The following is a 66,762-nucleotide window of genomic DNA, read 5'->3' as shown; positions in this document are numbered from 1 at the left end:
CAATATATTGTTATGACGCCTCTTAAGATAAATTGCCTGAAAAATTTTTGGGAATTAACAAAACATCTTGCAGACTTTTCGTGCTTCAAAACACCCTGGTGTTACATTTACAACTAAAACTTAATTTATTTGTTAGAAGTTTTTTTGTATTGATATAGTTTTTATTAGTAATTAGTTTTTATTTAAACGGTAATCTATAAATAGTTCATTTTTAATTTTAGCTCAAAAATAAATAAGTTATAAAACCTTTTTGTTTTTGAAATTTAATAAATAGTTAATAAAAATTGTCAAATTTGTGGAAATAATTGTATTTTCTAGTAACCACTTTTTTAAACCTTATACGAACGATTATATTTTTGTATTTAAAAATTAAATACTTACAGTTTTGAACTTTTTAAAGTTCTTGGCAATAATAAGGCTAATATTTTCTTCTTCAAACAAGTATAGTTTTACATATAATTTAAAATATTATAAAATATTTTATTGACCATGAATGTTTTGCAGTAGTAAGATTTTCACAAAATGAGCTATTCTTTATGGAGTGTATTTTTTCAATGATCAAAAACATGTTATATAAACTTTTAGTTTGTGAAAAAACGCATTTACTCTAAATCCTATTGATACAAATGTATAATAATAACTGTTTCTGAAATCATTTACCCTAGATACGTAAAAATTAAAATATACAATATAGTTTTTATGTCGGTTTTAATAAGGCTTATTTTCACAGCTTAGTTTCTAAAAAAATAAGTTAACTAATAAATATCAGCCTTAGAAAGTTAGTATTTGAAATATTATACTTTGATAATTTTTGTATTAATAAATTCATATTATTATTAACTTACTGCGTTTAATATATTATCAATGTGATATTTCCTAATAAAGTTTTAAGCCTATCTTACTAAAGTATTACAGTATAAAGTTATTTAAACTATTTAATAATTTTATCGTTCAAACTATTCCTCTATTCTCTTTTGATATTAAAAAAAATGATAAAAAGATTACTAATTAGGTAACTGAAATCTTTAAATTTTTCAATGTAATTAAAATGTGTAGAACTTGATATATATATTGAATACTTTGAAATTTGAACTTAAAATAATATAACAAAGTATCCAACTGTAAAGATTTTTTTTTTTGAAAATCACTTTATTACTGTCAAGTTGGCAACTTTTACACAACTTTCAACATAAAAGATTAAGCCAAAAGAAGTCTTACTTTTTTACAAATTACGACAATAAAAAGATAGATTTGTGATTTTAGACCATCACAAACAATAAATAGTTCAATAGTTTTTTTAAGTAAATTCAAGCACGTAGGACTCTTAGAGTATAAAATTAAAGTAAATATTTAAAAACAAACAAACTTTAAGTTTATACGAATAACAAACACTTTGATTACTTATTTTTCTAATTCGAGTTTCTTTAAAGTTTAATTATTACCAAAACAATGTTTTACTCGCTTGAACCTAGTCAAACGAGATCATCAGTTGAATATAAATTTATTCAAACAGAACTCCATTTGATAGATTCTGTTTGAATAAGATTTTGTTTAACTGATGATCTCGTTTGACTAGGTTCGAGCGAGTAAAACATTGTTTTGGTAATAAAATTTAAAAATTTGAAATTATCATTCTCCTTTTAACTAAGTTGAGAACTTTGATTGTTATCTTTAAAGTAAAAAGTACACAAAGTTGAATTATTATAAAAATGTATAACAAATAATAAGTATATAGAAATAGTATCAGAAGCATAAACCAACTACTATGGAATTCATTAGCTTCCTAATCATTATAATTTTTTTAGTTACTCTATATTTAAATTTAAACTTGTGTTTTAAAATAAAAATTCAAAAATTATATAAATTACCCAAATACTATTTACCCTAAAAATTTTTAGTTTTGTTGAAATAACATTGCTATTCGTTAGCTTTAAAAAGTGTTGAAGTTTTTTCTACCTCCTACAGCAAGCATAAATAATCAAGCAAACATTAATAGCAAGTAACTGCTTAAATATTCTAACCAAGCGAGCTTTTGTATGTTAGCACTAAAAAATTCGTTTGTGGGTGTAGTCAAGATAGTAAGGACGAAATCGGTCGTAGATTGTCCCGGAAACTGTTGTTGATAGTCGTTTAGCGCATTCTATTGTTTATTTAATGGTAGCCAATAATTTCAGCTTTGCTGAGGATAGCAGAAATGTTGCTACTTGTATAACTAACTTTTTTGCGACACTGAAGACTTTTTATGTGTGTTAACTTTAAATTTTAAGCAAGTTGAATTATTTTGAGCGAAAAATATATATTTTTAATACTTAACTTTCTCGAAATAATAGTTATTATAACTACTGTAACTAGCGAGTGCTGTGTATAGTTAATTTTAATACTGATTAAAACTAGGTATTAAAAGAATTTTTTTATCCCATACTTTCAACCACAACCAAATTTGTATTTTTAAATAAAAAATCACAAGTAGCAAAATACAATTTACTACAGTTGATATTTTTTTTTTTTTTACTTTGTTAATATATACTAAAAATAAAAACAAAACTCATTTGTAGATTTTTAAACAAAAAAACAACAACTACAACAACAAATTACCTTTTGTAGAGTATTTAAAGATCTAAGATTTTTTTATAATAAATCTAAACTGGAATGACAACATTAATTACAGTATTAAATATACTTAAAGCATCATTTAATATTGAAAAAAGTTTAAAAACTAGTGAAATCACCACAGTTGAAAGGTTCTATGTGGTATATATTTGTAGAATACAGTGCTCTAATCTACTCTCCATGTCTAAAAAAAGTGTATACTAACTAGAATTAAGTAATAAAAGACATACTCGTTTTAGAAATATGACCGCTGTATGCTGACACGTCTTACATTGAATGACTAACGAAACTTGTTATTAACTTTAATAAAATAAAAGCTAGGCAGCTTTTTTAGCCGGAAGCCCAGATATAGCAGAGAAAATTTTTTATGGTCTGGAATTGTATAACAAAGTTTCTTAAATTGTACTAAAATGACAGGAAACTATTTAAAAGCAAGACTGTGATAAGACAATCATATATTAAGTACGTCGTACTGAAAATATAAATTAAAAAGTTTTTCAAAGTATTTATTATTAAAAATCAGCTATTTTTGTTTTGTTGTTAAGTTGAAAGTTACGTGCAAGCCAGAAGTATGTGCTTGGCGGGTCAGATCGCGGGTCGTACTTGTCTATACCTCCTATATTAAAACATAGTAGATTTGAATTAATGGCTTTCTATGTACTGTTTTTTATCAATTTGTTCCTTTTTCAGATTTGAGTAATTTGTTAATATCGCTTTCACTTAAAATAAGAATCACTTTATATTATTTATTGAACGACAAAAAAAATGCTCAAAATATTTGGTCATAGGACCTAGTGCACGAAAAAAACTTTCGAATATCAAGTCGCAAACCACTTAGATACCTTTTAACGTCTTTCCAGAAATATAAATTTTAACAAGCTGTGGAATTGTTCTTTGACTGGTTACTGCAAAAAACTTTTAAATCTTTTTTTTAGTTATATTTTAATGATTTTACTTACTACAATTTATACGATATTTAACCTCTGAAAAATTTGTTGTATAAAATCAACTCAAAGTTTTTTTTAATTGAGTTTATAATGCGTTTTTATTGTATAAGAGACAACGTTGCTTATTACAATTTTATACGTATGGTGCTTTTTGCTTTATAAACATGTTGTACTTTTATGCTTAGTTATGATATATCCCGTATATTTAGTATAATGTTTTTTTATAATTTGTACTTTTTATTTTTTTAAACACTTTGTATACACCTTTTTACGAGTATCTTTCTGTTTAAATTAACAAGGTTTTAATGCCTGAGTCTAGTATTAACAATTAAAGTTGTATTAACAATTAAAGAAAATAAGAATTCAAAGTATAGCGTTTTTGAAATTTGGCTTAATAATAGTCATGTTTTTATTTGTCAAAAAAAAAAGGATATTCGAAAAATATAAAAATAGTATTTTAAACATAAGCTTATTATCTTTGATATTAAAAAAAGTTAAAAAAAGGATAAATACTTTATTAAACTTACCTATTCATTGTGTCGACTATAAAAAAAAAACTTAATGTTTTCTTAATTTTCATTTAAAAAAATTATAGTGAAGTTTACTACGTGAACAAAAATTTTAGTTCATTTTAAGTAGTTAGCTTGGATATGATTATAAACAGTCTTAGAATTTTAACAAAAAGTTATTACTTTTTTTTTAAGCGGTACGGTCAAATTTATAATACTATTATATTTAGTAAGTAACAAATTGATAGTCCGTGTTGAGATAAACTGATAGTCTGAGATTTGAAATTAAACCATTTATAAAATTTTAATGCAGTATTTTTTTTTGTGAAAAAACTTATAACTAACCAATAGAGTTAGAGTTTTTTTTTCTTATAAGCATATTGAATATTTTTTGTATCTTGTGATTTAAATATAAAAATAAACAAAACAATTTTGAGTCAAATATTGTTTTAACATAAATGTTTAACATTTTTTGAGCATTGTTATGTGTAAAGTTTAACAAATAACATCATTGTAGTTTATCTCTACAAGCCAATGTTCATTACATTTGTGTATCTAAATTGTTTTGAAAAACTTATTATAAATCATTATACATGTATATTAAAATAAAAAAAACTATTTAGTAGCTTAAATATGATTAGTTGGTTAATAATATAAAAAGATAAAAAAAGAGTTTTTATAAAGTTGGATCATATGTTTGAAAAATCTAAAAGTTAGTAAAAAAGTAACTAATTTAAAGTATACAACTATCATTAGACTAGCATTTACTTTTACTAACTAATTACACATAAGTTTAACTAACTATAAAATATAGTTAAATACGGTTTTACATTAAGTTTTAAAGTTGTAGAAGTTACATTAACAGTTTTACTATCGAACCGAACAACTTATTAGAAAAGTAAATTAGTTCTATAACTAGCAGTCTAATAGTTAATAAAAAATGTTAGTAAAATTATTTTTTAATTACATCAGTTAGACAAGAGTGTTTTAAAATAAATACATCATAAATAGCAGAAATTTCATAAAAAACACATCAAAGTATAAGTAGTATCATTGCATTGCATGACTATTTTACTTCAAGTTAGTTCTACTGTAACTAAAAAGATTCTTTATGTGTTCTTAGGTTTAATATCCTTAGAATCTTATTAATAAGCATTTTTAAAATGTAATTGAGAATGTCTTTAATCTTTGACTGTTTATTGAAAAACAAAACAAAAAGCTCAAAAATTTTGGTCTTAGGTTCTGGTGTATGAAAAAACCTTTCGGTTATTAAGTCATAAACCCTAGGGCACATATACAATTTAGTGTCTTGTCCAGGTCATTAAACTATTTTTTTTTAAATATTGTTATTTGTTGTTAATTAAACTTTTTTTAAATTTCATTTTTGTTTAGAAATTTTTATACTTAAAAACTACTCAACCAGTAAATAAACAGTATTTATAGTGTGTGAAAACTTTTTTTGTGATCTTCCATGAGTCAAAAACTTAAGTCTTGTAGTTTAGTGTTTCTATAGTTATTATCTAATTGCAAATGGCTGAAGACCACAATCATGAGATTTAGTTTACTATACCTAATGCTTATTGCAGCTTGTGTTTTTAACCTACATAGACTGCAAATGGTCACTTTTAAAGTTGTACTTCAAAAAAGTATTATATGATATTATTAAATTTAAAACTTAAACTCATTTATAATGATTTAAAGTTTAGCTAGTTAAAATTTTTATTATATTGTAAAAAGAAAACTTTAATAAATGATCAAATAAAAAGTATTTAATATAAGGTTCCTAATTTAAAAGTAAACGTTTAAATTTTCCTAAAAAACATTTTATACTCCAGGTTAATTATAAACCATTATACAAAAAGATTTTTTTTTATCAATGCAAAATAATTTTAAATAGATAGTCATGATGTATATTTGTTACTAAGTGAAGTATGATTTAAATTATATTTTATTTTCATATTTCAGTTTTTTCACTATTAATAATATTTTTTTTATTATGTTGTTTTAGTTATATTTACAAAAACTGTCTCTTATCAGGGTTGCCACCCAAGACTTTTTTTTTCTTAAATTTTAGGTTTTCTTTAAAAGTCCTACAGTCATTGTCAATTATTTTGAAGATTAACGTTTGTTAGTTTTGTTTTTTTTATTTTTAAGTTTTCTCATAAACTCAAGCTTGATTTTTTCCTAAAAGAGTGGCAACCCTTTATAATTATGTTCTAAAAATGGTTTCTTTATTGAAAAATATAGTTTCAAAGCATGAGTATATATTAAAGCAAAAAGATTAGTACATTTTTTCTTAGCCTTGTTTTAAAAACCCTTGTTTCAAGTCCATAGTTCCTAAAAACAAAATCTATGATTAAAAGTCAGTTATAGAATTTTTGTGTAGTCAACAAGTATAAAATTATTAAAAATAACACTGATGTAATCAATTATATATTTTGTAAAAAGAAGTAAAGACTTTTGTTTTAGAAAAAAGGCTACATACAAGCTTTTGAGAATTAAACTTCACATTGTTTAGTTTTCACCACCCATAAAAATCTTTGTTTAATCAAGTTTGATCAACATCTTTAAAAATTTTAGTTCTTTCTTAACTTAATTTTAAGTCAACTTTTCAGCATTTAAGATTTTATAACTATGTAAATTATTACCCACTGCTTTAAATATTTTTACAATACTATGTGATTGTGATAGCAACTTGAATTAAATAATATTATCATTGTTGCAAAATTTAAACTTAAACAAAAAAAATATTTAAAAAAGATAAAATATAAATAAAAATTAAATAAGACTAACATTAAAGTTCAAAGACTAACATTAAACAGTTTTCTCTAAATAAAATTATTTTTGTTCAGTGTTTAATAAGTTTAAACTGATAGCTTGTCTTGAACTGAAATATTATATTCTTTTACAGGGTCTATGCATTAATAAATAGTTATCTTACTTTCCTGTCTACAATTGTGTTTAAAAATGGCAACTCCATCCAAGAATATACCCATCAAAAGGGTTCAGGTATGTTTTGTGATTTATTAAGTTCTAAAAACTAATTGTGAATGGAAGCTACTGACATAAACCACTTTTTTGCTTTAGTAAAATTGATTTTTTTGTGGCTAAAAATTGAATAATTTAGTGCATTTATATAATCTGTTTTTGTTATTTGTATTCTTCTACTTGTTGAATCAGAATTGGGTTTGCTCTGTAACTAAGGGTTTATGATTTTTTGGCCTAGTTATAAATCTCAACAATGATGCACACAAAAAAATAACAAATTGTATTTTAAAATTCTAAATCTAGCAACTTGATCAATTTTTTTTGAATATTCTTACTTCAAGTGATTTTTTTAACTGTAGTACGAACTTGTTTATTTTTTTTTAGTTAGCATCTTAGCTTAAATAGAAAAAGTCTTTTGTTAGCCACATAATTCTGAAAAGCTATACTATCAAAATACACTTACAATTTGTTTCATGGAAAGTGTTTCATGGGAGTGCAAGGAACATTTTCCAAAAGTTTAAGGTCAATAGCTTCAAAAATAAATGATAAGATAATTTTTTATCAATTTTTTCAAAGCTCTTAGTTAGTTGAAAATGAAAAAAATTGCTGTCCATACATCAAACAATTTTTCAAATTTTATAAAATTAAATTTTCTATAATGTGCTTCCTGTAAGTTGTTTTTAATATTTAAAAGAACATTTCTTGAAAATTTGAAATAAGATGCTTTAAAAATTAAGAAGGAGATGGTTTTATAGTGATTTTTTTTAATTCCTAGAAAATTGCCTTTGAAAATTTTTGATTCCATATGGTTGCATGAGTTTTTTTTTATACAAAACTGGTTAAATCTAGAAATTAAAACAATTTTTTTATTCTATAAAAATTATCTTATAGCTTATACTCTTGACTTATTTAAAAAATATAACAGAATACATTTCATTTTCTTTAAATTTATTTTAGTACTTTCGTAGTAAGGCCATCAGAAATAGTTTCTTATGAATTGGAATGAATACAAATTGAAATAAAATCATACTGAAGTTAAAAGTTTTAAGATATAAAATGACATAATAATCAATTGTTAAAAATTAAATAAGTGCTTATACTAAGTAAATTTGGTATACTAAAAAAACTCTTTAGAATTAAAACAATCTAAATAAACAAGCGATTAAACATAAAATTAAAACTATACTTAAAAATAAAATTTAAAGTATACGTATACCAAACTAGATTTTTTAAATTCTTATATAAGTAATTTTAAAGTAATTAGTTTCTTGTTAAATTTTATTTTTAAGTATAGTTTTAATTTTAATTTTTATCGCTTGTTTATTTAGATTGTTTTAATTCTAACAAGTTTTATTAGTATACCAAATTTACTTAGCATAAGCACTTATTTAATTTTTAACATTTGATTATTACGTCATTTTAAATCTTAAAACTTTAAACTTCAGTATGTATGATTTTATTTCAATTTGTATTCATTCCAATTCAGTAAGAAACTATTTCTGATGAGCCTTACTACGAAAGTACAAAAATAAATTTAAAGAAAATGAAATGTATTCTGTTATATTTTTTAAATAAGTTATGCACCGGAAAAAAGCTACTCTTAACCTAATAATTAGGGTCAACTTTTATTTATGTAAAAAAAATATTAGACCCCTTTTGCCCTTAATACCAATCTGTAAAAGAGTATCTGCATTCTTACATAAGCAAGTGCATATTTCGAGTTCAGCACCTCTAAAAATTGCCTAACAAGATATAAATAACAAGTAGTCAAAGTAGATGATAAATGTATATAATACTAACTAATTCAAAAAAGTGATTCACATTAGTTAGGCTTAAAATTTAAAACATTAGATTAAAACATAACATATTATTTTAAATAAACTTTTACAATGTTTTACTGTATTAAATGAAAAAAAAACTGCAGATTAATCATCTATCAGACCTTCCTGATGACTATGGTACTACACCTGGTGGAACTATGTTTTCTACTACCCCTGGAGGTTTGAATGTTTAAGTTTATATACAAATGTTGTGTTACATGTAACAGTGTTACTACAATAGTATTTATAAGTCTGTCGTACGTTAAAAAGTTTATTTAAGATAATCTTGAATAGTTTTCTAGTTAATAGTAAAACAGACTAAAATTAAGCGTAGTATAATAAGTTAGCTTAAAAATTGAAATTGAAAAATAATGTTTGAAATGTAGTTTCTGTTAAAATTTAAATAATGCTTATTTTAATGAAAACTAAAAGCTAATGATGCACAATTCAATGATTTAAAACAAGGGGTAGGCACCCTTTGGTAAGTTTCTTGCCAATTATCATATAAAAAATCTTTGTTGGCTACTTATGTAAATCTATATAATTTTTTAAAGTAATTATACAAATCTATATAAAAAATTTTTTCTTAAGCAAAAATGTGATAAAATATGCAATGATTAAGCACTAGTAAAAATTAATAATTAAATTAAGAGCCTTAATGTAAGTTTTGTTTCCACATTTGGCCCACTGGGCGCAGTTTTCCGGCCCCTGATTGAAAAGCTGTTAGCAAATTGATTGATTAAAGTTTTTTTTAATTTTTAACTGTACTTAAATTACTATATTTCTACCTAATGTAAAAAAAATAACAACTAATATTCTACAGGATCCAAACGCCAGAACTTATGTTTAAAAAACCTATGTTAAAAATGTAAAGAAAAACTATATTTAAAACATTCAGAAAGTTATTTAAAATAAATACAGTTAGGTTATAAGCTTTATTTTCTAAATACTGAAATATTATTTATAAGTCTGTCGTACATTACAAAGTTTGTTTAATATAGTCATGGATAGTTTTCTAATTAGTAGTAAAACAGAGTTACTTTTTGTTTTCAAATGTACTGAAAAATTTATTGTTGTTGCGTAAGGGCATAGGGGGGGTAAACCTCCTTTTTTGGTTTTTGATCTTATTTTATTAAGTTTTTACTAAGCTACAAGATGCTTTTTACAGATTTAAAAAATTCAAAATATTTTTTGAGATACAGCCGGTCAAAGTTGGAGGCAACAATAGGATCCTTATGGGAGGCGCAAACTAAAACGGCAAATAACTAGAAATCACTAAAAATCTATCTCCTCCTACGTTTTTTGAGATAACTACTTCAAATTTTCAGGAAATGTTTCTTGCAGTATTCAGAAAATTCTGTCGGAACAGAATTTTAAAAAATTAAAAAATAAAAATTCTATAACAAAAAAACTAAAAAAAAACTGTTTTTTTTGTTTAATTTTTATATAAAATTTTTATTATTTATTTTTTTCAAAATTCCTTCCGACAGAATTTTCTAAATATATCAAGAAACATTTCCTGAAAGTTTAAGGTAGTTATCTCAAAAAACGTAGGAGAAGATAGATTTTTAGTAAAATAGTCTATTTTTGCTGTTTTAGTTTGCGCCTCCCATAAGGAACCTATTGTTGGCTACGACTTTTACCGGCTATATCTCAAAAATTATTTTGACTTTTTTAAATCTGTAAAAAGCATCTTTTAGCGTAGTAAAAACTATAAAATAAAATCAAAAACCAAAAAAGGGTGTTTACCCCCCCTATGCCCTTAAGTTTTTATTGTTTGTACTATAAAGTTAATGATATAATCTTCAAAAATTCTGAATTTTTGACATTTAAGTAAAAGTTTTTGACAAAGTTTTTTTAATAATCTAATAATATACTTAAGAATTCAGCATAATAATTTTCTTAAAAGAAGAAAAGTTTTTTAAAAATAAAAGCATTAAATATTTAATTTGTCCTGCATGTTTTATTAGTTAAAAATTCTTAAATTAACCGAAACCTTAAAATATTATAAAAAGAAATTGGATGCCTCTAAGAAAAGTTTATATTAATAATTCAATGATGTTTTTTGAGCTACAAGTTGTTTTGGTTGAATTTTCAGTGAACTTAACTCATATGTTATGAAAAATAAACATGACTTAAATTTAATTACCATAAATACATTATAAAATACTTAACTACATAAGAGTGCACTGTATTAGTTTTCAGGCAATTAATTGTTATAACTGAGAGTTTAATATACTGTTTTCTTAACTATTTTTATTTAAGTAAATAAGTATTTGTAATCAATGTTTGATTTTAGGTATTATGTTTAAAAAAAAAAGTCCTAACCAACAATCTTGTTGTAATACAATCATATTATTTTTTAAAGTACTTCATGAGTTTTAACAAGTTTTTGTAACTGAATTTCAACTGCTATAATCTTAAATAATAGTTGTTTTCAATTGTTTTAAAGTAACAATGGTTCTTATAATTTTTTGTAGTTTTTACTTTGATCTGAAATCTGATCTGAAATTTAAAGTTTTCTTAAATCTAAATAAACTTAATTTTTCTAGTAATTAAAAAAATAAAAATCTTTATAATATCTAATACTCTTAAAAGTAAAACTACAGAAAACTTAAAATGCTCTGGATAATTTTTTTTTTGTTTTTTTAAGGTTTTCTAAAAAAAATATCCATCTAAATAAATTCGTTAAGACAAATTAAAAAAAAAAAACTAAAGATGTATTAATGAAAATACAGTTTTTAGCTCAAATAGTAACTAACAATTTTGTTTACAGGCACACGTATAGTTTATGATAGAACTTTTCTACTAAAGTATAGAAGCTCAGAGCTCGGCAAAACGCCTCCCACAAATTTGCCTGAAATTCCAGGAGTGACTGTGCCCGAGAAAAAACATTCTGAGGTCAAAGAAGAAACCACCCCAAGGCCTTCTGGTTAGCTTCAAATTTTATAAAAAAAGTTATATTGTTTTTTTTTGAACTTTTTACCATTAGCTAACTAACTTAGTTTGGTTTCAAGCCAAAAACGTTAATGATTTGTTCAATTAATGTTTTAAAAAGGTTACCTAACTAATTTGTACTCTGAGCCAAGTAAATAAATTAGTATTGATTACATCTGGAATTTAATAAGCTGTAAAAACGTTGAGATATATAATGAAAACAATTGATTATATTTAAAAGTTTTGTATGCAAAATTACAATAATTAGATAATAATTTTTTTTCATTCACTATATTCTTTTAACTTAGTTTGCATTATTAAATTCAAGATAAGTCCTAGGTAAACGTATGTATTGATAATCTATGCTGATTTTATTATTTGAATTAAAATATTTGTAGCTCAAGTATACTTCTTTATTTTTAAATAAACCTACAGATACTGTAAGTCTAGTTCGTTTCTTAATCAAAATGATATTCTTAATTAAAATATTTCTCACTGAGTATTTAAAAACTGTGCTTAATGATTTAAAGTTAAGAGAATAAAAGATCCTTAATTTTTGTAAACTATTATAAGCAAACTGTAACTGAAATGATAATCAATAATGATTCTTTATTTGTATAGTCATTAAATAGAACCAATATTTTATTATTATTATTATCATGATAGCAAATATTATACTGCAGTTTAATTTTAGTCAACTATCATCCAAACTCTAAGGAACTTAAAATGTACATAGCTAATTATAAATAATTCTTAAAAGTTAGTCAATAATAAAAAGTTTTAGGACTTGAAGTCAACTTTGTAAAAAACAAAAGTAAAAAGTTTATGTTTTTTGTACAATAGTTGTATAGACACTAAAACATGTGAAGTTTTTATATTTATTTGCACCAATTCAACTAATTAATACACTAACTTTTTTTGGGTAATTCAGTTCAGATGAAAATTAAGTTTTAAACAAAATTATGTTTCTTTTTTTTGTAGAAAAAAATAACACAAAGGTAATAATTGATAAACATGTTTGCTCGTTAAACATGGTGTAAAGACTTATTTATAGTTGTGATAAAAAGTGTTATTCACAAAAGGAAACAAATTCTGCATTTCAACAATTTTTGTAAACTTTGTTGCCTTGAGGCGAGTATAAAGTCTAAAAAGTGACTTGATTTATAAATTTTGTAGTTAAAAGTGTTTTAGCTAAATTTATTAAGAAAAAGATTTAAAGCTAGAAAGTTAGCTCAGCAAGCAGTTAAAGTTTTTTTGTGGGCAACAAAGTATGCAAACTTTTTTGAAATTTTGATTTATTTACAATCAGAAATGAAATTATATACAGTTCACATAAAATATTTTTTTTGAGTTTTACTTTTATAAAAGTTTTTTATACGATAATCGTATATAAAAAATAGAATACAGAAAATAAAGCTAGTTTTGTTGATTGTTTTTACTTTTATTTTGAGTAGATTGGCGTCAAGCATTGCCATTCATGAATAGAAATCCTTTACACCAAAATCAACAACAAGGTTTTTGGTTTTTTGTTAATTAATGTTATTTTTGTTAGTATAAATTATTTTTGTTTATAAATAGCTAGCTTAAAATTCTTAATATTTGAATAAAAAGTCGAATTTATCAGCAGCTACTTTGTGAGAAAGCAATACAGATTTTAATAAATATATTAATTTGATCAGTTCAAAAATTGCTAAGATTTTTTTAAATTTATTTTATTTAACAAATTAAATTTTGAACAGCACAAAATGCCTTATGTTAAAATATTTTCAATCTCGTTGAATATTTTTAACTTTCAAATGTAAAAAGAAGTGATTTTTTTTTAATTTAAAGCTCAGCTAATGCATTTTTCTTTTTTGCACCCAACAGTCAGGCAGCAGGCCTCCCAGCTTCCCTTCATTCCGGGGATGCCCCCGATGCACTTCCAGCAGGACCACCAGATGGCGCACCACGCGGCAGGTCCGCTGCAGCAGTACCGACAGCGCTCGTTCATCCAGCAATCGTCGCAATTGTACAAGAACATGTGCGAGCAGGTGGCAAGCATGCACGAGGCTTTCAAGCAGGTGCTGCAGAAAGACCCCAACTCCAGCTCGGTGTTCGTGGATGAAGCCAACAGGCCGCAGCAGAGCTCGCAGTACCAGCAGCCGTTCGATTTCGCGCCGCCCAGGAGCCAGGGCGACGGCCCGTGGCAGGACGGCGGTCAGGAGGGAAGGCCGTCGGCGGGTCAGCCGAAGAAGAGCCAGCTGTCGGCGTGGCGCGAGGCGAAGATGCACGCGGCGCTGGAGCAGTACTTCAACGCGGCAGCGACGACACAGGCGGCGGCTGCCATGGCGCAGGCGGTCACCGTCAACGGGCAGCACCTGGCGTCGGGTCAGGGCAACAGGAACTTCGTTCACCACCAGCAGGTCACCCCGCAGAAGCAGCATCCCCAGCAGATGTTCAGCAATAACGGCGAGGCCGCCACACCCAACTCAGTTTTCAATGAAAGTTGAATATTTCAACTGTAAGCGTTTTGTTGCACTCAGATTATTTTGTTATAGTATCGAAAGAAGTGTGAGAAAGTTATAGTTTTTCCGTAACATTAATTTTTTTTCGGTTTCGAACAAAGCACAAAACAATGTAGTAGTGAATAGTTTTTATTCTAGAGAGGTTTAAGATGTTTAGTTATGTAGAAAGTTAAAAAAAATTTTTGTTAGTCTACCATCTTAGTATGTTGTTTTGATTTAAATTATTTTAAAATACTGCCCATTTAATTAGGTAAAAAATTAACATGTTAAGTATATATTTTGTAATGTAAAAATACAATTTTTGATTAATTTGTCACTTATTAACGTAAAAACTAAAATTTATTATAATTAAAATTTTGTCTTCAAGATCACAACAAATAATTCTCATAATTTCATGCTAAACCTTGAAATAAATTAAATTGGAAAATGCATAACTGAAAGTTGTCCTCTAAATGTATAAAGTATACTGTAATAAAAACAATAATTTGCTTATTAATCTACTTATGTACCGTTTCAAATAATTTTTAAAATTAAATAAAAATTCTTAAACTTTATGTACTTAGTTTTTCAAAAAAAGTTGTTTCTTTCATCACTAATTAGTAGATTAAGATTTTGAATTTGAGTTGTTAACTTCAACAAATAAAGTTATGATAGATTATAAATGGTTAACATGATATAAACAAAATTTTTTTTATTGTATGATTACTTTTTTTAACCGAAAATTTTTAAAAATTAAAAATTCATAAACAATTCTGCTTTGTCTGTTTTTCCTAGACCATAAATTTCAAATTTAAGAAAAATAAAGTTTTTAAATAATAAAACAACAATGAGTTCTGTGTTATATTAAACCATCAGAAACATAATTTATTTTAACAGAAAACCACACTGCAGAAGAAGAGGGCAGCCAGTTCGAAATGGAAATGTAACATTTTCATTAAATCGCTCTCATCAATTTCATTTCTACTCAAAAACCCTCCTTCTGTAAAATCGCTCTGCTGTAAACTCTCTAGTTTTTACAAACAACAATTTTTTTTCCAGGATCGTTTGTTAAATTTTTATACTTTTTTCGGGCTTACTCTTCGCCTCCCAAGAGCTTCGCTAAAGTTATTTCTCTATACAACAAGCTTCTGTTTGCAGTGACACAATATACGTTCAAGAGATTTTACCGAGCAGTTCTAAGTAATAAACATGTGAAACTGTCTTAAGTTAGTTTTTAATTTTTGTGTTTGTTTATTTTCAGTGAAGCCTTGAAATACAAACCTTGTTTAAATTGGTTTATAAAGTTTTTGTTTTAATTTTCTAATAAAAGACACTTACTTTTTATCGTTGTTTTTTCACGTTTTTGTAAAGTAAATTAAATTTTAATATTAGCCTTATATATAATATTTTTTAAACAAACTTTGCTGCTATCATAACCTATAAGAAAAATAAACTATTAAGTGTAAATACTAAAAACTTATGGCTAGAACTCGAATATAAAACAAAAAGATAAATATTACATATGAGTAAAGAAGCCAGGTAAATTAAGATCCTTAAATTTTTAAAATACTAAAAAGTTAATTACTGATAAATTGATCCTAGTATAGTTCATAGTTTTATAAACTCTGACTATCTATAAAAACTCAGACCAGTTTTATTTAATTCTGAAAGCTTGCGGCAAGTTTAATTTAAAATAAATGGTGACTTAAAAAAGTGTAATGCTTATAGTTAACACAGCAATAAGTCATAAATAAAATAATAACCTTGCTACTATGACTGCTCTTAGATATTTGTATTTACTTTTTAAATTAAAAATCAGCTGCAATATTCTACATCTAATAATGATTTTTTACTTAAAAATTTTAATTCTACTCCTTGAATGATTTTAAGTAAACTAATTTAAGGTAACAAATTAGTTATAGACATTGCAATCAAATGATTTTGTATGTTGAATTTTTCTTTATCATAAGACATTTAAAATAGTTTTACAGTAACTTTTCAGAATATTAAACTGTTAAAGACAGTTTTTTACCTTAAGTTTCACTTTGTACTAGAAGTATTTCCAAAAACTTGAACTTTTGAAAATCTGGAAGAACTTAACAAAAAACCATTGGCAACCCTGAAACTATAAGGTTGCACTACTCTGTTAAAATAGATTGAAGCTTAAAAATTATATTCCGGCTACATGACTTAATTGATTTATATGAGCTTGACCCATTGACTAAAATAAATTTCTGGCGACCAAGGCTGCTGTTTTTTAACTAAGTAGCAACCCTTGAAAAAATACAACGTAGTATCGAAGTTTTGTAAGTTTCCACTTGCTAAATATATTTCCAGTTACGAGAAATAATCAATTTATTAATAAGTTTTCTAAACCAAAATAGTTTAATTATAAAGTTTACACGAAAAGAAAGTACTAGAAAAACAAACTTTTTTAAGTAAAACAAAATTTCTCTAATATAGTGTCTGTAAAAATGTTGTATGCATTTTAGATGTTTATTTACTGTTTTTATAAAATATTTTTATAGTTTTAGCCACATTTAAAAATCAGTGATTTTTTTTGATAGCCTGAAAAAGCGTAACTTAAAAGTTCGATTTATGTTTAACTTGTATTTCCAAAAGCTAAGACTGCATACTTGAAAATACTTAATCATTAAAGCTTTAACAATTTCAGTTATTTAAACTTGAGAACATTATAAATTTTTCATAAGAACAGTTTATACTGATGTTACCGATTCTACCTTATAACAACTCTCCATAAGATTGTAACATAAATTAATTTTAAAAGTAAACGATGAAAGTCTATATCAAGACAGTTAGAAGAAGAATTATAAAACTTATCAGAAAGAAAAAACCGACGGTGAATGACTACTAAATCTCACCAAACCGATAAAAAATACAAGATTCTTTGAAAATAACCGAACTAAAAGTGCTACCAAAAAAGCGAGTTAGATGTAGCAAAAAAGTGTTTAATGACAAACCAATACTTATTTTGTTATTTGTTCTGTACTTTATTTCAGATTTTCATTTTAGATTTAAATTCATTGTCATTTAATGAATTTATTCTTTCAAGAACTTATTTTTCAAACTAAGTTTCGGTCAAAACCTCGTCAGTGCTTAGATAAATCTTATTCAAATATGAAATGTTAGTTTTTAAAACAAAAACATATAAAATTAAACAATTTAATGTAAAGTTACTAAAACTATTGTAAAAAATATACAATGGTTGATTGCAGTTAGGCTTAAAGATTTTCACTTTTTTAAAGCTAAATAAATAATTTTTTAAAAAGTTAATACAATTCGATTTTTTTTTGTATAATTTGTAGCTAAAAAATCAAACTTTTAGATGTCACTTGCGTAAAATAATCAATTTGTTTGTTCTTATATTTAAAACCATTAAGTAAAGAACTCATTCTTTATAGTTGAAAACTAAAATGGTTCTATTTAAACTTTAACTATAAGAATTGAAGAATATTTTGAATTCAAAATGAAATGATTACTAGATATTTTTGAAGATTTTATAAATATGTTTATGTCTGCTCAATAACATTAGTTTATTTGCTTCGCAAATCCAAAAAGGCTTGGAAGCTTACTTTGTACTTAGAAGGTACCCTTCTGTTTATTTCTAGTGATCTATTTGCTGGAACTTTATTCAAATCAAGATCTGGCTGAAACTTGATCCAGATTGTTAAAATTTTCTAAACTGTTAGTGTTGAACTAAATTTAGCATAAATTATTTTAACTTGTTTTTTATCTGTAAAAAAAGTGAGCTACTTTTCAAGTCTGAGGGGTAAACTTATCAGAAAAACCTTTTGCAAATATTAATTTCTTTTTAGTTTTAAATCATTTTAAAATCGACAAGGCTGCTTAAAATCTAAAATTTTGTAAAAAAAAATTTGATCTTTTACAACTAGCTCCTATTTAGTAACAAACAATCTGTTAGTCAAAACCTACCCTTAAGAAAATACTATGTTAAATAAGTGCTTAAAAAATGCTTTACTTATTTTAACTAAAGCAATAACATATATGATCTATTGTAAGATGATATTAAATATTGATTTAAAGTTTTATTAATACGAGACGTACGTAAAATAGATATGAAAATAAAATTACCATGGCTTAAAAAAGTCTTAACATAAAAAGAAAGAAATACGACCATAGTGATACTTTGAAACGAATTTAGATAAATCTATAAAAAAAAATCAATAAAAAAAGTATTTCTGATTTTCTTTTTTTTACAAACTACTTAAATTATTCATAGATAACATGTTTCTATGTTTGACTGATAAAAAATAAGATATACAGTTAATATAAATTTAGTGTTGTACTGAGTACGGATTTTTTTAGAATTAGGATCTGTTCGGATCTGGATCCAAGCAAAAAACGGCCAGATCCGGTAGATCCCTAAATATTATCTAGATAAGGGTTAAAAAGCTTTCAATCAAATTCATTTATTCCACTGGTAATTTATTACAATTTTAATCGCTTTTTTCATATTTAAGTCTTTCATAAATTAAAACGATTAAAGATACGCATAATTTTTTGTTTTAGACGACATTTCGACTTTACATTAGTTATTATCAACAATAAAACTGTGAAAAATAGCTAAAATTAGCGCCAAAAACTGAATATTTAAGAAATCTTAGCTACAAGTTGTATAAAACTATACATTGTAAAGTACAGTAAGATTACAAGACTAATAATGAAACTAATGTAAATGAACATTTATAAACACTAAGAATATTTTAACAAAAAATTAACTAAATTGATTATTACCCACATATTTTGAACATTTGAATAAATGTTTTTTAAGTGTTTTTAAATGTTTGTTTACCTAAATTTCATTTGAAATTTATGATTAGAGTAAAGTTTACAAAATTATTATATAACTAGTATTTATTTTAGCAGTATCTATGCAAAACAATAGAAGCTATTATTTAAGATGTAAAAATTATCAAGTTATTAACACTATACATAAACAAACATTATAAGTTAAAAGCTAAAACTTTTTTAATTTATAATGATTTTATTTAAAAAACAATCAAAATTAAGCAATGGTAAGAAGTTTTCCGAGCACTGTTTTATACTTTGATAATCAGCTAACTTTTAAATTGTTTATGCATTAAAATTGTACAAACGAACAAAATTTATAATTTTTGTTGAACAAAATATGATTTTTAAATTTAAAAAATTTATGTGTTTTAATAATAGAACTGAGCTATTTATAATATTTTGTTTTAAAGTTTTTAAAAAAGATACATTTAAGTCCTTTAAACTTCTTTATCAAGCTTAAACACAATTTAAGAAAATATCTGCACTTAATTTAACACTAAATTATAAGTAGCACAAACAAAAACTTAAAATTTTTTCAACTAAATGTATTAGTTAAAACGTCATAGAATAAAATCTTCAAAAAAGATAGTTATATGAGCTAAAGTCGTATTTATATTTTTCAATGGATATTTTATTAATAAACAATATTTTTAAAAGGATATAAATATTAAAACATTGATAAAGAACTTTTATTCTCGTAACTAGTAAATAGAAACAGGTAAAATTTACCTTTAACATAAATCAATAAATACAACAGAATTTATTGTTTGCCTTGTAGAGTGACCAGCCTACACATGAAATTTTGCTATTAATTTTAGCTTACATTAGTGAGTGTGGTGATGTACAATGGAAACTAATTGAATTACTTATTGTACATTGATTTGTAAATTTTTCTTAATAAAATTTTTTTTTAATTTATTATACACACCAGTGGCGTAGCGCGGTATTTTGGTCAGGGGGTGCGCAATTTTTTTCTCAAAAAATCCCCTAAATTAAAACTTTTGGGCTGCAAATTTTTCTAGGTCAGTTTTCTCGTAAATTTAAAAAATTACTAAAAAACTATCTCCTACTTCATTTTTCAAGCAATCTTCTTCAAATTTTGGAAAATGTTTCTTAAATTACAAAAAATAACATTACTTATGAGTTTAGATAATTATAATAAATAAAAATTTTGTAAAAAGACTAAAAATAAAGTCTTTTTTTTCAAAAAAAAAATTTTACTACAAATTTTAAAATTCACAAGTAATGTTTTTTTTTATTCTATAAAAAATAAATATAATTGTTTTATTATTGATTTTTTATAGACTGTATTTTGTATGATGATTTAATTCATCTCAGCCATTACGTTTACTTTGTATAAAATAGTTCTTGAAAGTTAAAAATATGTAATACTGAAAGTTTTCTACAAAATTAATGTAAGTTTTTTTAAAAATCAAAGTTAAAGTTTTTTTTAAACTTTTTCAAACTGTTTTTAAGGAAAGTAGTTTTTCTTTCTATATTAATTATACTATAAACGAATCACTTATTTTATGACATTTTAAACTAAATTAAATTAAAACATATAAAATATATACGTTAAGATAATTAATTTATTAAAACGTTACAATGTCTGGAGTAGACCAATGTAATAGTTTCAGTATACATATTAGTGGGTAAGTTGTAAACAACGTTTATTATCTTTTACAAAATTTGTTTAAATGGTGTTTGAAGAGTTAGATAAATGAAAAATAGCTACAGGTTGAAAAAAACCATCTGATGTTCTTACTATATTGCTAGCAATTACTAAAATACTTGAAACAATTTATGTTTGAAAAGATCAGAACATCTTTCAAAGTCTATATGTAGATATTAAAGTTTAGAGTAAGTTTACCTGTTGTTAAGTTAGTTATATATGTCAACAAATATTTTAATTTGAACACCAAAACAAATAAGTTTTGCAAGCAATCGAAGAATAATCAATGTTAACCTATAGGTGATGACTATTTAAACGAATACTAAGCCCGATGCCAGAACCCGAATCGTCAAAGACCCACCGCCTAACAGTGACCCAAACCACAAGATCTTTAAAGTTAAAGGTAAGATTCATAAATAAACCGCCATCAATTTTGTTCGAATTAGTACAAACAAAAATTAAATTACAAAAAAACATTTCAGGAACATTAATTTTAAATCTACCGCCAGCTGATTCAGGAAAATATTGATAGCAAGTTAAACGGAAGTTTACCACGACAGGCCTCCTTAATCTCCTTATTGGTATAAGTTTTACAAAAAATTCACAACAAAGTAAAGTCTTTGTCAATACATTTAATATATATATATATTAGTAAAAAACTTGTGCAACATTAAGTTAACAGGCAGTTGCAGCATGCAAGATATGTTCGGATAAAAAACAGTAGTGTACCGTACAAACATTAATACTAATACTTAACAACTAATAAGCCAAGTTTATGAAACAAAAACTTGTTTATAGTTCTATTTTGTTTAAATTGTTGTAATTTTGTTACTAAGTTTTATTTTTGTTGTTTAATTTTATTTAAAGAAAGTTTAAACAAGTTTGTTTCCTTTTATTCAAATTGATATCAATACTTTCAATTTCGAGTACTCTAGCTTTATACTTTAAAACTTATTAAATAAGTTTTCTTTTTTATATGTGTTTACGCCGTATAAAACATTTATAAAGACGGCATGTAAAATTTTGATAGATTTTTTAGAAAATGTCTTAATTTTATAATTTGTTTATTATCTGATAGTTTAGTCTTTTGTTTCAAAGTTTTCCATTAATAGTTTCAAAATTACTTTACAATAGCATTGCATTGTACATATAATTTTATTTACCTATCATAACGCATAATCTTAAAATTTTATTAAGTTTATTGTTTTACAAAAACATATTTAGTTATCTACATGAACTTTTGATATACGTAGATCAAAAAATTTTAAGTTAACAAAAAACAAATTGCAAAATATTCCTATTTTCTATATAGATGTTAAATTTATAAAAGCTGTTTGAAATTTCATTTGAAATTAAGATTTTTTTTATACATAAATGTATGTATCATCATTACTGTACTAGTTTTTATACGGATTAAAGTACCAATTTTATATTTCAAATAGCCGTTATGGAGATGATTAATTATAATACAGTGCGAACTTTTTACTGTTATTGCCTTCACCGTCAAATATTAAAATAACTTCTGTTTATTATTATTATGATACAACTACCTCTAATCTTATTTATAGTTTAAGAACAGTTTGGTTGTTATTTTATCTTTACAATACAAACTATGGTTGCTCGCACATAGTTTTTATTTTCTTATGGAGAACAAGCTAAGCTAGTATCTGTGTTTAAAGAGCAATGTAAATAGTCCAAAAGTTTTTTTTTGTTGCAGTAAAATTAAATTTTTTTAGAAATAGTTTTACATGTTTCTTGTTGTACTCTGTCTGTTTTTTAATTACATGTTAACGTTTTTAATCTTTTGAATTTAGTGGTACATAAATAAGACACAGTTTACTGTATTTTTAAGGACTAATATTTAATAAACATTTATAGAAATTGTTGTAAGTTTTTCAAATGAATATTTATAAAAAAACCCGGTTTATTTTTATTTATTTAGTTGTAAGTCTTCTGCTTATAATTCTTTAGTTATTATTAAAGTTTTTAGCTGACTCTCTTTGTTTTTTTCATTGTTATTAAATATCTGACATTTCTCATAACTGGGACTTTTATTTTTCAAAACTTTACATAAATACAGCTAAAGTCTCATTATTTATGATTTTCAGATTATATTGCTGAATGTAAATCTCATTAAGTTAAGTATTTCATTGATAACCAAAAAACAATCTATGCTCAAAACTAAAGTTGTTTGACCTGGTGCGTAAAATGTCTTTTGGTTATTGAGCTATATAGCACTCATTTACTTTAACTCTTTTAAATCCTGGACAAGACATCAAAAAGTATTCATGGTGTACAACTCAATAACCAAAAGGTTTTTAGTGCACCAGGTCCTAGGACCAAACATTTAAGCGTATTTTTTAGTCTTTCAATAAACTATAAGCTAATAAGATAGTAAAATAGCTTGAACTTAAATCAAAACAAGCATAAAATTTGTATTAAGTAAAACTAAAAATACTAATCTCAATAACATCATTTTGCATGAGAAGAAAATTAATCAAGTTAGAAAGTATGCTGAAAAATATATATTTAGGCATATAAACTAGTACAACTCTGTTGATAAACATTAAACTAGAACCTATTAAGTCTACTTACAATATTAGTTCCTATTAAGTTACTATTAAGTCCTGGACAAGAAGCTAAAAGATATCCGTGGTGTGCAACTAAATAACCAACAGGTTTTTTGTGCACCAGGTCCTAGAACCAAATATTTTGAGCATCTTTTTTGTTGTTGTTCAATTCATATAATAAAGTTTTAACTATCAAATACAGTTTTTTTAAACTAGAACCTATTAAGTCTACTTACAATATTAGTTCCTATTAAGTTACTATTAAGTCCTGGACAAGAAGCTAAAAGATATCCGTGGTGTGCAACTAAATAACCAACAGGTTTTTTGTGCACCAGGTCCTAGAACCAAATATTTTGAGCATCTTTTTTGTTGTTGTTCAATTCATATAATAAAGTTTTAACTATCAAATACAGTTTTTTTAATTTTAATCTAAAATATAAAAAAATTAGATTTGCTACAATCTAGACTGGATCAATGTCATTAGAATCCAACCAACATACTCAATAATGATACCTGTTGTATAATGTAACATAATGATATAAATTCCTCTTTCAATTTCTTATATCATATTTGTTCAATAATTTTTTTCTTGTAAAACACCTATAAGTTCAATCTGGAACCTTCCATAACAGCTCTTGTATTTTAGATTAATATGTATTTCAGTCCTTGGCTAACTACCATATTAAGCTAGGGATAGTCATGTACCAGCAAATTATGTATGGTATTTGTTAATAGGTTTGTGAAGCAAAAGTTTGACTAGTTTAAGTTTGCTTAGTTTGTTATAAGCTTAAGAAAGTTAATACTAACAGAACATTAATTCTTCTTATTCTCTGTATTTATACAATTACAAAGGCAAGCAAAAAAGGTTGCTTGGATGCAGAGTTAATATATATAGAGTTTTTGATTATACTCAGGGTGGCCACAAAACCTTGAATCCTTGCAAATCCTGCAATTTGAGAAATTTTGAAAAAAAAAACATAGAAAAAATTGGAACTTTGAACAAAAATCACTGAAAAATCTGGAAAAACTTGGAATTTTAAACAATTTTTACATGATAAGTAGTAAAGTTTTGATTTGAAACAAAAAATCAATCATATAGATAAAAAAAAAAATTGTCATCATCAAAGATTTTTTTTAATCATAATACCACTTTTAAAGTAGCGTAGTAGTATCTTTTCAGTTTTGAAATACTATGTTACACCGTTCTTTACCCTAAACTTAACTTTAAAATAAAAATAGACCCAAAAAAGATTACTTTCAAAAACCTTCGCTGAAGAATTTCAAAAGACTTGAAATACATTCTCAAAAACCAGTGGCCACCTTGTATATATGTGATTGTTTGAATTAAATGTTTATACATTAGATATAAAAACTTATAATATTAAACTTTTAGTTGTTTTTGCCAAACAGTAAGAAGTTGAATTTCAATAAATTCAAGGAGATTTGTTCAGTTAAAAAAAATATTTATTTTGTGAAAGCAAACTTAAAATTTACAACAAAAAATACTGTAGTCCCAACTAATAAAGTTAACCGATAAAAAGTAGGTGGAACAGTAGCTTTAGGTTGTGGTTGTTTAATTTACAAAAACGCTTACACTATATATTATCAAGTAAACACATTTCCTATAAAAATTTACTTTATCCTTTTGTTACTACACAAGATTTGAAAAAAACTATCATGATGAAATTTATGAAAATGTATTAAGTTCAAAATGTTGTAATAAAAGTTTTACAACTTATAAACTGTCTTTGTTCAGTACTAGTTTCTGTACACACTTTTGGTACACTTTTAGTGGCTACTTTACTGGTTTTGATTAATTACAAAAGATCTATTAAATTTTGAGTTTAAAAACAGTTTTACAAACTAAAAATACTTTTAAGGAATTTTTACAATTAGCTTCACTAATATAAACTGTATAATAACTTTTATTTAAATGTTCCATTAAAAAAAAACTAAAACTTCTACTATTTACTAAAAGTAAAAAGTTTAACTTATGATATTATTATCTTTATACCACAATATTTAATCTGCTTCACTCAAAAAGTTTGTGTGTATTATTAAATAAGTTTTATTGTAATAAAAAAGTATGTACACTCATTATTTTTTAAGCCTTTCTCTTACCTAGGGGTAGGTACTATAATATAGCCTGCGGGCTAGCTTGCAAGTAGAAATTTTTAAGCATTTTTAAATGTGCAGTTGGAGTTTAGTAAACAGTAGTGTTTTTTAAAGTATTATCTTTTGTGGTTTTAGTTTTATAGAGTTCTTTTAGTACAATTTTTCAAAATAAATTTGCCCCAAAAAACTAATTTTATTAACAAGTCTTGCTTGCACAATATTTTTTTCAAGTGAGTCTAGTCTACTGATTAAATTTTTCTTCCACCCCTACTATACCAGGATTGCTACACAGTCAGGATAACTAAAGGTTTAAAAAAAAAAAATTTTAAATCAGGCTGAATCAGGGTTTTTAAAATAAAAAACTCAGGATAACTTTAAGATTTTAAAAATTCACAGGACAGTTTTGTTAATAGATTTTTAATGAGATTTAGTTTACCTCTTTGCAATATTTAACTATTTTATAACCAATTTAGTTGAAGAACTTAGTTTTTGTTAGTTTTTAAAAGTTAAAAAAGCTTTTATTTAAAGATTAAAAAAAAAGACCACTTCATATTTTTTTTTGACTCTAAGTGGGAAACCCTGCTGTAGTTATTTTTTTTACAAAAATATTCAAAAATGATTTCAAATAATTGGTCATGTTTTAAATTCAGTGGAAATTTTCCAGCAAAATTTTGAAGAAATTTCAAATTAACTGTGTAAAATATAAGTTTTTAAAGTCCACCCTTATTAATTTGGATTATTTGCTTATATAAAAGAAACCATCATAATATTTATATATATATATATATATAATTTAATCAATAGTTATATATAAAACCATCATAATTTGTGCTCTGGTACATTTTTTATCAACTTAAAATTATTTTCAATTACTAAACTAAGTTTTTAAAAATATATAAAATATGATTACTTGTAGCTATAATGAAATTTATGTTTTATTAATTTCTATCTAAATGTATTTTGTTATCATATACTTTTAGTTTGTCCTTATAGTGCATTTTTAATCTTTTCTTTATTGATTTAGATTTTTTTTATGAATGCCCCCTTGAAATCTCATTAAAACTTGTATTGCTTGAATTTAAGTTTTTGTATTTGTCTTACAATCATAAACAAATGTTTTAAAATTATCTATTGAAATTAGATAGAAAGGCCACCAATTTATCAACTAACTTCTACAAAATATACCTTATAATTTTTAAACGTGTGTATTAAATCTATTTATCAATACACTTTTTTTGTCAGAATAAACAAGAGCTTTTTAGTAAAAAAATACTCTAAGTTGTAAACAGTTCTTCTTAACCTCTAAAGCATGAGTAATTTTAATGTATATTTAAACTTTATTTATTGTTTGCTTTCTAAGTAAAACATTTAAATAAGTCAATTCATATAATTTGATTAAATTGAAATTTATACAAACTTTAAAACTTAAATGATTTAGTTTCTATTTACTTTGCAAGTAAGCATAAATAACAAAACAAACTGTTTAATGAGTCCTGTTTAATATCTGTAGTTAATTATCTTTTATTGAAGACTAGTGAACCTCCACCTGGTCTTTTGTAAGTTAACCTTATATTCTTTTTACAGATAATTTTTAAGAGTCTAAAAGGTCCTTTGTGGAAATTGGGATCTAAAAAGTTTGTTTCCTAAAAAATTTTCTTCTACAGTTTTTAGGCAACACTCTTCAATTTTTTGTATGGAATTAATAAACTGGTCTGTGAGTGAAAAATTCTACTTAAAAATAATTACACATTTTTAATAACATTTGTTTCATTTTTTTTTCTAATTTTTAAAAGGTTTTAAATTATCAAAGGTTTTGTCTTAAAAATTTTTTAGGCTTTAGCTTCTAAAAAGACATATTTTTATTTTTCTATTAAAAAGATTAAAATTTTTTATATTTATGCAAAGATTAAAAATAAATTTGGCATTTATATGTTTTTACAGGAAGTATCTGTTTTATTTGTTCTAAACTCTATTGTTAAGTTAATAAAAGTTGCCTATATTGAAATATGAAATTGTTTATGTTTTTAAATGCCATGGTAATTATCTTTCAGCTCATACTCTAAGTATTTATAAAAGGTTCAGTGTTATTTTACACAAAAAATATTGAACTGTCTGTATAGCCTTGAAACTAGCTTAACAAAAACAACCTATAGTTTATTTATATGATACACATTAAAACTTTTCAAGATTGATCTGTAAGCGAATTTGTTTTTTTTTTCTAAAATATTTTATAATTCTAAACAATATTTAAAGATTCTATCTAGTTTTAATTTAACTAAAGTATTTATTAATTTATTATACTTCAGTTAGCGTAATGTTTTTTTTTACTTTTTAACTATTAATCACTTTATAGTTCTTAATTTTAAAAATGTGCGATTGTACACTTTTAAATGTTTTACAATTTTTTTTAGGTGAGTTTATTTCTTTACAAGCTGTTTCCTGTGTAATAGCCAATGATAAAAAAAAACTAAAAAATATATTGTAAATGTACTAATTTTGGCTCCTATTTGTACTGTAGTTCTCTATAAATTAGTTGTAACTCAAATTTTTATATAAATTTTTAGAAAAAGACTTAAGTTAAATTAGTTTTTCTAAAAATATTTTAGAAGTTTTGTGTATATTGTTTGATTGTTAAAAATAATTTATTGGTCTCTTAATAAAACTTTTGCTTTAAGTAGCAATAACAAAGTAGATGAGTTTTAGCACACAAATATTTTATTGCAGTTAGTAATATTGTATTTTAGTTGAGGTTTTAAAGTATCTATATGTTTATGTGTACATAATTACTGTCTTTTTTTCAGAATGATGATTAAAAAACACTTTTTGTGGATGATCCATTTCATCACTTTATCTGTTGCACATCAACTATTAAACATCAATAAAACACCAAATCTTCTACAAAATGCTACTGATGTTACTGTAGAATTCAATGCTGCCACAAATAACAAAAGCTCAACAAATAATGTGAGTCAATAAGAAAAATTATAAAGAAATTAAACTAGATTATTTTGTTAATAATAAAAATAATTTTTAAATTAAGAAATATTTTAAAATAAATCTAAAATACGTGTTAATTTTTAAAAGATATAAAATAATGAGGCGTTAGAGATCAAAACAAGCAGAACCTTTTTGAAAATCAGAACAACTGTTTTTGTACACAAATACTTTATTTGACTGACAACAACGTTTTGCTGCTTATCATAAAATATGAAAATCTCCAAAGAGTTTTTAAAATTTTTTTTTTTTAGTTTTAACAAAGCGTACTTTAAAAAGCATGACTCTTTAGAGCTATTTAAGTATTAAATATTAACTTTTGCCTGCGATAAAATTTAAAAATATGAAGTATAAAGCTGTTTTGTATAAATATATTTTAGATTTACTCTAAAATTAGGTAATATTAATAAATTTACCGTATATATTACTATTAAAAGTTTATACTGAATAGTTCAGTATAAAAATTATTGCTAGAAAATTCACTCTCGTTAGGATAACCAGTCATAGTCAAAAAAGTTATTCAAATATTTTTTTACTTTTATCAAAACAAAAAGTTTTTTAACTTATTAATAAGACAAAACTTTTTGTTCTGAGTAACAAAGATATTTAATATCAAGTTTATCTGATTTTATTTAATGAAAATTTTAATAGTAGTCTAGAATAAACAAGATACTAAGTATATTGTCCTAGTTAAAAAGGACCTAAAGTGTTTGAAAGAGGATTAGCACTATGTTTTCAATTTATTTCTACAAATTGTTATTTTAAACTTTTACAGTTTTGCTCAACTAAACTTATTACTCTACTACGTTGTAAGATTTTCATTAATGTTTATGTAATTAAAAACAAATTTTTTGAGTTTTTTACTTAAGCCTTGTTTCAAAGATCTATTTTAAAGTTTATTATATATTTTTTATTTTATTTTGCAAACTTTTCCTAAGAATGTTTGCGATGTTAATGCCTACCAGTTTTACATTAAGTTTTAAATAAAAAAAGTAACATGATACGTTTTAAAATGTTGCAGAATGTTTTACAACAAAAATTTTTCTTTCCAATACATAAAAGCAACATATGTAAATGAAAATAAATAAGTCTTGTTTTTGTTTTAATCAATGTCACCTCCAAGTTAATGAGTAAAATGATAGACAAGTCGTATGTCTAATTAAAAAATAACATTTTATAACTTAACATTTTTCAAATTGAATACATATTTATGTCTATATGTATATTAGGGTGTTTATGAAAATGTGACCTTTGATTTTTTAGCTAAATATTGTTTTAGAAGTTGCAATTATCACAAAAACAAATTGTGCAGAATTTAAAACGATTTGAAGAAATTTTCATGGAGGCACTTCTTAATTAAAAAAAAGTAATAATAAAGAAAAACCACTGAAAAAAAACCTTTGTGAAACTTTCTTCAAACCATCTCAAGTTCCTCAAAATGCATTTTTGTAATAATTGCCACTTTTAAAACAATTTTCAGCTAAATTCTCTAAAACTTCATGTTTTGGGTCACATGCAGTTACACTGGAGTTGTATTTAGAAAGTCAATAACCGTACAAGTTTTTTTAAACCAGCTAAAATTTTGCACAGGGTGTTTTTGTGGTTCAAAATGTTAAACTTTTTTTCATTTTAAAACTTAAAGGTTGCATATTTTGTAAGCATCCTAATGTATATATAAACTTGACTTTGATTTTTTCCAGCTAATAAATCTATTATACTGCTGATGGTTTTAAAACTAGCTTATATTAATGGTTTTAAAATGTAAGTTTTGTTTTAAAGTTTGATAGTAAACACCTCTCAAGGAGATTTAATAATATATTAGTTTAATAGATTTTTATACTTATTTATTTTATGTTAAATAAATATTTCTCAGATTTTCAGAAATATAGCTTTTTTTTCTCTATGAATTAAATTTCTCTCTTAAAATTTTTAATTTTATTATTAAAACAATGTTTCACTCATTTGAAGTTAGTCAAACGACATCCTCAGTTGAATGATAAATCTGTAAAAAATAGTATATAATTTGTAGAGTATTCGAATTAATTTAAAAGAGTTAAACATAAATTTTAAGAGATTTTTTACCTTACTATTAAGTCAAAAACTTTTATATTAATCTCTAAAGTAAAAAGTATGAAATACTTTTTTTACAGACTACTTTTTATTATAACTCCAATTATTGTTTTAATATAAATTTTTATGTGTTTAACTTTTCTAGTGTATTTATTAATTTTTTTTGATATAAGTTTGAGGAAGTTAGTTCTTGTTTTATATGGAAATATATTTAATTTCAATTTACTATATCTATCTATTTACTTTGCAACTGATAAATCTCAGTTCTTATACTGACTAATGAAATAAACTGCAAAACGTAAAGAATTTCGGAGCAAAATTATTATACTGAAAACAAGTTACATAATTATATGTTTAATTTCAAATGAATCCCATGTATACTAATATATTAAAAAAAAAATTAAAATTAAATAGAAACAAAGAAATGTGTTTTATTTTTTAATGAACTGAGGTTAATTCTACGGAAAATTAATGTACATTTTAATTAATTAATTTTTACTCCATCATCATTGTAAGTTCAATTAAAATATTTTAATATTCTTAGTAACAGTTCATGTAAAAAATTATTATTACAAAAAAATATAGATTAAACATGTATATTTCAATTACTCTGTAATTTAGTCAGTTCAATTAAACAAATATATATGTTTTCATTTTAATACAGTATAATAATATAGGTTTACTCAAATCTTTTTAGAATGCAAACATTTTTTAAACATTTTTGTACCAATCATGTACTTTGTAGTTTGTATGTGTTTATGTAAGTTTCTTAATTTTTTAATCTTTTGAGGACGACAACATCAAAAACATTTATAAACAAAAAATAATAAGCTAAGCCAAAGATATGTAGATTTTTTTGATATATATTATATTGATTTGTGAAGTAATTCTTAGTACAGGGTTCTCATATCAGGGCCGCAAAAGTAGGTAGGTAATTAAGTAGTAAAGGGGCGATATCCAATAAAGGGGCGACTGTTTTTTAGACTTCTGCCTAAGAGGCATTTATGAAAAAGAGTTTAAAAAAAAACTTTTTATAGTAAAATGTCTTATTACTTTTCTAATAACTTAATTCATTCAGAATACAGTTATATTTAAACGTCAAGTCTTATATTAAAAATAAATAATAAATAAATACAAACCAATTTGTAAACTGATAAACTTTAAAAAAGGGTACAAAGTACAAAGACCTGCCAACTAGGTACGCACCTCCTAGGTACAAACACGAGGTTTACTTTGGCTCGAATAGATTTATTTTCATTTTTTTTTAAACCAAATTTTAATTTTTTTAATGCTAACTTGAATTTTTTTTTTTTATTCTAAAGAACGTTCTTTTGCTTTGCTATTCACATTAATTTCCATCGAATTGGGGTTTGACTTTAGTAGTGCGGCCCCTTTAAAATTTTAACATTTTTTTTCTCTCAAAATTAATTAATATATTTTTTTTAACTTACTTATTAAACTAAGTTTATTATAATAGAATTATATTTTTTCCTTTAAATTTCTTTTTTATAAAATATCCCCATATAAAATTTTCCAAATATTAAAATTTATCATGGCTCAACTGCAAATATATAATAATTTTATATTAATTTTTATTTTCAATATTTTTATTTAACTAAGTTTTATAGTAAGGAAGTATTAACTTTTTTTTATAATATATAACCTATGTAAGTTTTACATAAATTCATAGAACTTAAGCCATATTTGTTAACATTATTTGAGGGATTTCTGGCTCAAGTGCTATGAATTTATGTAAAATTTGCATAGGTTATATAATAAAAAAAAGAAAAAATTAATACTTCCTTAATATAAAACTTAGTTGAATAAGAATATTGAAAATAAAAATTAATACAAAATTATTACCACATATGTTTTTGTGTTAAAACTTTATTTCGACTAACGGCGTTTCACTGCTCTCAAATAAATTTAAGAACAGATCTACGGAGTCTATAAAATATTAACCCACATTAGAAAAAAAAGCAGAAAAAGCATGTATAATTATGTATAATGTTTATGAAGGTAGTAAAACTATAAATGGACTTTATGGTTTAAGTTTGGAATAAAAACATAAACTTATAAAATTGTCTACAAAAATACAAATTTGATAAAAGTAAGCACTAACCTTAAAAATTGTTAAATTTATTATGACGTAACATTTCTGCACAACTCAATTTAATTTTCATATTTAAAAACTTGCCTATTCTTAGAGATTTTTGAGGTTAGTGCTTACTTTTATTAAATTTGTATTTTTGTAGACAATTTTATAATTTTATGTTTTTATTCCAAACTTAAATCATAAAGTTCGTTTATAGTTACTACCTACATAAACATTATACATTAGTATACATGGTTTTTCTGCTTTTTTTCTAATGTGTGTTAATATTTTATAGACTCCGTAGATCTGTTCTTAAATTTATTTGAGAGCAGTGAAACGCCGTTAGTCGAAATAAAGTTTTAACACAAAAACATCTGTGGTATATATTCGATAAGCTTAGCTTATCATGATCTCCAGGATATAACGCCTTTTAACGTTACATCTTATAAAATTATTATATATTTGCAGTTGAGCCACGATAAATTTGAATATTTAAAAAAAAATTATTATGGAATATCTTATAAAAAAGAAATTTAAAGGAAAAAAAATCCATCACAACAAACTTAGTTTGATAAGTAATATAAAAAATAACTTATTATTTTATTTTTGGAGAAAAGCTAAAATAAGTAAAAAAATTGAAAAAAAACGTTGAATTTTTAAAGGGGCCCCACTACTAAAGTCGAACCCCATTTGATGAAAATTATTGTGAAAAGCAAAGCAAAAGAACGTTCTTTAGAAAGTTCCTAAGTTAGCATTAAAGAAATTTAAAATAATGGGTTTTAAGGTTTGGTTAAAAAAAAAATTGAAAAAAAAAGCTATTCGATCCAAAGTAACCCTTGTGGTACAAACTGCTGTTATGGTACACACTTTTTAGCCGAAGAACGCTGTGTTCAAAATTCATAATTTTCTTTGAAATTTAAAAAATAAACATGAAATAATACAAAATTGTTATATTATATCATAACTTATACTCAATTGAATGTAAATATGTTAAAATTAAAGGAACTTAAAAAAGTATGTACTTAAAAGTTGTATATCAAATCAATATTAAAAACAAACAAACTACAAATAAGAGCATAGGGGGGGTCCACCTTGATTTTTACAATTTGACCTTATTTTATAGAATTTTATCTGAGCTGTCAGAAATTTTTAATTGCTTTAAAAATTCAAATTAATTTTTAGATGTAAGCAATCAAAGTCAGTGACCTCTATAGCTTCCTAATAGAAGGCACAACCAAAAATGCAAAAAAAAAAAGACTATTTCATTAAAAATCTGTCTTCTTCTTCATTTTTTAATTTTCTAAAACTTTAATTTAAAATATTTTCAAAGTGGTAACATCCAAAGTCTTTAAAACTATAAAAGGAAAATTTTCTGAAAGTTTGAGGTCTCCAGCTCCAAAAATGAAGGAGAAGATAGATTTTTGTGATTTTTAAAATTTCCAAGAAAATTGACAATTATGAAAATGAAAATGCAATTTCGCAAAAGTTAAATACAATTTTTTAGTTCTATAAAAACTTGCTTGTAGTATCAGGGTTGCCACAATGTCAGGAAAGTCAGGAAAATGGGATTAAAAAAAAAAGTTAGGAAATTTGAAAAAAGTCAGATTTTTTAGTTAAAATTTACAAAATTCCTTATTTTGCAAAGCCTTTAAATGGTAAAAAATTAATTAAAAATCCTTTAAAGTCAGACAAATTGCAAAATTTTTCTAAAAATTTACAAAATTACTTAATTTCCAATGCCTTGAACTGGTAAAATTGATAAAATGAGTGCAAATAGAAAAGAAATGAAGCCCACAAACTGTGGCTAGATTTAGAGAAAATATTCTCCTCAGCAAGTGTAGGAGCAGCATATGAGAACGATTTAAATAAAATGAGGAAAATGGTTTTAATTGCCAATAAAATTAAGTGGGATAGATAAGATAGACCAGATAAAGAATACCATATCTCCATTAGATGAAGAGGTTGAAGTGCTAATAAAGAAACGGAGAAAAAAAAAAGTACATTACTAAGAAAAACTGTGATTGATTAAGTTCTATTTTGTTTTAAGGTTTTGTTTGTAAAGGTTACTTATATGTTCTTTCGTTTATTTAGATCAGGGTTTCCCAAAGTGGGCCAAGTGGTCCCTTTGTGGGCCATGACAGATACTCCGGGGGCCACGAGCAGCAAAGGGGTAAGAGGGGGGGCCATGCGCAGTAAAGGAGCCACAGGGGGGCTATGAGGTCATAATTTGAAACTTACACTAGAAACTCTTGAGTTGCAGATGAAGAGCAAAAAAAAAAAAAAAAAGTCTTAAGTGTTTTTATGATAGTTTATGAGTAATCTTGTTGAAGGGGCAATGGCTTTAACTATTTCTAAAAAGGGGGCTATTTGCAAAAAAGTTTTGGAAACCCTGATTTAGATACATTTATGTTAGGATATGTTTTTTATTGCAAATTCATCAATCATGTATAGACGGTTTAATAAATGTAATGGAAGTTAGATAATTGAATTCAGCAAAAAAAAAAACTGTTGTTTTAACCTGTATAAAAAATATATAGTTTTAAGTGTTTGATTATGTGTTTTACAATAGGTGTAAATAAAGAGCTTTATTTAGAAAAGTCAGGAAAATTTTAGTAAAAAGTCAGGAAAAGTCAGGAAATTTTTCTCAGCTTGATCTCATTGCAACCTTGACATTTACATACCAATGGTTGCAACATAAATGTAAAAAGCGTATAAATAAGCGAAATACGAACACGAAAACAAAGAATGTTGCAATTCAAAATTTAGTAACTTATGTACTTAGTTGGCAGGTTACGGTATTTTAATATGTTTTAATACAATTTTTTTTCATTACAGAGTAAATAAATAGTGAGCAATAAATTTTCTATAATATTTAATCAGAATTGTAGCAAAATAACACAAGTTCTATTTACCAAGTAAATATAAGTCTACCTCTACAGTTATAGTTTATAAACAGAAAAAAGTACTAGTGCTAACTGTCTATTTTTAACTTTAAAACATAACTTAAAAATATATTATCGTAATAAAATCATTATTTTTAGGTTATGAAGCTAAATGGTGAGCTGATCTCAAATTATTATGATGTGGTTGATGCACGTCTGGAAGTTTTGAACGAATGCTACAATGTCAACTCATCAGTTGCTTTGAATCATTCCAAAAGCTACTTGACCAGGAAAGTTGTGAAGGTGGCGTTTCTGCCCAAGTCTTGTTTGATAAACAATCTTAAAATATTAGTAAGTTTAAATTAGTTACATATTTATTTTACTAAGCATCTAGCCTTAAATAAAATTCAAAAAGTAGTGTACTAAAAGTGTATTTAGCTTTTTATTTTTTTAAGACTTTTAAAATACATTATTTAAATTATTAAAAGTGTTTAAGTGATATTAATTGCTAGCTTAATGATATTTGGCAATAGTATCCGAACAATACATGTTCGTTGAAATATACAACTACAATTTTCAATATACTCAAGTTTTTAAAAACTGTCACACGTTTCTTTATGTTAAACTGATATAAAAGTAAACCTAAGTTATGATTAATAGTACATCAGTAAATAGAAGATAATGAGTTCAAGAAGTTGTCATACTCTAGCTTTAATTAATTGAGTATAACTTGAAAGTTGTTATTAAAATTATTTTAGTAGTTAAATTATTTTAAATTAAGTTCTAAAATATACATTTTACTTTTAAATACGTTTTTATCATAAACAAGGGTTTTAATTAAAAACTTTTTTTTTGAACTATTTATCGTTTAGAACTTACAGCATTTAATTATTTACTTATTTAAAATTAATTTTATTTAGGAAAATCAAATTATTGTCTACTCAGCTTTTATTTTGTATCCAAGCAACTATTCAACACCAGAGGAATCGAAAAGCCTTAGAACGCTTTTAAGTAAGTTTAATGAATGTTTATTGTTTAGTTTTGGTGAAATTCATTATTATAAAAAAAAGAAGCACTTTCTATAGACAGAAAAAAAAAGTTAAAAAAGTTATAGTATTTTTTTTTAAACGTTAATGATTTAAGATAAGTAGTTAAATTGTTCTTAAGTTTATATACTTATATACGTTCTCCTAATAATTTAGATTACGTACTTCTGTAATTTTATCAATTGCTTTATGTTAACTTAAATAATTTAGCTTTATTAAACATTCAATTTCTTTATGTTTAAATATTTTTTAGTTAAAAGTTGTTAAGGCTGAAAATACTATTATAAGTTTTGCCGAAAACAAGATAGTTTATGTTTATAAGATGTAACGTTATAAGGCGTTAAATCCTGGAGATCCTGATAAGCTAAGCTTATCGGAATGTATACCACAGATGTTCTTGTGCTAAAACTTTATTTCAACTAACGGCGTTTCACTGCTCTCAAATAAATTTAAGAACAGATCTACGGAGTCTATAAAATGTTAACACACATTAGAAAAAAAGCAGAAAAAAGCATGTATAATTATGTATAGTATTTATCTAGGTAGTAACTATAAATGGACTTTATGGTTTAAAAACAAAGTTTGGGATAAAAGCATAAAATTATAAAATTGACTACAAAAAAAACAAATTTAATAAAAGTAGGCACTAACCTCAAAAAGCTCTAAGAATAGGCAAGTTATAAAAATGAAAATTAAATTGAGTTGTGCAGAAATGTTACGTCATAATAATTTTAACAAATTGTTCAATAATTTATACAGCTTAAAAACATGAAGTATTAAACTTGCAAGTATATGTGAGTTTTGTGAAATAAATTAGTACATAAATAGACAGAGTTATTTAAAGTAGAATCGTCGGTTATGGGGACAGATATTCGATAAATCTTGCCGCTTATTCAGAAGTAGGTCTTTATCTTCTGCTGCAATTACTGCTCTTTCTGTATTGCAAGTTGGGCAAATTCTACTTACTCCGTTGGATGCATGTTTGATCTTTGAAACAATACTCCACTCCATGTTTGGCCTTTTACCGTACCTGTGAAAAAAGCTCCAGACATAATCCGATAAACGCGTGCTTTGTTTAATCATAAACATACTTTTAAAAATATAAATAAAAAACAAAGCACGCGTTTATCGGATTATGTCTGGAGCTTTTTTCACAGGTACGGTAAAAGGCCAAACATGGAGTGGAGTATTGTTTCAAAGATCAAACATGCATCCAACGGAGTAAGTAGAATTTGCCCAACTTGCAATACAGAAAGATAGTAATTGCAGCAGAAGATAAAGACCTACTTCTGAATAAGCGGCAAGATTTATCGAATATCTGTCCCCATAACCGACGATTCTACTTTAAATAACTCTGTCTATTTATGTACTAATTTATTTCACAAAACTCACATATACTTGCAAGTTTAATACTTCATGTTTTTAAGCTGTATAAATTATTGAACAATTTGTTAAAATTATTATGACGTAACATTTCTGCACAACTCAATTTAATTTTCATTTTTATAACTTGCCTATTCTTAGAGCTTTTTGAGGTTAGTGCCTACTTTTATTAAATTTGTTTTTTTTGTAGTCAATTTTATAATTTTATGCTTTTATCCCAAACTTTGTTTTTAAACCATAAAGTCCATTTATAGTTACTACCTAGATAAATACTATACATAATTATACATGCTTTTTTCTGCTTTTTTTCTAATGTGTGTTAACATTTTATAGACTCCGTAGATCTGTTCTTAAATTTATTTGAGAGCAGTGAAACGCCGTTAGTTGAAATAAAGTTTTAGCACAAGAACATCTGTAGTTTATGTTTATATATAAATTTGTTAAAAATGTATCTATATATTATTTTTTTATTAAAAAGAAACCATAAATTTAAAACAACCTAACAAAAGTTTAATAATTTCTTAAATAAAGACTGTAATGAATTTGATACGTTTGTAACATTTGTTGTTGTAACCTCAGAAAAAAAAGTTAAAATAAACTTCTTTTGATAACTTTAGTTTTTTGTTTGTAGCTGAAAAATTTCCCGGTAAAATGATGGTTGTTTTGGATTACGAAAGTTTTGTAACTTCAACTTTGCTTCATGAAATTGAAAATAGCGTTTTAATTAGAACAAGTTTTCATCTACTAAACAACAAAGAATTAGTGTTGTACGTAAGACCTAATGATAATGTTTACTACTACTCGAGTGACCAGTAAGTTTGCTGTATTTTATAACGCTTTTGCCAAAAAATACAAATTATTTATTTTTGAATAGTGGTTTAATGAGTAAAACTTTGGACCTTTTGTTGTGTAACCTAGAATTTAAGTCAACCAAATAAATTTGTGTTCTATAAATTTAAGTTATAAGAAAAAAAATAGTTGAAAGTTTTGTTAATGTGTTAATGTTGATATAAATTAAAAGTTGATTTTTTTTAAATATTATTAAACAGAAACTTAAGCAATTTTCAACCTGTATAAGAATTGTAACTGTTTTAACTAGTTTAGCTAACTAAGTATAACTATGAATTGTTGGTGAATCTGGTCATTGTATGCCTCTTATAGAACAAAAATACGGAAAAATATGCATTTCAAAGAAAATTTACTTTTTTATTTATTTAGTAATTATTAAAAAAGACTAATTGAATCTCAAGATTTGCTTACTTATGTCTTAAAAATAAAAATAGTAAAAAAAAAGATAGTTTGCATGTTAACTTTCTAAAATGAAGTTTTAGTTAAATAATGAAATATTAGTAAAACTTGTTAGAATGTTTTGAGGTATGTTAAAAATTGTAATAACTAACTATTTGTTAAAACCAAAAATAACTCTATTAAAATATATTTTTATGACTTTTATATTCAACTGTAATGCAGATTTCCTATCCACATGGCTTCCTTAGTTTTCGTGTCCATCTCTTTCATGGTTTTAGTCCTAATGTGCTTGGCATGGATTGGACTTCATTACATTAACAGATTCAGAGTGACTTCTCTTTTCAGTTCTAGAGTATGTTTTTATACTATTTCAATTGAATTTTATTGTTTAGTAAACACAGTCTTATGAACACTTAAAGCATATGCAAGTATAGGTTGTTTACTCAATTAACTTAATTTCCAACTAACAAATTAATACAGATGTATAGTTTTTTTTTTTAATGATATACGAGTTACTATTCAACATTTTATTCAATAATTAAAAAGGCTTCTTGTTATTTATTTTAGGAAATTTAGTAATAGAATATCTCTTTGGTATCAGTAAAAGATTAATTGTGCTATTAAAATTAGCATTTTAGACATTTAAATTAAGCACAGAATTGTTTATAATACGTTTGTTTGTGACTCACTGTTTAGGTAAACATCTTTCTAAATATCTTTCAAAATACCTTTTTGAGAAGAAATAAATTTCTAACCTACAACTTTGTTATAAATTTTAAGTGTGAAAAGTATTTTTTAATCACAAATATGCTTGACAGTTTGCAAACATAAATTGAATATATTTTCTATGTTAACCAGTACAACTCCTAGTATAAAAAGCTATCACAAGTATAAAATAAATTCCAAAAAGTGTGTAGAACATTGAAAAAGTTGCATTAAACAGCTTTTTTTAAAGTTTGTAATAGTGCCGTTTATTTTGAACTACAGCTGTAGCTTGCTTTGTATAAGTAAAAAAAAAAACTTGTGCTGATTTTGTTTTTAAGTTTTATGATTTTAGCCGTTAAGCTGAAATTTAGAAGAAAACAAACTATCGATTAGTGCGTATTTATTCAAAAACAGATATTGTTCAAAATGTTTATGATGCTCATTTGGAAAAATATTTTTTTATTTATTTTTTCATTAATAGTATGTAATTAGAAACTTTTTTATACAAAGCTTAAAAAGTTTTTTTATCTTAATTATATTTTAGAAGCAATATACTGTATATTTTTAGTTTTTAATTTTATTTGTACTTCAAAACTTTATTTGTTTGATTTTGTGTTAAACTCGGTTTTATGAAAACAAGTACAATTTGTTTTTTACTTATTGAAAAAAAGCACCGAATTAGATACGATTTTGTTTATGTAACTTCAAACACAAATTCAAGTGTTCACGTATTTTGTATAAGATTACGATTATTTTTAGTAAATTTTTGTTTGCAGTAAAGGTAAGGTGATTCACTTTATTGAAAATTAAACAGGACGCTGTTCGGTAAAATTTAAAAAGTATTATGTTCTGGTCATTCAACACTTTTGCTTAGTTATGATGTATAAAGGAAGCGTTAGTTGATGTAATATGAGAGCTTGGTTTTATGTTTTGTTTTGTTAAGGATGCATGGTTTTACTTATAAGCTTCACTGATTTAATGAAATAAAGTTTTTGTTTGATAAGTAAATTTTTTTAACTAAAGTTAGAATATTAACGTGTTGTTACTTAAACTACTTTGTAAAATTGTTTTTTTCTTTTAAAAGTTTTTGTAAAAATGTAGTATAGTTTTGGTTAAAATATTTTATGAAGTTTCTGTAGATTACTTAAACGAAAACTAAAAAACAATGTACTGAGATAAATTGTAACTTTTTACATTATTTAGTGAAATAGTATATATATATATATATATATCATTTTTTAACATGTAACGTTAAAAGGTGTTATATCCTGGAGATCCTGATAAGCTAAGTTTATCGGAATATATACCACAGATGTTTTAGTGTCAAATTCTTAGAGCTTTTTTGAGACTCCGTAGATCTGTTCTTAAATTTATTTGAGAGCAGTGACACGCCGTTAGTCGGAATAAAGTTTTGACACAAAAACATCTGTGGTATATTATTTTTTATTATTTTATTATATTATCTAGAAAGGTTTGAAAATTATTTATATGATTTAATTAATAGTTTAAAGTTTAGAAAAAAAACCGTTGTCCACAACAATGAGAAATGATTTATATAAAGTAAGAAAATCAAATAAGTTAATTGCTTTTGCTGATAAGTCATAAAATATTTATAAAATTGAACCTAAATATTTCAAAAAACTACTAGAAGAAAACATAACAGCAAACTACAAAAAATGCGATAGCAACGCAGTAGAAATAATTAATAAAGAAGCTCATAAATTATAAGTAACTTCAATTTCCGGTAAAAATCCAAAATTACAACAAAAAGATGCATTTTTAACTTTAAAAGATCATAAACCTGGATTTGCTAGTAAACCTAAGTTAAGAGTAATAAACCCGCCTATAAAAGTATTGGTCAAGTGGCTTAGAAAATTTTAGATAGGTTGATTAATAGAATGAGGTATGTTATGAAGTTAAACCAATGAAAAAATCCGTTATTAACTGGTTCAACTATATTAAAAAAAAACAAAAGCATAGATTCATTAAGTTTGATGTCAAAGACTTATACCCAAGTATTTCTAGAAATACGCTGCTAGAAGCACTAGCATTAGCTAAAAACTATTGCACAACGAAATTTACACAGTAGTTCACTGCTGCAAATCAGTCATTGTTTATAATAATTGTGCGTGGTCGAAGAACGATATGGCTTATGGTTTTGATATACTGCAGGGATGTTTTCATGGTGCAGAAGTATGCGGACTAGTAGAGCTGCGTATACTGTATGAAATTGAGAAGGAAAATATCTTTGAGCAGAACAAGTTTGGAATTTATAGAGATGATGGCTTAGCGAATGTAGAAAATAAAGCAAGTCAAATTATTGAGCAGCTTTTAAAAATACTTAGAAAGGTGTTCAACAGATTTAACTTAAAAATAACTATAGATTCCAAACTTGTAAGAACTAATTTTTCTGGATGAAGAGCTAGACTTTCGCAATGACACTTATGCACCATTAAGAAAACTAAACTTTCAAGAGACATATGTCAATGTTCAATCAAACCACCCTCGGTATGTTGTCAACCAAGTACCTAAATCCATCAACAAAAAGTTGACCACAATATCTAAGGATGAAAACTCTCTTTAATAAAGCGAAAGAGCACTACCAGAAAGCATTAATAAAATGAGGTCACAAACACGAGTTATAACGCTGGTAAAGATAAAAACACCAAAAAGAAATTGAAAAACATCCTGTATTTCACGCCGCCATTTTGTTTGTCGGTAGAGACAAAAACCGGTAAAAGCTTCCTGGAAATTGTTTGCCGAAACTTTTGCCCAACGCAGCCGTACCATAATATTTTCAACAAATGAAAATTTTGAACTCCTGTATCCCAAATATGAAGAGCTAGATATTGTCTCATAATCACAAAATGTTAGAAGGTGGGTAAGAAAGCAACGCAGCTGCAGAGATAAATGCATGGTGGATGGCAATAGTTTATTAACAATTGTCATCTATAGAGCGATGGTAATAACAAAATTATTAAAATTAAAAGTAAACAGTATGTTGTGGGTCATCAGGTTTAGCGTTTAAAAGAAGGTACACACGGCATAAATGTTCTTTTAGCAGCAGTAAATACAGACTAAAAACTACGCTTTTGAAATATATTTAGGATTTTATAGATAGAAATGAAGATTTTAGTACGAACAAAAAACAGCTTCAATTTAAAACATGGCTGCACTCTCTGCAATATGGAAAAACACGAGATCTCAAAATTAAACTCAAATGTAGCTTTAGATACACGAAGTGAACTTTTAAAAATTTTTAAACATTTTTCTAGCTTTTATTTTTAATAATTTTGAATAAATATGCAAACTTAGTGTGTCTTATATTTTTTAATGATTTATTTAGTGACATAACAATCCTTAAAGTTTATTTGTAAATTTCATGGACATCTTGATTTATGTTTTAAGATACTATTGTAATAAACTAACTGAAGAGCTGTTCTGTCCAACAGAACAGTGAAACATTTGTATTAGTAGAACATAGTGCTGTATTAGTACATATATATATATAGTTTTATAGTATTTTAAACCTTTAACGCTTAAAAACAAATATTTTTAAACGAACTCTGTTTGTGTTGTTGAAAATCTTAGCTTAACTAATTAAAAACTAAAGTACAGGGTGTCTACAAAACACAACACCTAAACTTCTTGAGTTTTTTAAAGCACTGCAAGCCGCCATTTCAAATGCATAAGACATTTTTTTTACAAACAGAGGCAGAAGACTGCGAAGAAAACGGTGAATTCAATCCACTCGTTCACCATCCAGAAGGAAGACTCCATGCTGCACAAGTCGTGCGTGATCTGCCTCGAAGACTTCGTTCAGGGGCAGAGCATCAGGCAGCTGGTGTGCAAGTGAGCTGAGTGTTTGAAGTATTGTGAAGTAACTTTTTTTTTAAATTAAGAGCTGATGTGAAGTTTGATACAGTAAAAAAAACGTTTAGTGTGAGTGACAATTAGAATACAGCACTTGCTTGTTTCAAAATTGTTTTTTAGACACCTTAGGCTAAGTGTTTAGTTAACCATTTGATATTTGAAACAAACAATGCTTGTCGTTTTAAATACCTATCAGATAGTTTTAGTAGATTAAAAAAGAAGCTTAATTTCAATATTGTTTTAAGCTTAAGTAGTTGTTATTATTATAGTTAGACAAAGAAGTTCATGAAACGAGTTTCAATACGAGCTCTGAGCTGAACTTTAGTAATTTCATTTATTATCCTAATTAATTTTGAGTAAATTGTATTAAAAAAGTGCTATATTTAAAACAACATATAATTTATATTTTATAAGCATAAAATTGTTTATTTATATTGAATATTGTTGAATAATAAACCTAAGTATACCTAAAAGTGTAAGTTACGAACAAAGCACTTATCTAGGCATTCGTACCACAAGAGCTGTGTTGATCCGTGGCTTCTGTCGCACCATTCGTGTCCACTTTGCAAACAGAACATATTCTCGCCCATCGCTACTGTCAGCTCCCAAGTTGTTAGTATTTCAAAACAGTTTGTTTTTTAAAGTGTTGTATTTTTCTAAATATATATATATATATATTTGATTTTATTTAGTTTTTTTCTTAACCTTATCTGAATAGTAAAGGTGTAGGTTTGGTTTACTAGTAAAGAGTTCAGAACTAAACTAGGTAATAAAGTATTTAGCTAAAGTTGAAAAATTGTTTTTACTAATTGTTTTTTTTTTGCTAGATATTAGGGTTGCCAAAAAAACCTGGAATCATGGAAAAACCTGGAACTTAACAATTTAGACTGAAAAAACCTAAACTTTAGAAATTTGGAAACAAAAACCTCGAATTTTTTACAAAAATCACTAAAAAAACCTGGAGTTATAAAAAAAATTACGTGTTAAGTTATAAATTTTTGATTTGACCCAAAAAATCTGACATATAGATGATTATTTTTAGTTTTTATTAAATCTTTATTTTATTATAAAACACATTTAAAGTAGCTTTACAATACAATTTTAATGTTGTAATGTAGCGCATAAGCGACTCTGATTTTATAAGTTGAAAAAGTAAAAACTAAAATAATAGCGGAAATATGTAATAGAAAAGCGCATTTTATTTTAGACGGTAGTAAAATAATGCGTTTTGTCTACGTTTTTATTTGCGTCTTTAAAGTTTCTTAGACGGATATGAGTTACTGTTAGTATAATAAATAAGTTTGTACGTAAGAAAATAGATCATTTCTTTTCTTTCTATATAAAAACGTTTTGAAAGTGAACGAGAGTCAGGTGGTGTGTTGTAAGCTTAATAATTCGGCTTAATAAGTTGGCTCTTAAGTTTTAAGTATGTGCTTACTAGTTTATTAAGCTGTATATTGTATGTTGTTATTACAGGGCTACCTCAAGGTCAGAAAAACCAGGCAAAGCCAGGAAAAACTAAAAAAATGTCAAAAGTTAGGAAATGTCAGGAAAAATGGGGGTTTGAAAAAAAGTCAGCAAATTAGACAAGATTTGAAAAACGTCAGATTCTGTCAGTTCAAATTTACAAAATTCTTTATTTTCAAAGCCTCAATTGGTAAAAAATTAATTAAAAGTCCTTTAAAGTCAGACTAAAGTTGTAAAATTTTCCTAGAAATTTACAAAATTACTTAATTTCCAATGCCTTCATCTGGTAAAAATTAACAAAATATGTTTTATAAAACTTCAAAATTTATCTATTAACATAATGATTGAATTCGGCAAAAAACAGTTGTTTTAACCTGTATAAAAATAAGAGTTAAAGCTTTATATAGTTTCAAGTGTTTGATTATGTATTTTAGAATAAGTTTAGACTAAGAGTTTGGTTTAGAAAAGTCAGGAAAATTTTAGTAAAAAGTCAGGAAAAGTTAGGAATTTTTTCTCAGCTTGATTTTTGGCAACCCTGTTATTATTTTTAGTCTAGCTCTCTGTAGTATACATTTATTCTTTGTGTCTTCCAGCTTGTAAATAAAATATAAATTTAATGTGCTTTTTATATTAATATAATCTTCTGTAACCGGTAACCACACATATCCTCCTTTATCTAACCCGTAAGCACTAGTATGCGTTACAGTTATACTAATTAAGACTGTTTTTACCTTAGATTTAATTTTCTAATAAAAGTTTTGAAAACTTTTGAAAACTACTAAAACTTTTGAAAACGTGGAAGAAATTTCTCTAAATCCTTTGGCAACCCTGTGTTATGTTTTTAGTTTGTCACCATTGAAATGTTATTATTTTATTTAAATTGTAATTTAATTATATTTTTGTTTTTAATGCAAAAAAATATTCTAAATATCATAAACGTATATAAAGTTAAATTAACTAGTTATTCTAAATGATACAAAATAATTTCTATATTAACTATACGAACACCCTTTATTCAATACTGTTTGAAGTGATTTTTCATATAAAATAACAAAAAGTATTTTTTGAATGCCTTATGGTTTTTAAGTATAAAACATTAAAGATTTTTTCATTTACAGTAAAAAGAAGAAAAATTTAAGAAGTCAGTATAATAATTTATAAGTGACTCTAAGTGTTTTTACTTAATTTATGACTTGACAATTTTAGGATTAATTCCGACTGCATTTTTTAATTCCTAAACTAAACATAATTTGAAGATAGTTATGTTGTGAGGGTTTTCTATAAATACTATATGAAAATAATCGTACAGGTCTCTAAACAGTTATGATCGTTAACAACTGCAGTGCCGGATAATTAAAACATCATACTGTTTTGTAATTTAGGTTTTCTTATTGCCTTGAAATAATTAAAAAAAATCTAGTAGCGATGATGATATAAACTACTTAGACTGTTCAAAAAAAATTTATTAAACCTCATACAATTTTATAATTTTCAAGTGAAGTTTTGTAGATTATAAAACCTTAAAACTTTTGTTTTCTTTCAAATGCGTTAAAAGTTAAATATACTTTTGTGAGGATTAACTTGTGCAAGTTTATATGATTTTCTTAAAGTTGCATCTACGATATAGAAATTTTAAGGTTTTATAAGTACATGTAAGTCTGTCATCTTGGCGTTATGCAATTTTTTAAAAATAAACAATCGCAAATGAGTTTCACCTAACAATATTAGTGTTTGAAAAAACTGATATCACCTTGTTGAGAGTTGAGTATGCTTGGCGGTGAATTATTAATGAGTGGTGATTGTAATGCTCGTATTTCGCACAGAACGTCGAGTCGGACGGTGAAAATTTGCACGCCAACGCCGACTCCACTGAACTGCAGGAACACCAAGTTTGTTTTGATTACTTTTTGTTTACATTTAAAAAAAGACAAACTTTGTTGTTTTATGTTTTTATTCAAAAGAACTTGCAAGAGTGTCGAAAAACACGTTTTGGAAAATTGCTATTTTGCAGCTTTTTATTTTTTTATGAAGTTTTTTGCAATGTTTTGACATAACATATTGACATGATGCGAATAACTAAAAATATAAACACCAGAAATTTGTTTTAGAATTTCTAACAATGTACAAAAAAATGAACGTTTTTTTTCAGTCTCTCGAAATGCGAGAAGTAACTGTGATAAGGAATGAGGGAATTACCGTACACGAGTGAACCTGAAGTAAAAATTGTTTGTTTTAAGTGTTTGTAGCGGTTATCAGTGGATTTTTATGTCGCTGTTTGGTTTAAGTTTCAAGATCACACATTACCGAAATACTTTTCTCCATAAATCATGTTTAGAGTTTGCGCGTTCCAAATCTTTCATTGTCATCAAAAAAGAATCATATCGTAGTGGGTAGAATGTAGATTAATTTACTTATAAAATGATATATTTTTAGCAAAAGCTAACAATTGAAGGTAAAGCAATTTTAAATTCTGTAGTAGAAAAGCCTTTATGTTTTTTAGTTGTTTTATAACCTTTTTATTTTAATAATCCATTTGAAATTATAATCATTGTATTTGCAATATTTTTGTGCTTTATTGAAAATTGAATTTATAACGTTTGTTTTTAGATCGTGTATGTTTTTTTTTTTTTTTAATTTATAAGACTGTCAATTTCCTTGAACAAAGTTTGTAGTTATACATGTTTTTCAACTGTTCATGTGTGCTAAAAATTAATGTATTGTAAATGTTTATTATTTTTGCACTTAGATAATTGGTTTTGTATGAGTATTAAATTTTGTACCAATTTACATTTATTCCCTTTTTAAATCTTTTGAAATCATTATTTTCAAATTTCTTGATCTTTTTAAAGCTGCACTCAAATATTTTTATACTGCACTCGTAAAGTTGGAAATAAATAAGAAATTTCATCTCTTATAAGTTTAGAAACGGTAAGGAAATTGAACATTATTCAACGCCTTGAAAAACTTTTAAAAACGACCGCGCAAAACAGTTCATTAACGCAAGCGTTTTATGGCTTTCAGAAAATTCTATGAATTACTTTTGAGGATAAATTTCTGGGATAAAAGTTCTAGTAAGTAGCTCTATAGAACAGTTGTTTTTGTTAAAAGCCATGGGCAATGAATCACCAGAAAATTCACTGCATTCTACGTAATTAAGTACCAGCTTCGTTTAAAATATCTTCTATTATTATTTTTTTTTCGTTCAAAAAATATTTTTTATAACTTGTTTTAAATAAAGATGTGCAAGTTAAATATTTTTTTTACTACCAGGTTTCGGTGGCAAAAAATTGCTACCTTTTTAAGTATAATACAATAGTAAACTGCTTTGATTAAATAAGCTCTTTTTATTTCAGTAAATTGAGCAATATTTTTTAGTTAAAACAAATAACTATATACGTTATAAAAAATTTGAACATATATTTCGAAAGTGAAATAATAAAAAAAGGATTACTTATTTAAGATGTACTTAAACTGCCCATTAAAAATTTTGCATACAGTAGTCTACTTTATTTTCAAAATACTGTGGACTTTTTAAAATACACTGCTTTAGAAAAATACTTCATTAGGTTTAGATTATAACTTTTGATGAAGTATAGGTTGAAAAACAATACTTAATATTTGTTTTGTATAGATGTCAGGTGTGGGCTTGGTATTAATATTTTCTTTTTTTTGTGTCATAAAGATCCTTAAAGCATCATTCTGTTTCATTTTGACTGAAACATTTGTACATCTTGTATTTACGACCCAAGAATCTGTGAGTAATTTTGTGTTCTTTCAATTTATGTGTCAATAAACTTTTTCCAAAAAAAAAGTTTTTATTTTCTAGTAGACAGTAAAAATCTTGTTTTATAACTATATTTTTAAAGTCTTTTAATTAGTATACAAATAAATTTTGAAAATGTCAACCTCAAATAGAATGCGAAGTCAGTTTAATATTTTCGCAACAAATATGAAAGTGTTTTTGAATTTTTTGCCTAAAGTGCTGCCCAACCAATTTCTTTTTCTCATAAATTGCTTAGGTAAAGCAGAAGACAAGGTTATTTTTAGAAGCAAATAAATATAGCTTAAAATTTAAGTTAACAAAAAACAAATGCTGTTAGCAAAAGAGACTCAAGACCAACCATTTATTTAGTTTTCAATTTATAGGTAAGATAGTTCATATAACTACTAGATTTAGACTCAATACCAGTCAATAGATAACTAGCACTAGGAACTGCGTTGCCTAATATAGCTATTAACAATTAAAAAGGGTAAACGAAGCTGTATATATTAAATCAACTATACTAAAGGTTAATTACAAAAGGTTTTGTTGTTTAAAACTGTTAAAAATCAATAGTTCTAGTAAATGATCTTAAATTGAATCAACAACAGAAAATTATGCATTTTATGTTGTTGATTACATAAGACAAGGACCTTTATTTCACATGTGTGAAAATTTTATTTATAAAATAAAAGTATTTTATAAATTGATTTTTAGGTGTTAAGTTCTAATTTGAATAAAGTTATTTATTTATTTAATGTTGTTGATAGTTTTCAAATATAGTTATTTTAAGTAACTTCATATCATTTTGATAAAGTAGTAAATATTATTTATTTGTTTTTATGAGTTGCAGCATAATAGCTGACTAAACTTCGGAAAAACTTCTAGTTGTTTAAAATTATAACTACTAAAAAAAAGTTAACTACTTCAAAGAAAACTAATCTAGTTTCATAAGTTTCTGTTGTATCATTTCGAAACAAATTTGCTTTGGTAGTTGAACTTAAGACTGCTCTTAGTTCCAGGTGAAATATTAAAGAATAAATTTGAGACTATGTACAACTAATAATTATTTTGTCGAATTTTTATTTTTATGTTACAGAAACTTATCATAAAAAAAATGGGTGCCGATCAATTATCAACTGAAAATTTAAAAGTTGAACTACCGTATAAATTTTTATACAAAATTAAATCAGTTTCATCTTAATCAGATATTAATAGGATTTTTAAGTGACACTTTTATCACTCCGACAAAACTATTTATAGCAAATGCACTTACTATTCAGAATTTGGCACTCCAATTTGATCGCCCTTACTTAAATAAATATTAAGAAAACCGAATTAGTACAAAGAAAATTATACGCTTAGTTTATAATCGTTTGCAATATAAATAACTTACTGTATTAAATAAGGCTGACTAAGCTCGACCCAAAGTCTTTCAAATAAAGAAGATGGGAATATGGTTTATTAACTTTCTTCAAACTCATAAATCGTGTACACTGTACACAAAGTTAAGTTTGATAATTTTTAATCTTGTCATGAAAAACACGTATTAAGAGGAAACAAAACAATAACATAACACATTATTTTATAAGTCTTCAATGTGAAGTCTTTTTTTTCTACAGAACAATTTTATTTTTTATTTAGCGGATGCTATTTATTAGTGTATGCCGGTTTTGATTAATACAATATATTTTTAAAAACATATGTGATACGGTTTTAAAAATAATAGTTAAATATATTTACTTTTTTTTTTGTTTATATTAAGCTAGCTAAGATACGTTGTTTAATTATAAAACCTTTAGTAATTGAAACGTCATAATACCATAAGCACAAATTAACATACTCGTTATCTAAAATGTAATTTTACCTTTATCTATTTGTTTATCACTTGATAAGAACAGACAAGAAGTATAAAAAAAGTGCTTAAACCAGTCCAGGACACAGTCAACTATTTAACTGTGAATGTCCTTAATAAAGTTTTAATGAACTAATAATTTTATTGATACGGAAATAAACTGGTTTAGAAAAAACTTGGGGAAAATAAAACTCTAAACAACTTTAGAATGAAAACTAGTTTCAATAGCATTAAAGCACAACTTAACCTTTCGTAAAGTATTCCAATTCCAAATTAAAAAACAAGCTGTTTTTACTGATAGTTAGTCTTGTTCAAAAACTAAAGTTCAGCAATTTTTTTGTTTCTAAAACTCTTTTATTTTACGTGGTGTGTAGCTCGACCACCGAAAGTTCTCTTTGTACACCAGGTACTTTGACTTTGCTTTTTAGTTTCAACGGTTTTTTGCTTTTCTTCTTCCAGCTTGCATATTCTATTTGAAAGTAATTCAGACAACTTTGATATTTCCTTCTATTGGATGTTTGGATTTAGTAGTTATTTAGTTTGAGGAATCTGGTGAAATTTTTTTGACTAATTTTATAAATTCAAGTATTGTTGTGTTTCCTTGCTTTTTTTCACTTATGATGCTACTAAAGCATATAGACCTTTTTTAAAAGGTTGTTTAAGTAATTAAGCTTTACCACACTTTTTTATAATTTGTCAGTTGCTTGTTAAATTTTTCCAGTTCTGGCGCAAACTGACACCTTTTATTTCTTATCACATTCAATCTCATAACTTCTTTTACAATCATTTGTGTGGCATTTTTCGATTGATGTTTCTTTTTCGAAAGGGTTTACTTTGTGGTTATAACTGAAAAAGTTAATTTTCAAAGTTTTTAAATACTTCAAGTTGTTTCCTTGCCTGGTTTTAATACTTCAAGTTTTAGCCATATGTTTAAACGCGTTCTCTTTAGATTTTCTTTCTTATTTTAACAGGTTTGCTAGGAATCGTTTTTTTCGCAGCTTTAAATAATTGTGCCTAGGATTTTAGCAGTAAATTGTACTTATATTAGCTGTTTAAACGTTTTTTTACCTGTATTGTATATAAGTTGTAGTTACTAAAAAATAAAAATAGTAACAATGTTGTGGAAAAGATGTTAAACTGTATCCAAGTGGTGTACGACTCGATAACCGAACGATTTTTTCGTGCACTAGGTCCTAGGACCAACTATTTTGAGCGCTTTCTTTGTCGTTCAATAAACAATATACAACAAACTGAACTCACATAAAGGGTTGTTGTAAGTAAAGAACATAAATAAACTTAAAGCTTGTACTTGGTAAAGGTTTTATTTAATGATATAAAAATTAAAAAACAGCTTTAGTTAACTCAGATTGTTGTTGTTGATTTTCGAAAGGTTTTTTGTACAATGAAACACGTTTCTTCTGAGTTGTACTTGTGTATGGCATAATTGCTTTAGAAAAGCCGGTACACTTTAAATTTCACCATATAACACTTTTTGTACCATTGTAACCTTTATTAAGTCTTCCACACAACAAAAGTTCTTTGTGACTTTCTTTTTGTTCAAGGCCTTTTTTCTTCTCAAAACTTGAATGATTTTGTATGGAAGTAACTTTGCACACATTCTCATAACTCAACAACTGATCTTTTGGAACTTCGAAGATTTTAACTTCAACAATATCTTTATCATAACTGATCTTATTACTTATAAACTGTCATTCATTTGATGATGTTTTCTGTAATTTTCAAAGAGTCTTTATTTCTACTTCAAGTACAATTATAGTATCAGATGTAGATAGTTTAAAAATATCGCTAGGAATTTTTACCATATCTTTATTTCTACTTCACGTATATTTTTTATTGCATTTGTAGTACTTAATATTGATATTATCAATACCTTGCAAGGTTTTTATACCTTTTGCATTTCTTTGATACCCATCTTAGTACTTATTTAAATAGTCAAATTTGATTGATATGTGAAATATCAGTTGCACATTTCTTTTTTATTGAAAAATTTCAATAGAAATTTTTTTGCTCAAGTACATTAAACTTGTTTGATAAGTTGTATAGTCATTTGATTTCATATTTTACTTATTTTTACATCAAAAGTTTTAAAGTGGTATAAATTAAAACTTGGTGTACAATAGCTAGTGCGTTTTCTTTCAGTATTCTTTAGTAGTCCACACAAAATATTTTTCCTGACTTAGTTTATTTTAATGAAAACAGACATTAACACTTTGAAGTCTTTATTCTTCAAGAAATATTTAGCTTAACTAAAAGTTTTGTACTATTCAATACCAAACAGTCTTTTTGTATAACTGTAGAATAATATTTATTTAAAATTACAAATAAATAAAGTGTTTTATTTAAATTTCGTATAGATTAAGAAAACTAATGTGCTAAATATATTAATATATTATTTATGTTATGATGATGTACAAACCTTTCGTACAGTAGTCCAATTAACGTTTAGAAAACTGTTTTTTTATAGATAATTAACGTTGCCAAAAACTTCAACAAAATAGTTTTATGGTTTTGAAACTTTTATATTTTGTATGGTGTGTAGCTCTACAGCAGAAAGGCATTTTTATACATCACCTACTCTGACAAAACTTTTGTGCTTCGATTTCTTTATCGTGTTCAATAAATTCTGATACACTTTTTTTTGCAATAAAAAATACTAAAAACTTATTGCTTTTCTTAATTTTAGAAATAATTTAAGTTTGTACAATTACTTAGAAAAGGATCGATTCCTAATGATTTTCAGTTTATTATTAGATTTTTCTTTAATTAAGTAAAAAAAATACCAAGTAATTATTTTTTACGTGTCTTTGCAAGCATGATGTTAGTTTTTTCTTCCAGCTTGCATATTTTTTTTCAAAATACTTCACACCATTTTGATATTTCCTTTTTTTAGATTTTGGATTTAATATTTCTTTAAATTTGAGGATTCTAGAGATTTTTTTTGACTTGTATTCAGGACTCAATTGTTGTTGGGTTTCCTTGCTCTAAGCTTATGGTGCTAACAATGCATATTGACCTTGTTTTTAAAGTTAATTTGACCGCAATTTTTTACATCGGTTTAATTTGTCAGCTGCTTGTTTAATCTTTCTTGTTCTGGCACAAAATAACTTTTTTTATCACATTCTAACTTGGAGCTTCTATCACAACATTTTGTGTGAAGCTTTCTGATTGATGCTTCTTTTTCGAAAAGGTTTACATTGTGGTTATAGCTGTAAAACTTATTTTAGAATACATAAAGTTTTTTTCTTATCTGATTTTAATATTTCAAGTTTTAGCGATATTTGTAATGTAGCTTTTTTTTAAAGAATTTTGCTGGAAATTGTTTTTCTCACAGCTTTCGATAACTGTGTCTTTGACTTTAGTTGTAAATTGCATTTAATTAGCTGTTTAAAAGTTTTAACATGCAAAGGAACTATTAGTAATCGTTAACCGAACTCTTATGAAGAATTGTTGTAAATATAAATTAACTTCAAGCTTGTACTTAGTAAAGATTTTACTTAATGTATCTAAAACTAAAAATTACTTAAATATTGTTTAACATCTAAAGGTTTTTAGTATTATGAAACACGTTTCTTCTGAGTTATACTTGCACACGGCATAATTGCTTTAGAATAACAGGCCGGTATATTTTTAATGCTTTTTGTAATATCGTCAATTTTATTAAGCCTTCCACGCAACTAAAGTTTCTTATGATTTTCTTTTTTTTCGAGACCTTTTTACTTTTTAAAATTTTTTACAAAGGTATGAGCAAAAAACTTTACATGCATTCTCTTTACTCAACAACTGATCTTTTGGAATTTCGAAGATTTTAACTTGAACAATACCTTTATCAGAACTGATCTCTTTTCTTATAAACTCCTATTCATTTAATGCTGTTTTTTGAAATTTAAAAAGAATCTTAATTTCTACTTCAAGTACATATTTAGTATCAGATGTTGATAATTCAGAAACATCGTAAGGAGTTTTTACTTTTACCTTGTTTTTACTTCAAGTATATTTTTTTATATCATTTGTAGTACATATGATTGATAATGTTAAAACCTTCAAGATTTTTATACCTTTTGCATTTCTTTGATACCCATTTTACTACTTATTTTAATAGCCAAATTTGATTGATATGTATAATATCAGTTACATTTTCCTTTTTTTATTCGAGAAGTTTAATAGTCAACTTTTTGCTTAAGTACATTAAACTTATATGCTAAGCTGTATATTCATATACTTTACTAATAGATTTAATATTTTACTGATATTTAAAAAAATAATCAAAAGTTTTAAATTGTGTAAGATAAAAACTTGGATTACAGTAACTGCAACATTTTCATCAATATTCCTTTTGTAGTCCACACAAAACATCTTATTTTCTGAAAAAGTTAATTTTTGCAAAAAATAGATTGAAACTTTTAAGCCTTTATTTTTCAAAAAAAAAAAGACAAATAAGAGTTTTATAGTAATAAAACTAAATAGTTTTCTTGTATAACTGTACAATAGGTATAGAAAAAAGAAAAAAAAAACACTATAATCTTTTGATTAAAAAAAATTTAAATACTAAGATTATCAATATGTTGTTTATTTTATAATGAAATAGTTATTACCAATAATAATGACTCGCCTCCATCCGAAACCGGCCATACTTGCGAACAAAATTTGTCTACACAACAGCATAAAAAAAGACAACACACAGTTAATGTGGTAAGGTTAGTTACAAAAACAAACTGTCAATTTTAATAAAACTCAGTATGATGCAAATTAAAAAAAAAAACTGTAAGATTAACACAAAAAGTTTAGTTATAACAATTATATATATCCCTTCGTCCTCTTGGGTTTGATAAAAAACTTATATCTTTTTCTTCTAGTTCCTTGCTAGTGAAGGATCGCCGAATGTTTCAATTGTCAGTATGCTTTTTGTCAACTCCGAAATTTTGCAAACGGCTAACTTGTTGCAAAGCAAAGCCTTCGGAACCCGCCTGTCATTCAACGCAATATATGAACAAGCCAACAAAACTTGCACTGGCTTGAAGTACTGTACATAGCGACCAGTACGCCTCAGCACTTATTCGTTGCTAGTCTCATGTTCAATTTAATTTTGAGAACACGACGGTGGCATCGTTGGTAGAGGATGTTTTGTACTTTTGCACAATCGAGGTTGTGTTGCTGCCGTGCATCAAAGCACTGCAAACACATTACACAGCCGACTTTGTGCGGGTAATTTGGGATTATTTCAAAGTCCTGCAGACAGTCAAGCAGCCTAGCTTATATAGTGTTATTACCTTCTTTATTCTTAGATAACAAAAACTTTTTCGTAGATAAAAAGTTTATTCACGAAGTTTTTGTACATCAAATAGTTCGTGTATAGAATTGAACTACAAGTGTTTGTATTTACTAAAACAGTTTACTATTACTTAAACTGTTTATTACGATAAAGTTATGTTCATCAAAACAACTCAAGTAAATTCAACAAAAAGTTAAACTTAAATTTTTTTTATAAAACCAATGTCTTTAATTTAAAAAAAAACTGTTTACATGCTGTAACCAATATCTTTCAAAACGGTTTAACAGTTGCGAGTTTAAATTATTTAAAAAAATTGTTTAGGTTTTTTGTTAAGGATGATGCTAGAAAAGTTTTGTATTGTATTTATGGGCTGAACAACTTTACTTTTAGCACAAAAGTATAAGGCATTCAATACCTTAAACTAGGGGTGGGCAACGTAAATAGTTGACGGGCCGGATCCAAAAAAAAATAGTCCTCAGCGGGCCGGAGCATTTCAAGTTAGTGATCTACCGGATTCAGCTGGATCCTTTTTTAGATCCGGATCCTTATTTGAAAATATTATCCTGATCCGGCTAAACACTTATTTAAAAAAAAGAGATCCGGATCCGAATGGAAGCTAATTTGAAAAAGATTTCGATCCGGCTGGATGCTAATTGATCGGGTATTTCAGAATTTGGAATTAATATTTTAAGTACCAAGGTTCTCAAGCATGAAACTTTGTGTAAATTTTTATTAAGTATTCATAACTCTATATTTATTATAAGTCTGGACCGAATTAATACTAGTTAGTCTTACAAAAACAATAGCTTACTTACTAAAAAATACTCGAGCCTAATATTTCAAGCTAAAACATTGAAAAATTGTTAACTATCCGAAATTATCTAATTTTGCCAATCCTTGGCTGGAGTTTATATTAATAATAATATTCAGAAGTTAACTAATATTACAAAATTAAACTATTAACTTATAATTTGAACAAACTAATAAAGATTCATTACATATTTTTGCACGTATAAAAGAAACCAAACAACAAATAATTCTGATATAATAAACAGTTTTACCATAAAAAGCGAAAAAATTAAATTAAAAAGTCTCGATGAAACACTTAAGGTAAATCATATAATACAGTTGTTTAAATCTAGTTGCATGACGGTTTGGGAAATTCTGCAAGTGTACTGAAATACCGATTAGTTTTGAAATTAGCTAATCCTTTTTAAATGTTTATGGTCGGTTATGTTTGTTTTCAAATGTATGAAGTCTCGAACAAAACAACTAGTTTCATAGTCATATTTTGAAGTTGACAAACTTTGGCTCGTTCAATAATACATAAAAATATATCTAAAAATCTACTAAAAGCAACAAAAATTATATATTTGATTTAAATTTTCATATCAACATATTAAAAAACAGTTAAACCTAGATAAAAAACTACTTTGGCTTAAAATTCTTGTACTTTTACTTTCAAAATATCAATAATGAATCAACTTATGAAACTTAACTAAGTTCTGTACTCGAAAAATAATATTGTCAAACAATTCATCTAAAATACTTTTATAAAAGTATAACATAAAGTACCGAAATACTAAAATAAAAAAGAGATTAATTAATAATTAAACATGATAACTATATTAATTTAATAAACTTTTGGATTAAGATAAGTTTCACTAATGAAAATAGTACTAAACGAAAAACTAAAATATAATACTGTCATATTATATTTTAAATGTAAGATTAAAAAGTTTAGCAAGAATGATTACACTAAAAAGAAGTCAATGAGACATTTGTGGATCATCAAAGTTTTTAACAAGTTGTTTAAAATCTGGAAGTATATTCGAAGTAGATATTCTCAGTAATGACTGCAGATTGGTATCAGTAAGATTTGAACGCAGCTAACTTTTGTTTATATACATGGTTAAGAATGTTTGTTCGCAAATATATGTAGACCCAAACAGAACAAGTAACTTCATTGCCATCTTTTTTAAATTAACAAACTTTGACTTGTTAAGTAGGGCGTAAAATCTGTCAAACTTATAAGGTTTGAATTTTTTTTAGTGTACTGTCACATTGAAGTTAAGCAGTTCTAACCGTATAATACTAGGTGCATTTTCGGTGTCAAACGTCAACTATGATGACACAATATCAAATCATTCTATTAGTTGTTGAAAGTCTGAAAAACGACGACCAAACTCATTATCAAGTGAAACTATTGTCATCAATTGCTTATCACTAAACTTAACCATATAATTAATCAAAAAGCCAAAAATAAAAAAATCAATAGCAAAAAAGAGTGGAAATTGTAGTCTAAACTTATAATATTTTATTAAAATTTAATATTGAGCAGTTTGACATAAAATAATTGTCAATGCTTAAAAAGATTTTTTTTTACTTTTCTAAACAAGTATAAGAACAACTCACTACACATCTGGGAAAGACAATTTTTAAGACATCCATTTTTTATGAAAGTCATTATGGTAGGTAAGATCATCAAAGTTAGTTCAGCAAACAATTGTTTTTGGATAATTTGAGAAAGCATTACTTTAACTGACTCGAAACAGAAAAAAATACTTTAACAAAACAGTGTTATTATAACCACAAAAATAAAAAGCCAATTTTACAAACGTTTTCAGGGTCAAAGTCTTACATTTTTTTTTTATTAAAATAATTCTAAAAAGGTTTTTTACAAATTTTGTAATATTTACATTGGTTGGCCGGATTTCATATAAATTTTGAAAATGCTTAGCGGGCCGGATCATCCACTCGCAGGCCGGATCAATTTTGTCCGCGGACTGGATTCCATTTAAATTTAAAAAAGGTTTGGGGGCCGGTCATTTTCACTTCGCGGGCCGGATCCGGCCCGCGGGCCGTACGTTGCCCACCCCTACCTTAAACTGTGCTTTAAAAAAAAAAAAAATAGAAGTTAATAGTTAGCGGGTAAAAGGTTTTATATTTTAAAAGGGTAGAAAGAGTAAACCGTTTAACATACCAACTAAAAGTAGGGTTGGCTTTAAGTTATTTTCAGTACTGAAAAAGATTTAAAAAATACGACTAAATAGGTATAACTAATATTGAAATTTCAGATTGAAAAAAACGCAAATATTCAGTTTAAGTTTAATGAATGATGATTTAACAATGTTTTATGAATATAGAGAACATATTATATACAAGAGACTACTTTTTTAAGTTCGACTTACTTTTAATATAATCTAAACACAAATAGGGTAAAAAATTTATAACGTCTTTAATTAACCTCTATGTTGTCGAGCATATAAGCTACTACTGTTTTTTTCTATTTCAAAAAAAGAACAATATAGTGCAGAGTTTCCCAAAAAGTTCCATATGGCCTTCTTTCGTATGTCTTTCAAGCTTACACAAGCTTTATAATTTGTTGCAGACTTGACACATTAAAACCCTATGGGAAACTGTTTTAACGACAAAAAATGGTTGAGTATAGCATTCATAATTATAGTTTGGGACCCGTAAACACAACAAGAAATATTTTTTAAACTGAATATTTTTATAAACACTTCTTTTTTATCAGTTGGCATGCTTGCATCATTTAAAATTCAAATTTATATCAAACTTGGTTTAAATGCAATCTTTTCATAATTGTTTTTCATATTTTTAAAAACTGATTTAACGTGATGAAAACAAACATCATTGCTATAAACTCACATGCTTATAAACTTTTGTCAGAACATGGTGCCTTACAAGTCAATGGACCACTGCAAGACGAAGGCTTAAACTTAAACCGAAATTTTCACCTTTCACGACGAAGACGTTTACAAATGCAAGGCGAAGCGAATTTTTGCAAGAAACGGCAAAATGTTGGCGCCCTTAACAAGGTAGGAGGTCAGAGAATAACTCAGGGCCACCCTCAATCTCGACGGCATCGACTGCTTTGAATACAAAAATCCCACATTGGAGTCGACAAAGAGACGAACGAGTGAAAAATTCGGAGGACTTTTAACCGCTTAAAAAGAAGAAGTAACAAAAGTTGTCAAAAGTTTTATTTTTGCCCTGTGTTTGATGAGGACTACAGTAACGTCGTTGTTGCCGAAAAAAAGGTATGTTTGTTTAAACACTGCAACCGGTGACACAACTGCTGAGCCTCTGAAAGAGGAAACGCCGCTTCTGCTTGCTGTTTTGCAGCTACAACAGTCGACCTCGCAATTGCATTCTTTTGGTTCAGGAAAAAGAAAAAAAACAGCGGAAACTATGAGAAATTTTGAACAAGAGTTTTTAGCTGCTGATGGAAAAGAGATGATTTTTTTAGTGTATTGTAATAAACTATAGATAAACTGCCTGATTGTGTTATAAATATAAACTTAGGCCTTAAAAGTTATCTTTTTATGAAGGTATGCTTACTCTTTAGTGTTATAAGAATCATTTATAAAGGTATGTGCATTTTACGCTTAAAATAATAATTAATAAGTTGATTTAGTAAGCAATTGTAAAAAAGAACACGGTTTAAGCTTTTCAACAACTTAATGCTATTTAAAATTAATAAAAAAAATTGTTTAAAATACAAGTTCAAAGAATACTTAATGAGCTTAGCTTTTATGTGATATTCGTTCTATTTAGTTAGAATTTTAATTACATAAAGTAATAAAAAAAAAATTTGCCATATGTATAAAAATATAGTTTACTTTTCTAATACTTAACTAGTCTAATTGAAGTTTTAAAAGAATAAACTATATAAATTTTCTCCTATTGAAGAAAAGATTACTGTTTTTTTTTTCAATAAATCAAAACATATAACATATGTACGAAGATTTAAGTTAAAAACCAAGGATTTTTTTCATAACGGTTTAGTTCTAGTTGTAATAAAGTAATTTACAGTTTTTGACCATCACAATTTTAAGTTAGTTATTTCTTATTACTTTGTTAAAGATTTGAACTTTTTTTTAATGATTTCAAAATAGTTTTTATGTAGCATCATGATACCTGAATAATCTTTTAAATTCTAGTTATACAAACTATTATACACTACTTAATTAAAGCTAAAATAAAAATAAGTATTTAAGTTTCTTAAGTCTTTGTATATAAATTTTAAATTAAATTTGCTTTGGTAGTTAAAATTAAGACTGCTCTTCAGGCATGAAATTTGTCAATCCGAAAAGTTAAAAAAATCACTCGGGCATACCAATTTGATTTAAAACTAACTAAGGTAAATCATTCATGTTCAGTTAAAAAACTCATTATTACTCTGGCAGCCCTGCTGCTCTTTATTTTGGAACGAGTCAGAAAAGCACGGCTTCAATTTAGCGCAGAGTGAAACTTTGGCACGTAATTGACTTTGATTTTTTTATTGCTTAAATAAAATTTGTACTGCTATGTTTAAAAGCTTAAAATCGACTTATGCAACATGCAAACTAAAAGTTATCAAGATCTAAATGTGCTTTACAAGAGTAAGTTTTAATGAAACTAAATTAAAATTAAATTTACAATTTTTGTTAACTTATTTTCTATGCAATTTTCAACAAAATTTTTTTTTTTTACTTTCATATTTTCAACTTAAGCTATTTTATAAAGCTAACAATATATATAAGGTTTAGGCTTTTTCTTAAGTTTTCAAAAAAAAACTTTAATTAATTTTGATAAGGTGAAACTTTAAGGGTAAATTTAAAATAAAAGTTAATAAATATTTATAAACAATTTACTTTCGTTTTTACAAGCTCAAGTAACTTTATAGCCTATTAAAAATTATTTGTTCCATTAAAAAAAAATATATATCTATAAACATCACGATACATTAAGATGTAAACTTCCTCTTATTTCTACATTTTTGCGTCTCGCATCTTTTTTTATATTTTTCTATTTGACAGAAAAATTATACATAGACTACTACACGACAAATAAACTAATTCAATTTTTTTTTACCCGTTAAGCTTTATTGTTATTTCTTGTTTAGAAAAAAAAAATAAAGTGCTACTAGTAAAAACTTAATTTATACTTTTTTAGGAAGATATTTTCAAAGGAGTTAGAACTAATTTCCGCATTTATTTGTTTGTTAACTTAATAGTTATTGAGTAATTGAACATCATGTTAATGAACATTTTAAAAGAGCTTAAATTACTCCGTGCTAAAGTGACGCCGTGCCAAAGTGTCACTCCATGCCAAAGTGTCAGTCTGTGCTAAAGTGACGCCGTGCTAAAATGACACTCCGTGCTAAAATGTCACTCCGTGCTAAAGTGACGCTGTACTTTTTGACACCAACCCTCTTTATTTCGCATAAAAAAATTAAGAATAAACTTAATGACTAGTACAATTAGTAATTATTGTGTCGGTTTTTAAATTTTGAGCAGACGATAATACAAAAATTTATTTTAAAAAATATATAAAAGTTTCAAAAACCACATTTTTTAAGAGTATTTAATCTTACAAACTTCATAAAGTTGTAATTTTGTCATAAAAAGTCTTGGATAGGGTTGGCAAAATGCAGCCCGTAATGTATTTTCCTGCAAATAACATACTTATTTGTAAACGATAAGAAAAAATTGTGGCAAAAGTTACGATTAGACTTTTATTTAAGTAGATATTAAAAACTTATACTTTGTTAGTCTTATTTTCTGACGTTTTTGATCAAAAGTAGTACTTTTTTGTGGATTAAGAATTGTTTTTAATTACTGCTACCAGAAGACTTTTTTCTATAGAGTGTGGACCGCGAGAAAATTTTTTAAAGAAAATTAGACAGATATCTGTAAAAATATTCCGACCCCTGGTCTATAAGAAATAGTTAGAAATTTGTAGTCAATCTTTACTAAAATGTGAGCTGTTTAAATACTAAAACTAAATACAGCAAAAGAATTTATGAGAAAAGTTTTAGTTTTTGGAAAAAAAAAATTATCTAATTTTTTTTTAATTTGCGGTTTTTAAGTCCAGACAGAATAAAGGATTTTTCAATCTTCTTCTTTTACGTTCTAAATTTACTGAAGGTAGTATTCTAATGTTTTATAACAAGACTCAATTGAAATTTTATAATTATATTTTCAGAAAACTAAAGTTTTTTGATAACCAAAACAAAAAGTAAATAATTTTAGCAATATGAAATCTACAAACTATCTTTGTACAAAATAATTTTTAAGCATATGTTTCATCTTTATCACAATAAATTTACTATAGAGTATAGACTATAGAGATTACCCCAGGTTAAGAACCACTGCTATAGACCATGGGTCGGCGCCAGGCATTTGGTGGCCTCGAGCCATTTTTTTAAATAAAAATGTTCCCGGGCTGTATTTGTAGTTCTAGTATTTACTCTTCATAACAGACCCAAAAGTACTAGTGTAACTTTTTTTTATTTCTCGTAAATTGTACCTAACACTTTTTTCCTCTCCATTTCAAAAATAAAAATGCCTAGTGTAAGTTTAAATTGCCCTTGAAATTTACTTTAGACCTTTTTTTAATCTTCACTTTAAACCTTGGGAAATCTAGGGAACGTTTTGCAAGCCGAAGTTTAACAGGTCGTATACGGTTGAAAACAAAAACATGCTCGAATCGCACTTTAATCCTTAGCGAGTTGAAGTTTGCCAGCCCTTGGTATAGGCCAACAAAAAAAAAACAAAAAAGTAGTATTTTGAATCTCGATTATCGAGAAGCTTATTTTTAAACCAGATTCTTTGACTTTATATGTTACTGTTGACTTTTTTTACTGTGTTAAATAAACTCTACTACTTTTACACAAAGAAACTAAATTATTAAGCTACTTACTTAAGCTTAACTAAACACGAAATAATACTAAGTGCTGAATTTTAATATAGCAACCGTTTTCTTCTTCATTAGTTTTTACCAATGTTCATTTGTATGATTTTGGTATGTTTTTTTTAGGTCGTCAGATGTATTTTTTCAACTTTAAACTTGAGTATTTAAAAACTTATATATGGTGCAAAACTCTTTGTAATCAACTTATATTCTGTTGTATTTTCGTTTTGATAGATCTTTCCACTAAGGTTTTGATAAGACAAAGAAGTGAATAAGTTTGTAATTTGTTTTTAAAAATAGTTTAAAGGATTTCAAACTGTACTGAAGTGTAGTAGACTGTATTTTAAACGTTTGCTTGAACTCAAGAAATAAAAGTTCTGAATACTGAATAACTAGCTCTTGTCTTGATTTAAAAGTCGTGCTCGAGTAATTACTTATTTGCTCATAAAATTCTGGTAACTGTGCTTTACTTACAATGGTAGGTTAGGAGAAAATTCAAGAAAAAATTAAAAGTAATTTATTCTAGCAAGTGTGGCCTCAACTTAACTCAACAGCTTGAAGTTTTAAGTTTGTTAGTAACAACAAACTTTCTTAATAAAAGCTGATTCTAAATTGACTTCTAAACAATTTATTCTGTTACTAATTTATTAAAAACATATACCATTTAAAAATTAAAAAAACCTAAATCTTTAAACTTAAAAGAATTTTTATTAAAAAATTAAACTTTATCTATGTAAAGTGTTTAGAATACAGTTGTATATATAATATGGTAAAAACCCAGATAGTTTCTTTTTATAAAACAATTATATTTTAACAAATGTATGATTGTTTGCCTCTATAAAACCAAAAAAAATTACAGGATTTTTTTTTTAAAGGAACAAGTTTAAAGCAATAAATTTAGATTAAGTAGTTTAAGCAAACTTTCTATGTAATAAACTATTTATTTAGATTAGTAAACATTTGTACTTTGTTTGTTTTGTTTTTTCATTTAAGCAGTGTAAAAGTGACAGGAAAATAAAACTAAGTTTGTTTGTATACTTTACTTATTTCGTCAATGAGAGTTTTTCAGACTTTTTAAGAAAAAAATAAAAATCTGTGATTTTTTATGAACAATAAAACTAAAATAAAATCTTCTTGTATATTCTGTATGCAAATGTGGTAAAATTTTCCTTAATTAATAAACTTTATAAAAGAACTAGAGTTTTATAGAGTAATATAATAAACATTTTTGTATAATAGTATTAATCCTTTATTAATACTTTTATCTTTAAAAACAAAGCGGAAAATACAAAAAAAAAAGTTTTCAAATAAGCTAGATTTCATTTTAAGAGTCGAAGTTTTTTTACAACTATTTAGAAACTTAAAATGTCTTATTTTTAAATATATAACTCACAAAATAAAAAAAGGTTCATTAAGATCAAATTTTTCAAATAGTCCACCTATACACAGCACAGTAGTACATTTATAAAAATGGTTTTACTAAGTACAAAAACTGTTAAGTTAAAAAAAACTTTCCAACCGTAGAAAAAAAAGTGTCATTTTGTTGTTTGAAAAATAAATTTTTAAATTAATCTTTACAAAATTTGTTAAATTATTTAGAAAGAGATAAATGTCCACAACCTTATTAGTTTTAATACTAAGAGCTTATATACCTAACTGTCTAGTTTAATTACAACTTATTCTTTAGTTACTTACTGTGCACAGGCTTTTAAAAATTTAAGAACCACTGTATCAGATTTCGCTAAATTTAAACCATAAAATTATGTATTAAAGCTCAAACAACAAAAAATAAACTTAAATGAAATATTTTATTTTGTTTGCATGTTAATCATTAATTTAAATGTTACTAAAAATGCTACTATAAGTAAATGCATACAAATAATATTTGTATGGATGCATAAAATACTTTTTTAATGTATCAAGCTTAAATTTTACTTTTTAAACATTTTACTTAAGTATAAGACATTTAGCTTAATGTTAAGCAACTGTACAGTAAACTTTTGTGCTTTGTTTAAGAAGTCAAATAATTTTAACATGTATCAGTTTTATTGTGTTTTGTACTTAAGATCATCAAGCTTAACTTGGAATAAAAAAATCTTTTTAAGAATAGTAGTGATTGATAGTTTTTTTTTTTTGTTATTTAAAACCTACTAATAGTTATTAGAATTTTTTTAAACAGAAAAAGTATTAAAAAGTTAAAAAAATATTTATGTTTTAAGTAGCCTTAAATATTGCTCAAATATTTCAGAGAAACACCAATAACTAGTATAAAAAAGTTACATATGATTACAACTAATTTTATTTGCATACAAAATTTATTAGTCAAATATATCTTTATAAACTCTTTTGTTTTAACTCGTGAAGTTTGTCTTTTTTTAAACAATGAAACAACAAAAAAAAAATAAGCGTTTTGTTTTTGTATTTTTAGCTTATCACGTTATGAACTATGTTTTTATTATCATTTTACAACAGCTAGTATTTAGCTATTTGTTAGTGTTGCTTAACCTTACTTTTAAATATTTTTTAATTACTTACTTTATCTAAAAAAAAATATTTAATTGACAGTAGTTAAAAAAAGACTACATGTAGTTAAAAGGAATTTGTTAGAGTTAAGTGCATTTTAATTAAAACTTTAAAGCTAGTTTTGTTTGGTAGTAAGTAGAAAATAGTATGCAGTATGATAAATTCAATAGTAATCCGTTTATCAGTGAGCTAAATATACTATACATGAAATAGAAAATTTAAGAACAAGATAATCATAAAAAGCTGACCAACATATTTTATTAGATTTTTTTTTATACTATTTTATATGTTTTCTTTGTAGGTTTATTAATGTGTTATATATATTTTTTTTACATTGAAACAAATGTTGTTGTCAATTTTTGTATTTTATGGAATAGGAAACTAAA

At 25.6% G+C, this 66,762-nt stretch overlaps 2 protein-coding genes across 3 annotated transcripts; both read left to right on the top strand.

Annotated features, from left to right (window-relative positions):
• The first annotated feature begins 6,972 nt into the window (after window positions 1-6,972).
• LOC145844037 (eukaryotic translation initiation factor 4E-binding protein 1-like) lies at window positions 6,973-15,638 on the top strand. Its single transcript, XM_082951365.1, has 4 exons — window positions 6,973-7,075; window positions 8,979-9,054; window positions 11,651-11,806; window positions 15,192-15,638. Exons 1-4 carry the CDS (start codon window positions 7,034-7,036, stop codon window positions 15,239-15,241), a joined length of 324 nt encoding a protein of 107 aa, XP_082807491.1. The 5' UTR covers window positions 6,973-7,033; the 3' UTR covers window positions 15,242-15,638.
• An 11,468-nt stretch (window positions 15,639-27,106) lies between these two features.
• Window positions 27,107-48,159, top strand: LOC145844257 (uncharacterized). 2 transcript variants are annotated; one of them, XM_082951635.1, is made up of 10 exons: window positions 27,107-27,198; window positions 28,286-28,448; window positions 35,685-35,876; window positions 36,446-36,536; window positions 38,586-38,766; window positions 39,425-39,554; window positions 43,620-43,759; window positions 44,284-44,392; window positions 47,071-47,136; window positions 47,397-48,159. In XM_082951635.1, the coding sequence occupies exons 2-10, from the start codon at window positions 28,287-28,289 to the stop codon at window positions 47,454-47,456; spliced, it is 1,131 nt and encodes a 376-aa protein (XP_082807761.1). In that variant the 5' UTR covers window positions 27,107-27,198; window position 28,286; the 3' UTR covers window positions 47,457-48,159. The 2 variants fall into 2 exon arrangements, with proteins under 2 accessions (XP_082807761.1, XP_082807762.1); XM_082951636.1 differs by having other exon boundaries at window positions 27,119-27,194.
• The last annotated feature ends 18,603 nt before the right edge of the window (window positions 48,160-66,762 follow it).

The sequence above is a fragment of the Thalia democratica genome, chromosome 9, assembly GCF_965202585.1.
Source record: "Thalia democratica chromosome 9, ktThaDemo2.hap1.1, whole genome shotgun sequence".
NCBI lineage: Eukaryota > Metazoa > Chordata > Thaliacea > Salpida > Salpidae > Thalia > Thalia democratica.
Note: the sequence above shows the minus strand (reverse complement) of the source record. Positions and strands in the feature narration are given on the sequence as shown.

Bases quoted from the DNA above. Each gene is read 5' to 3' on its own strand.
- LOC145844037 (XM_082951365.1), top strand. From the start codon at position 7,034: ATGGCAACTCCATCCAAGAATATACCCATCAAAAGGGTTCAG. The intron at 7,076-8,978 runs GTATGTTTTGTG...AAAAAACTGCAG, and splicing joins TACCCATCAAAAGGGTTCAG to ATTAATCATCTATCAGACCT. The intron at 11,807-15,191 runs GTTAGCTTCAAA...TTATTTTAACAG, and splicing joins AACCACCCCAAGGCCTTCTG to AAAACCACACTGCAGAAGAA.
- LOC145844257 (XM_082951635.1), top strand. From the start codon at position 28,287: ATGATGATTAAAAAACACTTTTTGTGGATGATCCATTTCATCACTTTA. The intron at 39,555-43,619 runs GTATGTTTTTAT...TTTTACAAACAG, and splicing joins CTTCTCTTTTCAGTTCTAGA to AGGCAGAAGACTGCGAAGAA. The intron at 47,137-47,396 runs GTTTGTTTTGAT...GTTTTTTTTCAG, and splicing joins CTGAACTGCAGGAACACCAA to TCTCTCGAAATGCGAGAAGT.